The following is a 71,784-nucleotide window of genomic DNA, read 5'->3' as shown; positions in this document are numbered from 1 at the left end:
CTTCAGGTATCAATTAAAAAAAAATCTCCTGCCCATTCAATCTCATCCCACCCTCCATTACTCTTGATCTTAACTCTGTCTATTTTCTTCCCAGCAAATACCACAATCTGTACTTACTTCTTTATTTGTTTTCCTGTTATTTTATTTTATTTTGAGACAGGGTCTTGCTCTTTCACCCAGGCTGGAGTGCAATGGTGTGATCACAGCTAATGGCAGCCTCAACCTCCTGGGCTCAAGTGATCCTCCCACCTCAGCCTCCTGAGTAGCTGGGATGACAGGTGTGCACCACCACATGTGGCTAATTTTTGTATGTTTTTGTAGAGATGGGTTTTGCCATTTTGCCCAAGCCGATCTCAAACTCCTGGCTCAAGTCATCTATAGGCCTCAGCCTCCTGAGTAGCTGGGACTACAGGTGCGTACCACTGTGCCCAGCCTTAATTTTTTGTAGAGACAGGCTATCACTGTGTTGCCTAGGCTGGTCTCAAACTCCCAGCTTTAAACAATCCTTTTACTATGGACTCCCAAGGCACTGGCATTAGATGCATAAGCCACTGCACCCAGCTTCCTGTTTGTTATTTATATCCCCCACTAGACTGAACACTCTATGAACACAGAGACTGTGTCTCTGTAGATCACTGTATCTCCAGTGTGTGGCAGAATGTCTAGGCATGGTAGGCCTCTAATACATATTTAACAAATATTTATTTAAATATTTATTTAATATTTAACAGATATTAAATATAAATAATATGAAATTTGCAAGAGTCATAGATTGAATTATTATTGTTATAATTCTGTCCCTTTAAAGAACCCATATTCTCAGCCAGGTGCAGTGGCTCACACCTATAATCCCAGCACTTTGGAAGGCCAAGGCGGGAGGATTGCTTGGACCCAGGAGTTCGAGACCAGCCTGGCAACATAGACCTGGCAACATGGCAAGACTATTTCTAAAAAAAAAAAAAAAAAAAAAAAGAACCCATATTCCCAAAGTGCCACCCTCCACTTTGATGGGCTGTCCAGTTGGGAGGTGCCTCCATCACTTGGTTTCTCTCTCTCTCTTTTTTTTTTTTTTGAGATGGAGTCCTGCGCTGTTGCCCAGGCTGGAGTGCAGCGGCGCGATCTCAGCTCACCACAACTTCTGCCTCCCAGGTTCAAGCGATTTTCCTACCTCAGCCTCCCAGGTAGCTGGGATTACAGGCACCCGCCACCACGCCTGGCTAATTTTTTGTATTTTTAGTAGAGACAGAGTTTCATCATGTTAGCCAGGCTGGTCTCAATCTCCTGCCCTCAGGTGATCCACTTGCCTCGGCCTCCCAAAGTGCTGGTATTACAGGCATGAGCCACCGTGCCCGGCCTTATCATTCAGTTTCTGAATGCCTATATTTTGCCCCCAGTAGGTTCACAAGGCATCTTTCTGGACTCTGCTTCCCGCATCTTAACTTCTTAAGCAGCTGCCATTTACTAACTAGCTGTAAGATCCTAAGCAAATTATCACTCTACCTCAGTGTCCTCATCTGTAGGATGAGGACAATAGAAGTCCCTACCTCATACGGTTGTGAGGATTAAATTAAAATGTTTAGTGCATGGTAAGTATTAAACAGATGTTTGCTAAGTTGGTTCTTTCCTTCCCACCAGAGATCTTCCCAACAGTCTTTTACATAGTCTCTATAAGGGGCTGGATTTGTTAGCTATTGCTCTGTAATAAACTGCCCCCAAAACCCAGTGGCTTAAAACCATTGCTCAAGAGTCTGTGGGTCAGCTGGGCTGTTCTACTGATTTCAGCAGGCTTGGCCCACCTCCATGGGGCTCACACATGAATCAAGAGTCAGCTGCCAGGTCCCAGGTCAGTTGGTGGCTGGCAGGTCTGGGGTGGCCTCACTCATCTATCTGGCTGTTGGGTGCCTGTTACCTGGGCAACAGGGGTGACTGGGCCACGATGCTCCCGCCATCTAGCCTGGGCTTGTTTTCACAGCGGGGGCAGTCTCCCAAGAGAAGAGCAGACATGTGCAAAGCCCAAGTGTGGACACCATCATTTTTGCTGCATTATATTGGCCAAAGCAAGGCCAGCCCAGATTCTAGGGCTGGAGAAATAGATGCCACTATTTAGACAGGAGAGGCTGCAAAGTCTTATTATAAAGGATGAAGATACAGTGAGGGGTAAGGGTGGCCAGTTTTGATATCAAAATACTACCAGAGCATGGGTGCCTAGGCTTGGGGAGTTTAGAATAGACTTGTCAGTTGCAGAAGCAGGAGTATCAGCTCTTGAGGCCAGATCTAACTGGATTCAAATCCCAGCTCCACCAGCTACCTGTGAGGCCTGTGGGTGAGTTACTCCATCTCTCGAGCTTCAGTTTCCACCCAGGGTTGTGATCAGAGGAGGTAAAGTGTGGAAGGGGCTGAGCACACTGCCTGGCTCACACAGAGCGAATACACAGCAAATAGCGATCACAGCATTCTTACATACAAGGTGCATCCTGGGCTCTGCTGATTCCCGCCTCTGCTTCCCCAGGTGGAGAAGAAGGAAAACAGGCCAGGCAGGAGCATGATTTCAGATGGAGAACCATGAATTGGCAATTACAGAGTAAGAGCTTAATTACAGTTCTTTGGGAAAAGAAGTGAGGAATGCAATCTGGTGGGCAGAGGGGAGGGGTCTGGGGTGGAGGAGGAGAGGGGGAAGTAAGAGGTGGAGGAGGAAGGGGCGGAGAGAGGGAAGAGACTGGGAGGCCCAAGAGGGAAAAACTGAGCCACTGGAAAAGAGTCTTCCCTCCCCTAAAATAATGTCGATGACATTTTGTGGTTGCTCTGATTATAGAAGTACTGTGTGCTCACTCCATGGTGTTTGCAAAATGCATAGACTGTTTCTCCCATGATCCCACCAAGCAGATATTTACATGCCCCTAGGGGATGTCAACATCGTCACAAATCTTTTACACTTTAATGTCTCCTGTGAAGACCCCCACGAGTAGACACTGCTATCCCCATTGCACAGGGGACGTGAGGAAATGGGGAACAGAAGATGTAAGTAACTTGTCCAGTGTGACACATCTAGTAAATAGCATGTCCACATTCAAATCCAAGCTACCTAGTGCCAGGTCTCACATGTCAAGGGGTATATGTCCCTCCATACATTTTTCTCTTTCAGGAAAGGGTACCAGGCCGGGCGTGGTGGCTCACACCTGTAATCCCAGCACTTTGGGAGGCTGAGGCAGGTAGATCACCTGAGGAAAGGAGTTCAAGACCATCCTGGCCAACATGGTGAAACCCCGCCTCTACTAAAAATACAAAAATTAGCCAGGCATGGTGGCACGTGCCTATAATCCCAGCTACTCGGGAGGCTGAGGCAGGAGAATCACTTGAATCCAGGAGGGAGAGATTGCAGTGACCCAAAATCACTCCACTGCACTCCAGCCTGGGCGACAGAGCACGACTCCATCTCAAAAAAAAAAAAAAAAAAAAAAGGCCGGGCGCGGTGGCTCAAGCCTGTAATCCCAGCACTTTGGGAGGCCGAGACAGGTGGATCACGAGGTCAGGAGATCGAGACCATCCTGGTGAACATGGTGAAACCCCGTCTCTACTAAAAAATACAAAAAAAAAACTAGCCGGGCGAGGTGGCGGCGCCTGTAGTCCCAGCTACTCGGGAGGCTGAGGCAGGAGAATGGCGTGAACCCAGGAGGCGGAGCTTGCAGTGAGCTGAGATCCGGCCACTGCAACTCCAGCCCGGGAGACAGAGCGAGACTCCGTCTCAAAAAAAAAAAAAAAAAAAAAAAAAAGAAAGGAAAGGCTTACCAACCCCTGAACTATGTTTTGTTGTTGTCGGGTTTTGTTTGCCACTTGCTCGGGGCAGCTTGGGTATACACTGCCTCCAGTTGAGTAGTAACAGGACCCAGGTCACCAGCCCTGTTCTGCAGGTGCTGGTCTGATAGTATAAGGAAATGAGGCCAGGCGCGGTGGCTCATGCTTGTAATCCCAGCACTTTGGGAGGCCGAGGAGGGCGGATCACTTGAGGTCAGGAGTTCGAGACCAGCCTGGCCAATATGGTGAAACCCCATCTGTACTAAAAATACAAATTAGCCCTGCATGGTGGTGCGCGCCTGTAGTCCCAGCTACTCAGGAGGCTGAGAGAGGAGAATCACTTGAACCCGGGAGGTGGAGGTTGCAGTGAGCTGAGATTGTGCCACTGCACTCCAGCCTGGGTGACAGAGTGAGACTCCATCTCAAAAAAAAAGAATGATAGCTGGCCGGGCATGGTGACCATGCCTGTAATCCCAGCACTTTGGGAGGCCAAAGCGGGTGGATTACTTCAGCTCAGGAGTTCGAAACCAGCCTGGGTAACATAGCAAAACCCCATCTCTACAAAAATAAAAAAACAAAAAAATTAGCTGGGCATGGTAGTGTGCACCTGTAGTCCCAGCTCACACCTCACACTGGGGAGGCTGAGGCAGGAGGACAGATTGAGCCTGGGAGGCAGAGGTTGCAGTGAGCTAAGACTATGCCACTACACTCCAGCCTGGGCATTAGAGCAAGACCCTATCTCAAAAAAAATTCAAAAAACAAACCAAAAAAAAACGAAGAAATGAGAGCTCACATCTGGCCCCATTTTCTGAACCGAGAAACTGAGTCCTGTGGGGGCTGCTCAGGCTCATGCGAACTTGAGGGGAAGTGAGAGCTTAGCTTTCTTCTACTCCTAGGCAGTCTCCTCTCTCCCAGTTAAGAAAACCTGGCCATGAATAATTCACTCTCCTTCTTGTCAGAGCACTTTGATTATCATTAATTAGTCAGAACCTGGCTCCACTGTTGCCCAATAAAACAAAAACAGAAGTGGCTTTGATGCCCTGGGAGCTTCCATCTCCACACGAAGACTTTGACCTGCAGATTCCTCCTCTCTGCCCATTGTCCCATCACCTCTCAAAGCCTGAAAGCCTACTGTTTTGGCCCCAAAGTCAGGCCTCCCACCGGAAATGAGGCCGTCTCAGGCTTGAAGCCCCAACCCTTATAGCTGGTATCATCTCTCTGCTCTCATTGTCCTCGTCTGAAAGATTACAGCAGTGATGCCTATCTCTGGGGTTGTTAAGAAGATTATTGTTGTGAGTTTATGTTTATAAAAGTGTCCTAAGCTAAGTGTGGTGGCTCACACCTGTAATCCTAACACTTTGGGAGGCCAAGGTGGGAGTAGCCCTTGAGCCCAGGAGTTCAAGACCAGCCTGGGTTACACAGTAAGACCTCATCTTTACAAAAAAATCAAACAATTAGCTGGGTGTGGTGGCTCCTACCTGTGGTACCAGCTACTGGGGAGGCTGGGGTGGGAGGATCACTTGAGCCCAGGAGACTGAGGCTACAGTGAGCTATGATTGAGCCACTGCACACCAGCCTGGGTACACGGCGAGACTCTGTCTCAAAAAAAAAAAAAAAAAAAAAAAGGTGTTCTGAAGAGAACTGTCATACACTGCTTATGGGACTACAAAATGGTGTAGATGCTTTGGAAATCACTCTAGCAATTCTCCATACGGTTAAAGATACCGTACGACCCAGCAATTCCACACCTAGGTATCTACCCAAGAGAAATGAAACGTGTCCACACAGAAACTTGTACACAAGCGTTCACAGCAACATTATTCATAATAGCCAAAAAGTCGAAACAATCCATATGCCCCTCAACTAATGAATGGATAAATTTTTTTTTTTTTTTTTGAGACGGAGTCTTGCTTTGTCCCCTAGGCTGGAGTGCAACAGCGTGATCTCAGCTCACTGCAACCTCCGCCTCCTGGGTTCACGCCATTCTCCTGGTCAGCCTCCCGAGTAGCTGGGACTACAGGCACCCGCCACCACGCCTGACTAAGTTTTTGTATTTTTAGTAGAGACAGGGTTTCACTGTGTTAGCCAGGATGGTCTTGATCTCCTGACCTTGTGATCCGCCTGCCTCGGCCTCCCAAAGTGCTGGGATTACAGGCTTAAGCCATTGCGCCTGACTGAATGAACAAATATTAATAAAACATGTAGATCTATACAATGGAATATTATTTGGCCATAAAAAGTAATGAAGCACAGATCCATGCTACGACATGGATGAACCTGGGAAACATTAAGAAAAAGAAGCCGGTGTGTGGTGGGTCATGGCTGTAATCCCAGCACTTTAGGAGGCTGAGGTGGGAGGACTGCTTGAATCCAGGAGTTTGAGACCAACCTGGGTAACATAGCAAGACCTCATCTCAAAAAGAAAAAAAAAAAAGAAGAAAGGAAAAAAAAGAGAAGCCAAACACAAAAGGCCATATATTATATGATTCTTATTTATATGAAATGTCCAGAACAAGCAAATCCATAGAAACAGAATATAAATTAGTGGTTCCCTTGGGCTGAGGAGGCAATGGAAAGTGACTGTAAATGGACACAAAGCTATTTTGGGGGATAATGGAAATTTTTAAAAATTAGCTTTTACGTTTTAATTAAAAATGTAATTAATAGATGTGGGTCTGATGCAGGAATAAATACACAAATTACTGGGGAAAAATAGAAATACTTAAACATTCCCTATTACATATGACCTCAGTAGTGTATATGGGTAACATCACAAAGCAATGGAAAACATGGGCATTCGGTAAATTGACTGGAGAAAAAAAAAAAAAAATATATATATATATATATTTTTTCTCATTTCTTCCCTCAACAATAAAATAATATAAAAGTATTAAAGAGTAAAATGTACTTGGAAACAAAAGGGGAGGAATATGTGTAATATTTGCTAAATTGGTGGGTACCTTCTTCGCCCTTTATATATTTTTATGATCATAGCTTTTTATAATAAATGTGCTTTTTTACCTTATTTTGTTTTGTATTTGGTAGAGACAGGGTCTTGCTATGTTGTTCAGGCTGGTCTTTAACTCCTGGGCTCCTCCCACCTTGGCCTACCAAAGTGCTGGGATTACAGGCATGAGCCACCACACCTGGCCTGATCCTAATTTTAAAAAATATGTGTATATACATTTGCATAGGAAAAAAGAATGGAAGGAACCCCGCACTTTGGGAGGCCGAGGCGGGCGGATCACAAGGTTAGGAGATTCAGACCATCCTGGCTAACACCGCGAAACCCCGTCTCTACTAAAAATACAAAAAATATTAGCCGGGCGTGGTGGTGCACGCCTATAGTCTCAGCTACTTGGGAGGCTGAGGCAGGAAAATTGCTTAAATTCAAACAGCAGGGGTTGCAGCGAGCCAAGATTGCACCACTGCACTCCAGCCTGTGCGACAGAGTGAGACTGCCTCAAAAAAAAAAAAGAAAAAAAAAGAAAAGAAATGGCCAGGTGCATTGGCTCATGCCTGTAATCCCAGCACTTTGGGAGGCCAAGTAGGGCAGATTGCCTGAGGTCAGGAGTTTAAGACTAGATATAAAGATATTTTCTTTATCTGTATTTTTCTGGTTTTTCTGCACTTAATTTTAAGAGATCTGCCCCCGCCACCTTTGCAGTAGCGGCTTTGGATATATGAAAGTTGGGTGAAGCTGTGGAGGGGGACACTGTGAGAAAAGAATCAGGAATGGGATGGGGTTTTCCTCACCTCAAGCCCTCCTCCAGCCCCAAACCCCTCTCCTTTCATTCTCAAAGATATTAAGGAAATCAAGGTCAAATTGCCAGCTGTGTGGCCTTGGACTGATTCCTCACCCTGTCTGAGCCCTTTCCCATATATGTCATGTGGACTAAATTTCTGGAAAAGGCTCCCAGTCCTTTTCTTCCTTTCCTTCGTAGCACTGCTAAGCAAGACACAGGGAGTAACAGCTTTGCTTAGCAGTGCTGGGAAGGAAGGAAGGGAGAGAAAAGGAAGGTGGGGAACATGGGGTGAGGAGGAGAAAGCTGGCATTGGAATGGCTGGTGGGTGTGGCAGAGGCAGCAGGGTGGGACAGGTAGAGGGATTGGTCCCCTCCTGTCATCTTCTCTGCCCTGGAGCTTTGAGGGCATGATTACCCGATCTCTGGATGTAACTCTTAGAAAGTCTCTGCTGGGCTGGGCACCGGACATGGAGTCCAAAGACCTGCATTCTGCTCACACCTCACATTGGCCACCTGTGACCTTGGGCAAATTAGTTCCTCCTTTGAGCCTTGTCTTGCTCAGCTATGTAAGGAGTTAATGCTTGGCTGGTTGCAACAGCTCTAGGAAAGGTGCTTTATAAAAGGCTAAGCAACTACGGTGCTGTCAGTGATGAACAAACTGTGGCACACCTTCCCTTGTGTTTTCAAATGTCTTTATCAAGGTGTAATTCACACACCACAAGATTCGCCCACTTTAAATGTGTGCTTCAGCAGGTTTTAGTCTATTCACAGAGTTGCACAACCATGATCACAATCTATTTGAGAACATTTTCTTTTTTTTTTTTTTTTTTTTTTTTTTGAGACGGAGTCTCGCTCTGTCCCCCTGGCTGGAGTGCAGTGGCGCGATCTCGGCTCACTGCAAGCTCCGCCTCCCGGGTTCCTGCCATTCTCCTGCCTCAGCCTCCCAAGTAGCTGGGACTACAGGCACCTGCCACCGCGCCCGGCTAATTTTTTTGTATTTTTAGTAGAGACGGGGTTTCACCGTGGTCTCGATCCCCTGACCTTGTGATCCGCCCGCCTCGGCCTCCCAAAGTGCTGGGATTACAGGCGTGAGCCACCGCGCCCGGCTTGAGAACATTTTCATCATCCCAAGAAGAAATCTGTACTCTTGCCAGAAGCAATGGCTCCTGCCTGTAGTCTCAGCGATGAGGGAGGATTGCTTAAGTCAAGGAGTTCAAGACCAGTGTAGGCAACATTAAAAACAAGAAAACCCCCCAAAAAACCTTAGCTGGGTGTGGTGACACAAACCTGTAGTCCTAGCTATTCATGAGGCTGAGGCAGGAGGATCACTTGAATCCAGGAGTTTGAGGCTGCAGTGAGCCATGATCCTACCCCTGTACTCTAACTTGGGCGACAGAGCAAGATGACTCAAACAAATAAACAAACAAACTAAAACTAAAAACAAAACCATACTCTTATTTTTTAGAGATAGAGTCTAATTTTGTTGCCTAAATTGGTCTCGAACTCCTGAATTCAAGGGATCCTCCGCCTCAGCCTCCCAAAATGCTGTAATTTCAGGTGTGAGCTGCACCCGGCCAAAACCCTACTCAGGAGCTCTCACCCTCCAGTCTTCTCAGACCCCTGAGCCCCAGGCAAGTACTCATCTACTTTCTATCTCTATAGATGTCCTTATTCTGGACATTTCATAGAAATGAAATCATATAATGTGTTGTCTTTTGACTGACTTCTTTCATGTAGGATAATGCTTGCAAGTCTTGTTCATTTTGTAACATATATAAACATTTAATTCCTTTTTATAGTTGAATAATATTCCGTTGTATGGGTATGCCACATTTTAGGTATCCATTCATCAGTTGATAGACATTTGTGTTTTTTTCCCTATTTTGGGGCTATTACGAATAGTGCTGCTATGAAGTTTTTGTATAGACACATGTTTTCATTTCTTTCTTTTCTTTTTTTTGAGATAGAGTTTTGCTCTGTCGCTAGGCTGGAGTGCAATGGTACCATCTCAGCTCACTGCAACCTCCTCCTCCTGGGTTCAAGCGATTCTCCTGCCTCAGCCTCCCCAGTAGCTGGCACTACAGGCGTGCACCACCATGCCCGGCTAATTTTTTGTATTTTAGTGTAGATGGGGTTTCACCATGTTGGCCAAGATGGTCTCAATTTCCTGACCTCGTGATCCACCCGCCTCGGCCTCCCAAAGTGCTGGGATTACAGGCGTGAGCCATCGTGCCTGGCTTTTTTTTTTTTTTTTTTTTTGAGACAGAGTCTCACTCTGTCACCCAAACTGGAGTGCAGTGGTGCGATCTTGGCTCACTGCAACCTCCACCTCCCAGGTTCAAGTGATTATCCTGCTTCAGCCTCCCAAGTAGCTGGGATTACAGGTGCATGCCCCCACATCCAGCTAATTTTTATATTTTTAGTAGAGAACGGGGTTTCACCAAGTTGGCCTGGCTGGTCTTGAACTCAAGCGATTTGCCTGCCTCGGCCTCCCAAAGTGTTGGGATTACAGGTGTGAGCCACCACACCCGGTCTATTTTATTTATTTATTTTATTAGAGGCAGGCTTTTGTCATATTGCCCAGGCTGTTCTCAAACTCCTGGGCTCAAGTGATCTGCCTGCCTTGGCTTCCCAAAGTGTTGGAATTACAGGCATGAGCCACTGTGCGTAGCCATTGAGTTTTATTTTTAACTGGCAAATAATAATTGTTTATACCTATGGGGCAGGACATGATGTTTCAGTACATATATACATTATGGAATGATCAAATCAGGCTAATTCACTTACTTATCATTTCATATACTTACTGTTCCTTTGTGATGAGAACATTTAAGATCTGTTCTTTTAGCTTTTTTGAAATATATGTTATTAACTATCACCACGCTCTATACTAGATCACTAGAACCTGGTTGGAGAAAAATCAAAAGGATACCTTGTGACCATGAAAATTACATGAATTCAAATTTTAGCCTGAAATATCTACTATCTAGTGCTTTACAGTAAAACTTTGATGACTTTTGAACTAAACAAACACAGAGAAACTTGGATAGATCTATAGGCTGAATGAAAAAAGCAAATGTAACAGTGATCTGTTGCTGCATAACAAACGATCCCAAAAGGTAATGGCTTAAAAATAGACATTTAAGGCCAGGCGCGGTGGCTCAAGCCTGTAATCCCAGCACTTTGGGAGGCCGAGATGGGTGGATCACGAGGTCCGGAGATCGAGACCATCCTGGCTAACACGGTGAAACACCGTCTCTACTAAAAAAAAAATACAAAAAACCAGCCAGGCGACGTGGCGGGCGCCTGTAGTCCCAGCTACTCGGGAGGCTGAGGCAGGAGAATGGCATAAGCCCGGGAGGCGGAGCTTGCAGTGAGCTGAGATCCGGCTACTGCACTCCAGCCTGGGCGACAGAGCCAGACTCCGTTTCAAAAAAAAAAAAAAAAAGACATTTATTATCTCACATAGTTTCTATGGATCAAAAATTTGCAAGTGGCTTGGCTGAATGGTTTTGGCTTGGGGTCTCTGACAAGGTTGTGGTTAAGATGTTGGTGGGGCTGCAGTCATCTGAAGGCTTTCCTGGGGCTGGAGAATCACTTTCAAGATGGTTCACTTACGTGGCTGGCAAGTTGGTGCTAGCTGTTTGCAGAAGGCCTCGTTCCTCTTAGACCTCTTCATAGGGCTACTTGAGTGTCCTCATAACGTGACAGCTGAAGGCCGGGTGCCTCAACTCATTGTTGTTTTAATTTACAGCTCCCCCTGAGCATGGTGTCTCACGCCTGTAATCCCAGCACTTTGGCGGTCCAAAGCAGGCGGGTCACTTGAGGTCAGGAGTTCAAGACCAGCCTGGCCAACATGGCAAAACCCCGTCTCTATAAAAATACAAAAAAAAAATTAGCTGGGCATAGTGGCATACACCTGTAATCCCAGCTACTTGGATGGCTGAGGCAAGAGAATTTCTTGAACCCAGGAGGTGGAGGTTGCAGTGGGCCAAGATCATGCCACTGCACTCCAGCCTGGGTGACAAAGTGAGACCTCATCTCAAAAAAAAAAAAAAAAAAAAAGGGAAGAAAGAAAAAGAAAATGCTCAATTATTTTTCATTTATTTCTTTTTTGAGTCTTGCTCTTTTGCCCAGGTTGGAGTACAGTGGTGCGATCTCGGCTCACTGCAAGCTCCGCCTCCTGGGTTCATGCCATTCTCCTGCCTCAGCCTCCCAAGTAGCTGGGACTACAGGCGCCCGCCACCACACCCAGCTAATTTTTTGTGTTTTTAGTAGAGATAGAGTTTCACTGTGTTAGCCAGGATGGTCTCGATCTCCTGACCTCGTGATCCGCCCGTCTCGGCCTCCCAAAGTGTTGGGATTACAGGCGTGAGTCACTGCGCCCAGCAAAAAATGCTCAATTATTATTACCCAAATGGTGGTGCTGGTGGATTGCTCACTCCTCCTGCCAGCCTTCTGCCCTCTGTGGAGACAAGGGACTCTTATATACCAGAGCCCTGTGAATGCCCCCAGATCTAGCCTGTTGGTGGGAGAATCAAAACTCTCTTTAAAAATATTAATATATCCTATGACTCTAGGCCTTGTCATTTCTTTCACTTAGCTCTTTTAACCCTCATCAGCTCTGCCAGGTAGGAACTGAACTGTTACATCAAGATGCCCAGAGAAGTGAGTTGAATGGCATGTTTTTAACCGTTATACCTCCCTGTGAAGTCATTCATTCATTTGGCAAATACTTACTGAGGAAGTACTATGTGCCAGTATTGGGGATATAGCAGTGAACAAAGCAGGCAAAGCCCCTGTCTTCATGAGGGGTGGGAACAGTGAGATAAGACACTAGACAGCCCAGGCTTGGTGTGTCACGCCTGTAGACCCGGCTACTTGGGAGGCTGAGGTGGGAGGATAATTTGAGCCTGGGAAGTGGAGGCTGCACTTAGCCATGATTACATCACTGCACTCCAGCCTGGGTGACAGAGACCCTGTCTCAAAACAAACAAACAAACAAACAAACACATTAGACAGTAAACAAACAGTAAATAAGATAGATACACTAAAATGGGGTGAACAGATAGAAAGTTACTGTGTTATAAGGGGTATTCAGGGAAGACTTACATTTGAACTGACACTGGGAGCCAGCCCAGTGAAAAGCAATTCTGTAAGTGAATACAGCAGTGAATAGAACAGAGAAAAATCCCTATGCTGACAGAGTTTACACACCACCAGAGGGAGACAGACAGCAAATATAATAAGTCAATTATGTGACATGTCAGGAGGTGATAATTGCTGTGGGGAAAAAGTACAGCAGGGTAAGGGGGTATATTAGTTTGTTTTCATGCTGCTGATAAAGATATACCTGAGACTGGGTAATTTATAAAGAAAAAGAGGTTTAATGGACTCACAGTTCCATGTGGCTGGGGAGGCCTCACAATCATGGTGGAAGATGAAAGGCATGTCTTACATGGTGGCAGGCAAGAGAGACTGAGAATCAACAGAAAGGGAAACCCCTTATAAAACCACCAGATCTCGTGAGACTTACTGCCACAAGAACACTATGGGGGAAACTGCACCCATGATTCAATTATCTCCTACCGGGTCCCTTCCATAACACATGGAAATTATGGGAGCTACAATTCAAGATGAGATTTGGGTGGAGACACAGTCAAACCATATTGGGGGCTAGGCTAGTTAATGAAGGTCTTGCTAAAAAGCTGATATTTGAACAAAGACTTGAGGGTGAGGGAGGAAACCATGCTCTTCATGGGGAACATTACGTGTGTCAGGAACAGCAAGTGCAAAGTTCCTGTGGCAGGAACGTGCCCAGGTTTTTTGAAAGGCAGCAGGGAGGCCTGGGTGACCCTGGGTTTATTGGGCTATTTGTCCCACATCTTGGATGTGGCTGGTTGCTTCTTATGATGTCAGATTTAGTTATTTTTTTTGGGGGGGGGGTGTTGGAGAGAAGGAAGGACAGGAAACTGTTACAGATAGCCCAGTGATCAAACTTAGTGTCACAAAATAGCACAAACCTACACAATGGGCTTCCTGATATGATATAATGGCAAATAAATAACAAGACCTATGCAATAGTGTTACCAAAAGCGACTTGCCTGAATATAACCACGAAGAATAAACAGGACGAATTCCAATTGCGGAACCTTTTACAAGACAACTGCCTGGACTCTTTAAAAATGTCATGAGAGAAAAAATGATGTGAACATTGATTGGATCTTGGATCACAAATACAACCACAGCTACACAGGATATAAATGAGACCACGGGACATTTAAGTATGTATAGGTGAGATAATAGCATTATATCAAGGTTGAGCTTTTAAAGTGTGATAATGGCATTGTGGCTGCCTACGGAGATACAGGCTAAAGTATTCAGGGGTGAAGTGTCAGGATGTCTGCAAGTAACTCTCAAATGGTGCAGTCAAGAAAATAAAAATACAAATGAAATATGTGTGCAAAATATGTTGACAATTGATGAATCCAAATGGGAGAAATAAGGGTGTTTGTTGATTGTGCGATTTTAAAGCGTTTCTGTGGGTATGAAGTTTTTCAAAATAATTAGTTGCGAGGAAAAACTAACGCTTTGCTCATGGAGATGCTGGCTGCTCCTGCATCCCCACCACGGGCCCCTTGGATGTGGATTTGCGGGTCTCGTTGTTTTATTTATTTAATTAATTTATTTAGAGATGGAGTTTCACTCTTTCCGCCAGCCTGGAGTGAAGTGGCGATTCTCCTGCCTCAGCCTCCTAACTAGCTGGGATTATACCCGCCTGCCACCACGCCCAGCTAGTTTTTGTATTTTTGGTAAAGACAGGGTTTCGCCATGTTGGCCAGGCTGGTCTCGAACTCCAGACCTCAGGTGATCCACCCACCTTGGCCTCCCAAAGTATTAGGATTAAAGGCGTGAGCCAGCGCGCCCAGCCAGGTCTCATTATTTCTGACGCTCAACCTCATCCCTGCTGTCGCTGGGTGCCCCAAATCTTTTCCTCTCACGTACAGGACCTGTGACCTGTGGATGGACATCGCCGAGAGAGAGAAGGAGAAATTCCAGCATCGTTTAAAGGAGGGAAGGGAGAAAAGAAGGAAGAAAATGAGAGGAAGCCAGACAAGCTCGTCTCTTGCAGGATCCGTGCGGCGGGACGGCTCTGTGCGGCCGAGCTCTGCAGTCCTGGGAGCCCTTTGCGGTGCGTCACTGCCCCCCGGTGGCCACCAGGCAAGCACGCGGCGCCCGGCAGGAAGGTGAAAGGGGTCCTGCAACCCTCGCTCCTGGAGGCTCCGGGGAGAGCTCCTGGCAGGCCAGCGCCGCCACAATCCTAGCCTGTTCGCCTTGGGTTAGCACATCGTAAAAAGCAACTACTATGAGCTGAGCACGGTGCAGGTGCAGGTGCTCTGTAGCTATTAACTCACTTAATCCGCATATCAGCTTTAATAGGTGAGATTATGGTAGCCCCCATTTTACAGAAAAACTCAGGCTCAGAAAGGGAATGCAGATTGCCCAGGCTGGTCTTGAAATCCTGGCCTCAAGGGATCCTCCTGTCTTGGCCTCCCAAAGTCCTGGGATCCCAGGTGTGAGCCACCTCACCTGGCCTGGGGCCTGGGTTTTAACCAGCAAAGACTGCACAGCTAGAGTTGCACCTTCTAACTCCAGGTCCAATGCATGGCCCACCACAGTACACCTGTGTGTGTGTGTGTGTGTGTGTGTTTTTTAACTTTCCACATGTGATAACGATAACAAAATAATAGCAAGACACGTCTATAGTGCTGACCATGGGCTACACATAATGCAACATATTAACCCATTTAATCTGCAACAGCCCTACAGGGTAGGTTCTATTAATATGGCCATTTTACAGTTGAGGAAACTTAAGTACAGACAGCTTAAGAAATTTGGTGGACGTGGTGGCTCACATCTATAGTCCTAGCTACTCAGGGGCTGAGGCAGAAGGATGGCTTGAGCCCAGGGGTTCGAGACAAACCTGGGGCAATATAGTGAGACCCTCATCTCGATAAATTAGCTAGGAGTGGTGGCAATACCTGTAGTCCCAGCTACTTGGGAGGCTGAGCTAGGAGAATCACTTGAGCCTGGGGAGGTCGAGGCTGCAGTGAACCGTGATTCTGCCACTGCACCCCAGCCTGGGTGACAAGAGTGAGACCCTGTCTCTAAAAAAAGAAAGAAATTTATCCCAGATCACTCAGAGAGCAAGGGGTATTGACTGGAAAAGTATTGAGCAATGTTGGGATTGTCTGTTTATTTATTCCATTTATAAATGTTTATTGAACACCTACTAAGTGCAAGACCCTGAACTAAGACCTCAGTGTGCAGGGACAGAGAGAGACAACAAACAATGCTACTGAATTGAAAAATGAAAACTGCAACGAGCAAACCTAATGTAATTACAAAGGTGTTACTGGAAATAAGATTGTTAATGTGGAGAATGGAATGGTTTAAGATAATTTAGACATAAAAGTAAATGTGAACAGCTGACTACTTCTGGGGGAGTGGCTGAGTGATGGCTTAAGTGAATAAACACCCTTTCACTGCAATCCACCAGCAGAAGTAACACACTGGTAAGTCCTAATTTAAGGCTTGGCTGAATATTTGTTTTGACGACAAAAGAAGGAACTGCCATTTTCCTGAGAAATTAAGAAACGGGGTAGCTTTTAAAAATTGTATTGAAAGTCCTACTCTTAATAAACAGAATCTAGTGATTCAATCTGACTTTCAGAGAATGACAGTTAGCTATCACTTGCAATCACCTCCTCCCACTTCAAGCCTCTGGCCTCATGCAGAGCACCTTGCGGCAGTGCCAGGTACTCAGTCCCCTGCTGGGTCAGAGGAAGTCCATCTGCTTAGCTCTTGTCAGGCCACCCCATCTCTTCTGTACCTCTCAGGCCCACTGCTGCACCATGTTTCTTTGGAAGGCCCCAGACTTGGGCCTGCTAACCGTCATCAGAGACTCACTCCTTCCTTACCTGGGTGGGCGAAACCCCAGGGAGAAGCAACCTTCCCAGGGGGCTCTGTCTACAGCCTTACTGTGACTGCGCTCAGCACCAGCGGGGCACTGCCTCTGCCTCCCCGTGAACACACTTTTTTTTTTTTTAGCTTAATTACCTTATGTATTCACACAAGATGCATACAGAAAAATGTGTAGGAAAATGAAAAGCACAAGGTTTTATCATTTTCATCTTAATATCCTTGTTAATATTTTGATCTACATCCTTCATGAAATATTGCCTGGATATATTTGAGGAAAAGATATGGCTGGAGAAACTGGCTAAGAGTTTGAATAAACTGGAGGGCGTGTTAGATCCAAAACAACACAACAGCAAAACACAGCATCCCCCAAAAGTAGATGTATGTTTTGTTTTTATTGAGACAGAGTCTCACTCTGTTGCCCAGGCTGGAGTGCAGAGGTATGATCATGGTGCACTGCAGCCTCAACGTTTAGGGTGATCCTCCCATCTCAGCCTCCTGAGCAGCTGGGACTACAGGGAGGTGCCACCATGCCCAACTAATTTTTGTATTTTTTTGTAGAGACAGGGTTTCGCCATATTGCCCAGGCTGGTCTTGAACTCCTGGCCTCAGTCCCACCTCGGCCTCCCATAGTGCTGGGATTACAGGCGTGAGTCAGTGTGCCCAGCCAGTAGTTGCATTTTTTTTATTATCTATATCAGTGGTTCTCAAAATGTGGTTCCTAGGCCAGCAGTATCAACATCACATGGGAACTTTTCAGAACTGCATGCTCAGTAGCCAGCCCAGACATGCTGGATCAGAAAATAGGCTGGAGCCTGTATTTTTTATTGTACTTATTTATTTTTTCGTTGAGACCGGGGTTTGCTTTGTTGTTCAGGCTGGTCTCAAACTCTTGGCTTCAAGCGATTTTCACGCGTTGGGCTCCCAAAGTGCTGGGATCTCAGGCATGAGCCATCACACCCAGCCTGGTGTCTGTGCTTTAACCAGCTGTCCAACTGATTGTGATAAATGCTCAATTTCGAGAACCACTGTACTGCACAATGACCACACCTCTTAGGAATTCGGTGTTTAAAAAATGAATTTATACTTCTCTAACCATAACAACATCGACTTATAATTTCAGAAATAACAGCAAGAGGGCTTATGCCCTGAGGGGTACCAAGCAGGTGGCTGTGTGGGAGGAGGGATCAGATAAGAAAAAGGAGGTCAACTTTAACTGTAAATGAGTTTAAACATTCAGAGAGGCACACACAACAAATACCTATGCACCACTGTGGGGACAAGAGGTTTAAGTTTTATTATTTACTATTATTATTTTTTTGCCTTTCAAATGAGTTTAATAAAGACTAGTTTGGAAAAGAGTGATTTTAAATTCTAATCTACCACGTGACTTCTGACTAACCCTCAGTCTGGGAATGCCTCTAAAATGTCTAGTTGATGTATTACTCTTTATGTAGAAACACCTATTTCCTTTCCCTCAAACAACCCTTGATGCTGTTGCAGAAATCATAGGCTGATACCCAGAGCATTCCCTCAGCACATTCCTTCAACAGCATGTATACCTTCCCCCAAGATACAAGCCCTGGTCCTGATGGGGTGTGGTGTGAAGATCTACCTTCTGGCCACCCAAGACCACACTTCTGTCTCTAAGTTCCCCCTAAAAATCACCCAAACCGACAAACTGGATTTGTCTGCCTCATTCTTTGGTTTCCCAGCTCCTTCAGCATTTGAGGGTTGCTTTGTATAGACGGCCCTTTCACAGAACTGAGCCCTGGGGAAATTCCTGTGCCTAGATCAAGGAAAGATAACTCGGGAGAAGTAGCTGTCAATAAAGGATAAGAAAATCTAGTAAGTGTAACCTGGAAGCCAAGTGAAAAAAAATGGGTCACTGTGAGGAAGTGATCAACTAATGTATCAAATAATGTTGAAAAAACAAGTAAAAGTGAGGCAGGAGACCAGCAGGACTTCTTTTTCAGTTCCAACAGGATAAAGTGAAGAAATGGTGGGAACCAGCAGACAGTGCTGAAAGCAACCTCTAGCTTCCTTCATTGCTCATTAGTGTAAGACACTCCCACCAGCACCATGACATTTACAAATACCAAGGCAACGGCCAAGAAGTTACCACCTTTCTGTCACAATAATCCGAAAATTACCACCCCTTTCCAGAGATTTCTGCATAACCCTCCCCTTTATTTGCATGTAATTAAAAATGAGTATAAATACAGCTAGCCAACCGTCCACAAGTGCTCATTTGGAGTGCACTGCTTAGGAGCTGGATGTGCTTCACAGGAGCAATTCCAGTTCAGTAAAACTTGCTAACACCACTGGCTTGCCTTTTAATTCTTTCCTGGGAGAAGCCAAACACCTGTATGGGCTCATCTGCCCTGCCTCAATAGGACTGAAAAAGACCACTGGATTTAGCCACATGGAATCCCATCAGGGATCTCTGACAAGAGCAGACACAAAGACCTGATTGGAGTGGGTGCAAGAGTGAATGGAAGAAGAGGAATTAGAGACGAGTATTCCACACCTCTACTGAGGAATCTTGCTATTAAGTGATGCAAGAAATGGAGTGTTAGGTAGGTAGAGGGGGATACAGAACACACACACACACACACATATATAACATATAGTACACATACATAAATATATATATTTGAGATGAGAAATACATGTTATTATGCTAATGGGAAAGATCCAGCAGACCAAAAAAAAAAAAAAAATGCAGGAAAGAGAACAACTGTAGGAATTATGCCCTAGTTTAAGGATGGGATCTAATATACTAGAGGAGGGCTTGATCTTAGATAAGAGAACAAACTGTCAACCATAGCAACAGAAAGAATGCAAGAATAAGGTGCACAGAGAAGAGGAATTATCTTCTGATTCCTTTTTTTTTTTAATTTATTTTTTTGAGACCAGGTTATGAGACTGGCTAATTTTTTTTTTTGCATTTTTGATAGAAACAGAGTTTTGCCATGTTGCCCAGACTGGTCTCGAACTCCTGGACTCAAGCAATTTGCCCACCGTGACCTCCCAAAGTGTTGAGATTAAAGGTGTGAGCCTCTGTACCTGGCCTCTTCTGATTCCTTTTATTGTTCTCAGTTAACTAGGAAATAAGGTCACCAGCTGAGTGAGGAGTGGGTGAAGTGCTGCAGAGTTTAAAGAGAGAAGCCATAAAATAGCAACTTAAATGAGTGGGACAATGACTGGATAGGAAAACAAATGCTGGAGGTTAGTATACAAGAAATTAAAGTGGGACTAATAGGCTGAGCGCAGCAGTTCACACCTGTAATCCCAGCACTTTGGGAGGCTGACATGGGCAGATCATGAGGTCAGGAGTTTGAGACCAGCCTGATCAACATGGTGAAACCCCATCTCCACTAAAAATACAAAAAGTAGTTGGGCATGGTGGTGCATACATGTAGTCCCAGCTACTCAGGAGGCTGAGGCAGGAGAACTGCTTGAACTTGGCAGGTGGAGGTTTCAGTGAGTTGAGATCATGCCACTGCACTCCAGCCTGGGCAACACAGCGAGACCCCATCTCAAAAAAAAGGTGGGACTAATTGTCATAGTTCTGTTTTTCTTCAGCCACATTTAGCTGCATGGATATAGGAGTGGAACAGACAGCTCTAGGCTTTTCTTGTTTATTGTTTTGCCAGATGCTCTGGTTCCTTCATTTAAAAACTGTATGTTAAATTATAAGAATATGCCATGATTGACTGGGCATGGTGGCTCACACCTGTAACCCAGCACTTTGGGAGGCCAAGGCAGCGGATCACTTGAGGCCAGGAGTTTGAGACCAGCCTGGCCAACATGGTGAAAACTCATCTCAACTAAAAATGCAAAAATTAGTCAGGTTTGGTGGTGCACACCTGTGGTCCCAGCTACTCAGGAGGCTGAAACATGAGAATCACTTGAACCTGGGAGGTGGAGGCTGCAGTGAGCCGAGATCATACCATCGCACTCCAGCCTGGGTGACAAGGTGAGACCCTGTCTCAAAAAGAATATGTCGGCCAGGCGCGGTGGCTCAAGCCTGTAATCCCAGCACTTTGGGTGGCTGAGATGGGCGGATCACGAGGTCAGGAGATCGAGATCATCCTGGCTAACCCGGTGAAACCCCGTCTCTACTAAAAAATACAAAAAACTAGCCGGGCGAGGTGGCGGGCGCCTGTAGTCCCAGCTACTTGGGAGGCTGAGGTAGGAGAATGGCGTAAACCTGGGAGGCGGAGCTTGCAGCGAGCTGAGATCTGGCCACTGCACTCCAGCCTGGGCGACAGAGCGAGATTCTGTCTCAAAAAAAAAAAAAAAAAAAAAAAAAAAGAATATGCCATGACTTATTGTTAACCTATTCACTTCCCAATATTTCTGTTGTGTTCATATTTTTACTGTTTAAAACACTCCCTCAATAAACATCTTTGTGTGTGTCTCTTTTGCTCACATGCGAGAATTTCTAGTCTAGGGTATATACTTCCAAGTGGTATTGCCGAGACATAAGATATGCTTAGCTTTGATTTTACTTGATATTGCCAAATTACTCCCCAAAATAATTATACCAAGTTATCCTCTTGCCAGCAGTGTATAAAAGTTCTAATACCCCTCTGCCAGATTTCTCAATTTTTGCCAGCCTAATTGGTACGAAACAGTACTACATTGTTTTATTTTGTAATATTCTGACTTTGAGATTGAGCATCTTTTCATTTACCTGCCAGTCTTCTTTTGTCTAGCAATCAATCTCCACTCAATTGCTCACTTAAAACACTGTATTAAGTACCTACCATATGCCTGGCATCAATTAGCAGGGTAATAAAAAGAGCTACCGAAACAGACATGGACTCTTGCCTTCCTGGAACTCACCATCTAGTGTAGGAAAAAGAAAACCAAATAATCACAAATACAAACTGTGGTAACATGGAGGACATTGACAGTAATCTATGAAAATTTTTAAAAGGGAGACCAATGTAATTGAAATAGGAGAGTCAGAAAAACCTTTCCTGAAGCACCATTTGCATTTTTAACAGATGAGTAGGAACTAACCACCTTAGTATTTTTAAAAAGTGCTCAATCTTGAAGTCAGAATACTGCAAAATGAAAAGCCTATTGCAGCTATAGAAAAATCAAGCATCAATGTGGCTAAAAGTGCAGAAGTCTTTTCTCATCTTCCATGGAGGTATGCTAGATGCTCAGGCAGATACAAGTATATCATACATATTTCAGGTTTCTTTAATGCAAGCAACAGAAACATAAAAAATTAGCTTGAGCAAAAAGGAGAAATTGTTGGGACTGATGGGGAGATCCCTGAATCCCAAGACCTTCAGAAATTGAGCCAGGTCTAAGGACATCAGGAAATAGAAACAAGAACACCATCATGTCAACCTTGTCCTCTCCTACTTCCCATCTCCGGTAAGAAATCAGGTTCCAGGAAGCTCTAGGCCTTTATCTTTTGGCCTAGCAACACAAAAGACCAAAATAGAGCTCCTTCCAGCTCTATTTTGAAAAAATTCTGGCAAAGGACTCTGATTAGCTGAACTAGGTCTCATGTCTGCCCCTAGAACTATCAGTGAGCCCCAGGGACATCCTGACTTGGGTTCCTACAGTCAATACAATAGATTGTTACAAGAGGAAAAGGGGGAAAATGCTGGGCAAAGACAAGAGCTACCACCACACCACTAACCAGAAGTTATAAGGATTGAATGAAATGACAGATGTGAAACACTTAGCACAATGTCTTTAAAGTACTAAGCATTCAATAAATGGTAGCTATTATTAACTCACCTGGTTGTGATGACTTTAGCAGTTAGTTCCTCCTTCTTGGTGCACCAGTCTTTAATCTTAGCCAAGTTCTGCAAATTGAAAAAGACAAACTGACTCCCATTCAACTCAGAACGTTATTTATTGAAAGAATACAATGATGTTACAAAGATGCATTTCACATAGCCCTAAAAAGCTGGGTATCCATAAGTGCATGATGCATGGCTGCTGGGACTAAGAAAGTCTTCTGGTCAATGAGCCACACATATGTCCTGGGCTCCCTCCCTGTCAATGAAGATGTGCTGAGGTTCAGAGAGTGGTGGTTGGATCTAGGCCAAGCTGCAAACACAAACCAGTGGTCTCCTTTGGGTCTTCCGGAACTAAGTTTTTATAAACTTCCCTAACAGTGGGGGCAGCACTCAGTTTGTTACAATTCATGCCATTCCTGAAAGTAGTCCACTATGGGGATCCCCAAACAACTAGTAGCAAAATGAGTTCCTGACAGGCATCCTAGCCAATCAGTAGGGAGGGTCTGGGTAGAATTACCCATTGTCAAACTATGTATCAGACAATACAAGCATGGCCTTGGCATTGTGTGTGAGCTAATCATGGAGCACCATAAACAAGGTTTTTTGGATGGTCAACATCTCAGAAGGGCAGATCTGCCATGGAATATTCCATTTTGCATCACAGAGGATAGGCTAATTGAGCTACACATACCACATTTCAGCCCCCATGCACATTTTTTTTCCTGTAAAGAATGAAGAATACTTGGGTGCTGCCACATGCTGTCCATGATGAGAGAAAGGCAATGGATCCTGCTATCTGGCATGCAAAGAATCCAGTAGGAAAGGTTCACCATCAATACCACCAATATCATCCTGCCCCACAATTCATAATCAGGGTTGGGAAAATTTATCTATCTTTGGGAGGCAGCTCTTGTGTAAAAGGAATCAATGTCCAGTTGCACCCAAATTGGTCTGCATGGTCAATGTCAACACACCAACAAAGGTTCTGGAAATTCCTTTAGGATAGCCCATGGGAGTCATTAGGGGATGGGGCAGACCACTGAAGTTTAGCTGATGCTTTACTAATGGAAAAGCATTATAGAACTAAAATAAGTTGTGTGTGTGTGTGTGTCTTGCTCTGTTGCTCAGGCTGGAGTGTAGTAGTGTGATCTCATCTCACTGCAGTCTCCACTCCTGGGTTCCAGTGATCCTCCCACCTCAGCCTCCTGAGTAGCTGGGCCTACAGCTACATGCCACCAAGCCCAGTTAATTTTTGGATTTTTTTTTTTTTTTAAGAGATGGGGTTTCACCATGTTGTCCAGGCTGGTCTTGAACTCCTGGGCTCAAGCAGTCTATCTGCCTTAGCCACCCAAAGTGCTGGGATTACAGGTGTGAGCCACCATATCTAGCCAAGTTAATTTTTTTAATGGTGAAATATTTTCTTTGCACATAGAATGAGCCAGTGCATGTTGTTTCTCTAAACCGAGTAAAAGACAAAAATTATGGCAATGGGCAATTAGACTTATACTTTTCTGCAATAAAATTAACAGGAGAAAATTCTCCTCTTAGTTTTATGTTGTTTTCCCATTGATCTGATACTGTAGGCTTAAGGCAGTGCTTTTTCATGGGCATGCCATAAAAAGTACAATAAAAGGACTTAATAGTTCTGTAAAACTGGTATATGTTAGCTGAAAGTATAATTGTAACTGGGAAAAGGGAAAAAAGTCACTAGTAGTTCAACTCTCTACAGTTTCTGTTAAATTGTGGTTTATAAGCCTCCAAGAAGTTGCTTTAAATAGTTTGTGATAAATTTTCATACATTTTGCTGCCACTTATGCTTTCAAGAATTCCCAAAGTGTCCAACCCATAGGTGCTCATTAAATGTTTGTGTATCTGATGTATCTTAAAATTTATTTTAAAGCCCTGAGTCTGAAAATACCTTTTCACTGGCAAGGCCATGGGGCCCCAAATCCAGGAAACCTGCATTTTTAACCCAGCTTTACCTTTATGGGCTGTATCATACTGTGGAAACCACTTCACATCTTTGGCTTTCAGTCTCTTCATCTGTACAATGAAGTGGTTGGGCTAGTTGATCTAATTCTTTGAATGGTGCCTTCCTGGAGTTGGAACTGGTTTCCACGATGAAGTTAATGTAAGAGCTACAGCTGAGTGCAGTTGTCAAGCAATTTTTAAAATGAGTTTTTGTCATTACTGCAGGAATTTATTTTTTAAAAAAGCTGTTGACATTGGGGGTTATAAGCCAAGATGTTGAAACTTGACGATCTCCTGCATACATATATTCAAAAGCTTTATAAAGTCCAACATATGGGCATTTCGTCCCCAATCAGCTACATATGATATATGTAGTTGTTTTTACACTAGTCTGTAATCAGATCTGAAAATGTGTCTTTTATTTATATTAAAAAAAATCTGTTTACTGGCAGTTTTCTCCACACACATCATATAAACACACACATAATTCATTACATTCCCAAGCTCTCTCTCTAAGAATCCTCTGATCCTGAATCAGAACAACATTTTAGCTAAAGCATTCTGCAAATTCCTTAATTTCGCAGTTCCTAGAGTTTATTTCGAGTATGAATTCTCTGGTGTTTAGTAAGAGCTGAACTTCGGCTGAAGTTTTTCCCACATTCCTTACAAGAATAGGGTTTTTCTCCAGTATGAATTCTCTGATGATCATGCAGGTTGGTTTTCTTTCGAAAGGCTCTCCCACATTCATTACATTCATAGGGCTTCTCTCCAGTATGAGTTCTCTCATGCTGAATGAGGGATGAACTTTGACTAAAGGCTTTCCCACAGTCAATACATTCATAGGGTTTCTCTCCAGTGTGGGTTCTCTCATGTTGAGTAAGCGATGAGCGTCGACTAAAGGCTTCTCCACACTCATTACATTCATAAGGTTTTTCTCCAGTATGAATTCTGTGATGCTCTATGAAACTTGTACTTCTTTTGAAAGCTTTACCACATACATTACATTGATAGGGTTTCTCTCCAGGATGAGAAATAGCTTGCTGACTAAAAGCCTGCTCACAATCATAGGGGTTCTCTCCAGTATGGATCCTCTGATGGTCAGTAAAGTCTGTAATGTGACTAAAGTCTTCCCCACAGTCATTACAATGATAGGATTTCACTTCGGTAAGAGTGCTTTCATCTTGAGTGAGAGATGAACTGTGCTTGAAATCTATGCTGTAGTTATTGCTTTGGTAAGGTTTGCCTCTCTTATGAATTCTCATATGTTTATAAAGGGATGGGCTCTGACCAAAAGCCCTCCCACATATGCTACATTCAAAAGGTTTCTCTCCAGTATGTGTCCTCTCATGTTGGACAAGGGAAGAACATCGACTAAAGGCTTTCCCACATTCCTTACACTGGAAGGGCTTCTCTCCACTATGTGTGACCTCATGTTGAGTGAGGGATGTGCCATGCCTAAAGGACCTCCCACATAGATTACATCGATAGGGTTTCTCTCCAGTGTGAATTCGCTGGTGTTGAACAAGGGAGGAGCTGCGCTGGAAGGCTTTCCCACAGAGACTACACTGATAGGGTTTCTCTCCGGTATGAGCATTCTCATGCTGACCAAGAGATGAGCTATGCCTGAAGGCCTTTCCACACACATTGCATTCAAAGGGTTTCTCCCCAGTGTGAATTCTCTGATGCTCAGTAAGCTGTGTCTTCCAGAGAAAGGTTTTCCCACAGTCAGTACATTCATGGTGTTTCTTTCCGGGATAAATTCCCTGATCTGTTCCATTAGGGAAAGCTCCGTCTCCTTTATGAGTTTTCTCATGTTTAGTAAGTGATGATCTATGAATAAAGGCTTTTCTACATTTATCACACTTATAGGGTTTCTTTTTTGCAAGAATATTATTCTGATTAAGTAAATCTGCATTATGTTCCAAATTGCTTCCAGGGGTCTCACATTCACTAGGCCTTATTCTTGCAGGAACGTTCAGTTGTGTAACCAAATTGGTGTTCAATCTAGAGTTTTCACCAAATTTACTTTGCTCAAAACTTCCTTGTGGTGTAATTATTTTCTTCTGGGTGGATGCCTCTGATCCCAGATGTCTTTTCCAGTTTTCCTGTTGCCTGTTTAACTGGCTGCTAACATCCCAGGAGTCTTCTAATGTAGCATGTGAGAGATCATGTGTGCAGTGGGATACTTCTGATACATCCTGCTGCAGATGTGATGATTTAACCTCAGGCCTGGTCTTCCAGTCTGAAAGAAATCCAGAGTACAAAAGTCCCCTATTCCTTCCTGTTGAAACAAACTGCTAGAGTAGGAATGAAGAAAGAGACATAAGTTACACATGACTCTGTTTTGAAATTAGTCCTGTATCCTGGGAAGAAGACCCAAAATGGAGAAAAGGAAGAGTGAAGAAATGATAGTGAAGACTGAAGATCCAGAGTATGTGGTAAGTCCAGAGAATGAGGAAAGCCCATCTAGGAGGGCTGGTTAGAAAATAAGAAAATAGGCCGGACGCGTGGCTCAAGCCTGTAATCCCAGCACTTTGGGGGGCTGAGACAGGCGGATCACGAGGTCAGGAGATCGAGACCATCCTGGCTGACAGGGTGAAACCCCGTCTCTACTAAAAAATACAAAAAACTAGCCGGGCGAGGTGGCGGGCGCCTGTAGTCCCAGCTACTCGGGAGGCTGAGGCAGGAGAATGGCGTGAACCCGGGAGGTGGAGCTTGCAGTGAGCTGAGATCCGGCCATTGCACTCCAGCCTGGGCGACAGAGCGAGACTCTGTCTCAAAAAAAAAAAAAAAAGAAAAGAAGGAAATAAGTGAGCAGGACTGTGTTAGGCACAGATAACAAATGGAACAGGATCATAGTCCATCTTAGGATCCTATATGCTCTCCATGACTCCTATCCTTTTATAAACCACCACAAAATCTGTCTTTCTAATATATCCATTTCATAATTTCCTTACTGTCAACTCGAAGGTTCCAGGTCTCCAAATGCTGCAGAGAAAATCTGTACCCAGTGACATAACTGAAAAGATTATTTGAAATACTGTATTTTCTCAGTTTGTAAAGCATAACCCTTGGAGATCAAGGAGGTCCTTGATCAGGAGGCAAATCATCTTTGTCTTTACAACCAGTACTGTGGTTTTCATCTTTTTGAGCTCTGGTTCTACACTTATTTTTTTAATTTATTTATTTTTTTTGTTGAGACGGAGTCTCGCTCTGTCGCCCAGGCTGGAGTGCAGTGGCTGGATCTCAGCTCACTGCAAGCTCCGCCTCCTGGGTTTATGCCATTCTCCTGCCTCAGCCTCCCAAGTAGCTGGGACTACAGGCGCCCGCCACCTCGCCCGGCTAGTTTTTTGTATTTTTTTAGTACAGACGGAGTTTCACTGTGTTAGCCAGGATGGTCTCGATCATCTGACCTGGTGATCCGCCCGTCTCGGCCTCCCAGAGTGCTGGGATTACAGGCTTGAGCCACTGCACCCGGCCTGGTTCTACACTTATTATCTCCCTTGACCAAAAAGGATTTATTTCAATCTGCCTAATAAATTGATGTTTAAGTCCCTGTTTTTACTTCAGAACACTGATACGAGCAAACTGATTAATTTTTAGGGTTTAAGAATAAAAACCTTTAAAAACTAAGGGCAGAGAGCTTTTTGGAGTAATGGAAATGTTCCATATCAATAGGAATTTGGGTTAGGCAAGTGAATGCATTTGTCAAAATCAACCAGATGGTACATATAAGACTTGTACATTTCACTGTATATAAAATTTTCTTTTTTTTTTTTTTTTTTGAGATGGAGTCTCGCTCTGTCACCCAGGCTGGAGTGCAGTGGCCGGATCTCAGCTCATGCAAGCTGCGTCTCCCAGGTTTACGCCATTCTCCTGCCTCAGCCTCCCGAGTAGCTGGGACTACAGGCGCCCGCCACCTTGCCCGGCTAGTTTTTTTTGTATTTTTTAGTAGAGACGGGGTTTCACCGTGTTAGCCAGGATGGTCTCGATCTCCTGACCTCATGATCCACCCGTCTCGGCCTCCCAAAGTGCTGGGATTACAGGCTTGAGCCACCGCGCCCGGCCTAAAATTTTCTTTTAAAACTAAAAAAAATTGAATTCTAGTTAATGACATACATATTAAAAGTATAGGGGTAGGCTGGGCGCGGTGGCTCAAGCCTGTAATCCCAGCACTTTGGGAGGCCGAGACGGGCGGATCACGAGGTCAGGAGATCGAGACCATCCTGGCTAACACAGTGAAACCCCGTCTCTACTAAAAATACAAAAAAAAAACTTAGCCGGGCGAGGTGGCGGGCGCCTGTAGTCCCAGCTACTCGGGAGGCTGAGGCAGGAGAATGGCGTGAACCCGGGAGGCAGAGCTTGCAGTGAGCTGAGATCCGGCCACTGCACTCCAGCCTGGGTGACAGAGCGAGACTCCGTCTCAAAAAAAAAAAAAAACAAAAAACAAAAAAGTATAGGGGTGAAATGCAATTATGCCTGCAACTTACTTGGCAATGCATCAAAAAGTAAGATGGATTGATAGATGGCTAAAGAAATACATGATAAAGCAAATAAAACAACATGTTAACAAAGCAAATAATATAAATATAATATGTTAACAACAACAAATGTGATAATCTTGGTGGTAGGTATATGGTATTGACTGTAAAATTTTTTTCAACTTTCCTATTTGAAAATTTTCATAATAAAATGTTGAGAGAGGAAATCAGAATAAGGCCCTAAACCCCAAATTCCTTACCCTGCAATAAGAATCAACTCATAGCAACTAGCAAGATCATCTGAATAAATAGCTGGTTGATGGAAAAAAAAAAACCTACTTTAAATGTAGTTCTGAGCAAAAGCCTGAACAAGTGTTTAATTTTCTTTATAAGACACCATAAAACATTATCAATTTCATAATTAAGAGCATATTAAAAACAACCATTTTTCTTTGATATAATAGTAATAGTATTTCTCATGAAATAAGCTTATATTTAATAACATATATTTTATTTTCCTCATATTATTTCCCATGACCATTAAATTATCTATATTAAAAAAAAAAAGAATCAACTCAACTCCTGAGGGCAGAAAATGCCTTGTAATTTTTTTAAGAATCGTTCTCAGTGGGACAAACCAAAAATGTTTGTTGAAATGAATAAATGAGAAAAGTTCTCTTGCTAGCCAGATTTCTTACTGATCAATCAAGTATGTTCTGATTGCTTTCTATATGCTCTGCCACACAGATAAAATATATATAAAATACCATAATAAACAGAGCTTGAATAGAAACAAGACAATCTTTTGGCAACTAAGAAAGGGTAAAACCATCAGATGGCATATTATTAAATCTGAGTTTTTATAGTGTAGATGATATAAATGATATTTGCTGTCAGGAAAGGAATAAATAAATATAAATAAATAAATATATCTGGTCTCATGGATTAGATAGATCTTGAACTCAAAGAACAAATGGCTTTGGATAGGCAGAATATATTGCCTAACGAGGGAAAAGATATGCTACTTAAAGAGAATATTAAGAGAAGTTCAACCTAAGGGGATCTGTTTTAGCAGGATAGAAAGATAATACTGGAAGTATGAGAGGGAACTTCTGAATCAGGGAGTTTCTATTTCCTATGGTAAAGTACAGAGAGTAATAGCAAGGGTTTGTCAGAAGTTTTAAGAAGATAAAGCATTAGGCTGGGCATAGTGGCTCATGCCTGTAATCCCAGCACTTTGGGAGGCCTAGGAGGGCAGACTGCTTGAGCTCAGGAGTTTGCAACCAGCCTGGGCAACATAGTGAAACCCTGTCTCTATTAAAATACAAAAAATTAGCCGGGTGTGGTGGCATGCGCCTGTAGTGCCAACTACTCGGGAGGCTGCAGCAGAAGCACTGCTTGAACCCGGGAGGTGGAGGTTGCAGTGGGCCAAGATCATGCCACTGCATCATGCCACTGTACTCCAGCCTGGGTGACACAGTGAGACTCTGTCTCAAAAAAAAAAAAAGAAGATAAAGAATTAAAATCCAGTGGCTGGGCATGGTGGCTCAGGCCTATAATCCCAGCACTTTGGGAGGCTGAGGTGGGTGGATCATATTAGGCCAGGAGTTTGAGACCAGCCTGGCCAACAGGGGTTTTAGTAGAAACCCCATCTCTACTAAAAATACAAAAATTAGCCAGGCTTGTTGGTGTGTGCCTGTAGTCCCAGCTACTTGGGAGGCTGAGAATTGCTTGAGCCCAAGAGGTGGATGTTACATTGAGCTGAGATCACACCACTGCATTCCAACCTGGGCGACAGAGTGAGATTCTGTCTCTAAACAAATAAATAAATAAAATCCAGTGTAGTTCAGCAACTGACAGAGTGAGATTCTGTCTCCAATAAATAAACAAATAAATAAAGTCCAGTATGGTCCAGCAACTGATGAATAATTAAACAAAATGTGATATATCCATACAATGGAATATTACTCAATGGTAAAAAGAATGATGTACTGATACACGCTAGAGCATGATTGAACCTTGAAAACATGATGGTAAGTGAAAGAAGTCAGTGCCATATTATATGATTCCATTTACACAAACTATGCAGGATATACAAATCCACAGAAATAGAAATTAGATTAATGGTTACCACGTACTGAGAGGAGTGGGGAATGGGGAGTAACTGTTAATGGGTATGAGGTTGCTTGCTGGGTGAAGAAAATGTTCTGAAATTAGACAGTGTTGCTGTTTGTACAACTATCTGAATATGTGAAAAAACCACTGACCTCTACGCTTTAAAGGGGTGAATCTCATGATATGTAAATTATACCTCAATAAAGCTATAATTTTAAAAAGATTTATAAAAAGAAAAAACAGAGTGAGCTATTCCAACTGGGAATTACAGCAATCTAAATTTGGGACCTCAGCAGTGGCTCACACCTCTAATCCCAACACTTTGGGAAGCAAAGGGAGGAGGATCGCTTGAGCCTAGGAGGTCAGGGCTGCAGTGAGCTGTGATAGAGACATTGCACTCAACCCTGGGTGACAGAGCAAGATCCTGTCTCAAAATAAAAAATTAGGCTGGTGTGGTGGCTCACGCTTGTAATCCCAGAACTTTGGGAGCCAAGGTGGGTAGATCGCTTGAGCTCAGGAGTTTGAGACCTGCCTGGACAACACAGTGAAACCTCATCTCCACCAAAAATACAAAAAATTAGCTGGGTGTGGTAGTACATGCCTATAGTCCTAGCGACCTGGGAGGCTGAGGTGGGAGGATTGCTTGAGCTCGGGAGGCAGACTGCAATAAGCCGAGATCACACCACTGCACTCCAGCCTGCGTGACAGAGTGAGATCCTGTCTCAATAAAATAAATAAATAAATAAACAAACAAATAAATAAATAAATAATTTAAAGATTTGGGCCCTGGTTTACAGTGCCACCAGTAGAAGATAAAAGGCAAGAAAATCTAAGCTACTTCTCATAGGAAGAAAATAACCTGGGTTGGAATAAAAGACTAAACTAATTAGGGTGTCCAGCCTGAGCAATTAAAAATTCATTGGGTTCTAATAGGCAAGGGCAGAAATGGGAAATAGGCAAGGTAGCAAAATATACTGGCAGGGGATGAAAGGTGATGAATTTAGATTTTATGTATTTAATTTGAACTACGTGACTTCTGAGAAGGATAAAAGTAACTCAGGTACAAATAAGGAAGACTTCTGAGTCTACAGCATAGAATAAAGAGCTGCAGCTACCAGGAGGCAGGTACTCTGTTAAGGAGGTAATGAAGAAAGGGGGCTAGAAGGCAGGTTCCTTAAGGCAGAGTCACTTAGGGAGAAAAGCAAGAAAAGCTAAAGACCTAAAGCTAAGAAGCACTAACAAGCAAGGAACTGGGAGAGGAGGATACTACAGGAACTGTGGAGGGCGGTAATGAGTCAAATCAGCATGAACATGAGATGGAAGGAAGATGGTGGCAAGGCACGGAGTCTGAAGGCAGGTTATGAAGGGAGAGAGAATCAAGGAAGGCTGTGGGTGTTTCCTATAAGTCTGGGGCATCTGAGAGTGAAAGCAGCAAGACTAAACAAGGAAGACATGGGGGAGTGCAATACAAGAAAGAGATATGGGAGTTCAATGCAGGGAAGAAATACGGGAGTTCAATTCTGAATGAGTAAGAGAAGGGATCTCTAATGAAGGGAATCAGAGGCCACCAGAAGAAAAATAATCCAGCAAGAGCAGGGGCACCCTTTTGAAGAGGAGAGTCCTACAAGGTGTTGGCCAGGCGATGGCTTCGGCCTCCTCTGCAGATCTAGGAAATCCCAAGCCAGCTGCTGGAGGGTACCTTCCCCTCCCTAAGCTGTACCTCCCCCTCCCTAAGCTGTACCATTATCTGCATTCATTCCTAATGCCTGACTCTCACTCATTTACCTGGACAGAAAGGTCTTTGGATTTCTCCCTCTGATATCCATGGCTCTTCTCCTTGCTCCAATTTGAAGATCACCTCTGGCTTGGAAACTTGATATCCTGCTCATGGGTAAATACACAAGATTTGGTTGTTTGTGCAAGTGGACAAAGAACCCTCCTAAGGACAAGTCAGTACTAGTCCTTGATCCTCAGGAACTCTGAAGGAAAAAAAAGGTGCAGCTTAAGGAGTCATGCAATCAAATTGCCTATTTCCAGTTTTGCAAAATAAAGACCTTTTACCTAAAGAGCAGGCTCAAAACCCCATAAAGCTGGGTCCCAATGAGATGAACAAACTCTGACCCCTGAGCACCCTGGTCACAGTTACCTAAGCTCTGGGCACCACCACTATAGCAACCAAGGAAGGAAAGACCCATCAGCAGGAAAGACACTCAGAGAAGTGGTCCTTACCAAGAGAAACCAGGTGGCTATAGTTCTCCAGCATCACATCCCTGTATAAGCTCCTCTGAGCAGGGTCGACGTGGTACCATTCTTCCTGGGTGAAGTCCACAGACACATCTTTGAATGTCACTGATTCCTGTAAGATCACATTCCTGCTCAACTGGGGATCAACCCCACAAATGTTCTGTGGCAATGCTGGGAACATAACGTAGGATCTATCAGAAGTGGTGATCACACATTTGTTAGACTGAGGAGGCAATGTTGGGTTACATAAACTCGCTGTTTACATAATTTTGTAACGGATCTAGTATGGCAGGCAGGAAAGTTATGAGGGGCAATTTGTCCTGCAAACCTGTATCCCTACCTAGCTATCTTCTTGGTTTCCTTCAAAGCCAAGCCTTTTTATACAATCACCAATTCATTGCTGCCTATTCATTTTCTTTGTTACAAAATCCAAATACAGCGGGTAGTAAAAAGTGACGACTTTCCTTTACCCCCATAACCAATCCCACTTTACTTTCCAGAAATAACCACTCTTAATAGTTTGGTGTATACACAATGTCCCTTGTCCATGTTTTTCAACACCCCACCCACCCGCTCAACCACACTCACACCCCAACACAGAATCTTGTTTTATGAAATACCATACATATTGTTCTACAACTTGCTTTTTGCATTTAGCTGTGTATCCTGGAGATCTTTGCATAGTGCAATAATTGCACCTTATTGAACTGCTTCATAGTACTCCACAGTACAGCTGTACCACAGGTACCTACTGATTAAAACCAACACCACCTCTCTGTATTAAGAATAAAATGCGGCAGGGCACAGGTGGTTCACACCTGTAATCCCAACACTCTGAGATGTCAAGGCTGGCAGATCGCTTGAGCCCATTCACTTCCTTTGTTATAGGAGCCCAAGAGTTTGAGACCATCCTGGGCAACAGAGCAAAACTCCATCTCTATAAGAGATCAAAAAATTAGCCTGGCATGGTGGTGTGTGCCTACAGTCCCAGCTACTCAGGAGGCTGAGCTGGGAGGATCACTTGAGCCCAGGAGGCGGAGGTTGCAGTGAGCCATGATCATGCCATCGTACTCCAGCCTGGATGACGGAGTGAGACCCTGTCTCAAAAAAAGAGAATAAAATGCAATTCCCTCATGGCTCACCACGCTGTCGTATGCTGATCTTGATATTCCTTGACTACATCAAACTTGTTCCCACCCCCGTCCTCTTGTTTGTTATTCCCTAGCCTCCTGCATCTCCACAATAGTTAACCAGTTATTCAGGCATCATCTCAAGCATGGCATCCTCAGAAAGGCTGCCTTAGCACCTCCACTATCCATTGCATTACGTGTTTAATTTTCCTGCTAGTCCAGTTATCTCTCACTGCCCAATTCTTTCCACCTCTCAAGAACCTAACAGATTCCAACAGAAAGAACACTTGTGCTTCTAGCAATGATCAGAGACATTAGCTTGTTACCTTATTGTCTGTCTCTCCACTGTAAGCTCCATGGGAATAGGGACTTTATCTATCTTGATCACAGTTACATGCCTGGCACCGAGACCAATGCCTGGTACATAGTGGGTGCTTAAAAAAATACTTGCTGAATGAATCAATGAACTAGTCCCTGTCAGCAGGTACTGAGATTATTTCCAGTATTGTGCTATTATAAACATTACTGTAATAAATATTCTTTGTGCAAACATGCTACGATTTCTCCCAGCTCGCTAGCTAAAATTACAATGGCTAGGTCGAGTCTTTCACTGCTTCTTACCCTATTCCAATCACTTCTTCCTCCACCATCCCATGGACACATGGCTGGCTGAGGTGTCCCATGCCTCCCAATCGTCAGTTCTGACGCTTGTGGGCTGATTGTCTAGAATCACTTGGCCTTGTTAAACCATGAGTCACCTGTGACCATGGCCTCCTTGAGCTATGTCCCCCCCACCTTTTTTTTTTTTTTTTTGAGACAGGGTCTCACTCTCTCACCCAGTTTGGAGTCCAGTGGTTCAATCACAACTCACTACAGCCTCAACTGCCTGAGCTCAAGTAATCCTCCCACGTTAGCCTCCAGAGTAGCTGGGATTACAGGCAGGTGCCACCATATCTGGCTAATTCCTGGTTAGGCTTCTGTCTCAGAAAGCATATAATAAAGTATGGAACAGACAATGAGTGCAAAAAGACATTGAAAGCAGAACTGAGTTAGCTGGAGCAGTGAGAGAAGGCTTCAGAGGCTTCAGCTTTATTCTGTACCCTTCTCTTGTTTGCTTAGGTATAGCTGAACTGGATTCACTCAGATTCTTCAAGGGTATCATTCTCTCCTCCCATTTCCCTTAGCTAAATCCATTTCATATTTCAGGTGCTGGTTAGCACATCTCCAGTGAAGTCTCCTGATCCCCAGCTGGAGAGTCAACCTCCCTATCATGTGCTTTAAACCACTCTGCACACCTACCATTATTCAAACAAACCTCCTCATCTATTTAATGCTTGTTTTCCTAGTAAAACGGTACATATTATGAGGGCAGGGATAATACTTTTGGTTGTTTTTTAAATTCTACACACCATTGTCCAGCAAGTGCCTGACTCACACTATACCTCTGTTTCCTGAATGAGTTGAGCCTTAAGGAGATGGATGAGATTTGAATATTAAAGAAGGCAGGCATAGCCCCTTAGTTGTGTGAGGTGCATGACCACATCCACACACCATACTAACTCCTCTGCCCCATATTCCTGTTCAACACTTGGCTGTGTCCCTGCAGGAACAGGGGAGGGTTGAAACTGGGGCCATTTTTCTGACCGACTAGATACTCACAAGGTGCCTGGCTTTACTGTATACATTGTGGCAGACTAAAAATGCAAAAGAAAAACACTGCAGTCCTTGAATATGGTTCAGTTTATTTTAAAAGCGTTATTTATTAGAGCACAATATGAGATAATACACAGTAAGGTGAAGTGCTGCAGGCACTCAAAGCAGGAAAGACTGGGAGAGGGAGAGAACACTTCAAGGTAGGTTCTGTACCAGGTCCTAAGAGGTAAGTGCCATCTGCATGGAAGAAGAAAATGTGGGAATCCAATCCAGGGACTGGGAAGCTTGAGAAGGGAGGCTGGTCTTGGGAGAGGCATGGCCAGCAAGGATAAAGGCGTTGGACCAGCCATTTTGAGATAAGTGGTGAGAAGTAAAACCTTCTCCCCATTGCCTACTCTACCCTCTAGACATATTGTCTCTTTGGTTTAGTAATAGTCATTGCCCAACCAGGACTCCTTTGCTTAACTGGTTCCTCATATTTAACATATGGCCTCATGGTTTCTTTTGTTTTATTTTGTTTAATAGAGATGGGGTCTCACTATGTTGCCCAGGCTGGTCTGAAACTCCTGGACTCAAGTGATTCTGCCACCTCGGCCTCCTAAAGCGCTGAGATTACAAGTGTGAGCCTCTGAGCCTGGCTGGCCTCCTGGTTTCATTCTGCTTTCCCAAAGATTCTGTACTCAAGGTGAAGAATGTGCTAACCAGCAAGCAAATATCTGCTCCAAGCCGCTCATCATTTCTTGCCTTGACAGGGCAACCACTGGCCTCTGTTCTTTAATTATTAATCCCACTCCCCCTTTTTTTCCCCTGGGCACCATCAGAGTTACATCAAAACACAAATTTGATCATGTTCACAAACCCTTCACTGCAGCCGGGCCGAGTGGCTCACATCTGTAATCCCAGCACTTTGGGAGGCTGAGGCGGGCGGATCACCTGAGGTCAGGAGTTCAAGATCAGCGTGGCCAACATGGCAAAATCCCGTCTCTACTAAAAATACAAAAATTAGCCAGAAGTGGTGACGGGTGCCTGTAATCCCAGCTATTCGGGAGGATAAGGCAGGAGAATCACTGGAACCTGGGAGATGGAGGCTGCAATGAGCCGAGACCATGCCATTGCACTCCAGCCTTGGTGACAGAGCAAGACTCCATTTCAAAAAAACAAAAACCAAAAACCAAAAACCACAAACCCTTCACTGCCTCCCACTTTTCCCTATTCCTGTCACCCTCACCCTAGTTCAAGTCACCATTTCTTACCTGGACTACTGATTGCTACAACCTCCTAGTTCATCTCTCCTCTCACTCTTGCCCCACTACCCAAGTCCATTTTCCACATGACAACCAGAAAGATCTTGTTAAAACCTGCCAGACTGCTGGGCATGGTGGCTCACACCTGTGATCCTAGCACCTTGGGAGGCTGAGGTGGGAGGATCACTAGAGGCCAGGAGTTCCAGACCAGCCTGGACAACATAGTGAGACCCCATCTCTAAAACAAACAAATTATTTTTTTAATTAGCTGGGCATAGTGGTTTACATCTATGGTCCCAGCTACTTGGAGGACTGAGGCAGGAGGATTGCTTGAGCCCGGGAGTTCAAGGCTACAGTGAGCCACAATGATACCACTTCATTCTAGCCTGGGTGACAGTGCAAGACCCTGTCTGAAAGAAAAACAAAACGAAAAAAGAATCTGCCACATCAAGTCACCTCTGTTTCAAGGCCTCCAAAGGCACCCTGATTCATTCCAAGTAAAGTCAAAGTCTTTACGGCCGCCTATAGGCCCTTCACCATTTGGGTGCCAACTAGCTCCCTGACTTCACCTCAAGCTTCCTCCCCAACGTGCAGCTCTCCCCTGCACCCGACCCATCCTCCTTCTGATTCCTGGAAGACACTAAATCTACCTCCTCCCTGGTGCCTGTGTTCTGCCTGTTCCCTTGACTTGAGCCTCTTCCCGCATGTACGCCCATGGCTCCCTACTCACTGGCTCCAGCTTTGTTCAAATGTCACTTTATCAGAGCAACCTTCCCTCACCATCCTCCATAAAATAGCTCCCCACTCTATTCTCACCGTCTTTTTTCACAGCCTTTGCCACCTGACATGTCATGTTTGTTGACAGTCTATATCCCACAGCAGAATGTAAACCCCAAGAGAGTAGGAATACTATTTATTTTCTTTACTGTTGAATCTCCATTGCCTAGAATAGACCTGACATGTAGTAGGTGCTCCACAAATATTTAATACATTTTTCTTTTGAGACAAGGTCTTGCTCTGTTCCCAGGCTGGAGTGCAGTGGTGCAATCATAGCTCACTGCAGCCTTGACCTGCTGGGCCCAGGCAATCTTATCACTTCAACCTGCTAAGCAGCTGGGACCACAGGTGTGTGCCACCATACCTGGCTATTTTTTATTTTTATTTTTGTAGAGATAGGGTTTCTCTATGTTGTCCAGGCTGGTCTTGGACTTATGGGCTCAAGCAATTCTCCTGCATCGGCCTCTCAAAGTGCTGGGATGACAGGTGTTAGCCACTGTGCCTCATCCACAAATATTTAATAAGTATTTGTCTTGAGATGAAAACTTAGATTCCTCAGTGTGAGCTTCAGAGCCCTTCATGGCCTAGTCCCCTGGGAAGCTCCACAGCCCCTACTCTGGCTTCTCCTCCCCTCAGACACTAACATTTGGCCGTGCAGAAGAGTTACAGCTCCTTGTAACCAGAACGCTCTTTCACCTCGGCAAGCATTGCTTCAAGCACTCAGGCTTTTTCCTTGGCCTGGCTAAGGCTTACTCTTCACTCTTCACCAAGACTTGGTCAAGTTCTCTCCTCTGCGGCTCCATACATACCCTAGGTCTGGGCTGTGTCCCCCTCCCATCCCAGCAGCTCTCCTCCTTGGGCCTCCATCTAGCACAGCTCATAAGACAATACTACATTCAGGCGTTTTGTTACCCAGTGGTCACTTCCACCAAACTGTGCTTCTAGAGGGTCAAAGACCTTGGCTCAGGCACCTTCAAATTTCCAGAGGCCAGAACCAGTTTGGTACATAATGGACAATCAAAAGTTTGCCAGAGTAAATAGGTAAAATGCACTCTGAGATCCTCGGTGGAAGTCAGTCACTCTGAGTCAGATCGACTTCAGGGCATTCTCATGCTGCAGGTCACACCTTGAACCCTAATAAATGATCCAGTAACACCATGCAGACAGCTGCTCATCCTTCTTCCAGATACAACAGGACCTCATCATCAACCCCTTTTAAAAATTAACAAAGTGGCTGTAATCCCAACACGTTGGGAGGCTGAGGTAGGTGGATCACGAGGTCAGAAGATTGAGACCATCCTGGCTAACACGGTGAAACTCCGTCTCTAATAAAAATACAATAAAATTAGCTGTGTGTGGTGGCAGGCACCTGTAGTCCCAGATACTCAGGCGGCTGAGGCAGGAGAATGGTGTGAACCCAGGAGGCAGAGCTTGCAGTGAGCGGAGATCACGCCACTGCACTCCAGCCTGGGTGACAGCACGAGACTCTATCTCAAAAAAAAAAAAACCAACAAAAAAAAAACAAAAAAAACAAAAAACTAACAAAGTTATTAGAAGTATCACATATTACAGCCAGGCGCAGTGGCTCACACCTGTAATCCTAGCACTTTGGAAGGCCGAGGCAGGCGGATCACCTGAGGTCAGGAATTCGAGACCAGCCAGGCCAACATGGCAAAACCCTGTCTCTAGTAAAAATACAATTAGCTGGGCATGGTGGCAGGCACCTATAATCCCAGCTACTTGGGAGGCTGAGGCAGGGAGAATTGCTTGAACCCAGGAGGCGAAGGTTGAAGTGAGCCGAGACTGTGCCACTGCACCTCAGCCTGGGCAACAGAGTGAGACTCTGTCTCAAAAAAAAAAAAAAAAGAAGTATCACATATTCCCTTTCCTTATGCTGACATACAAGGATCTTGGCCAACTAGTGGAGCCCAAAGCAAGGAACTAGGAACAGAACGTACTAAGTTGAGAAGACTCAATTTCATGGGCTTCTAAAAAGCTCCATAAAGCTCCTAAAAAGCTCCATAATGAATAAATGCATAATATCCTTGAGTAGATCTCACACCTCCTGGAGATCCAATTACCTCATCAATAACACGAGTTCCCTGAACTACAGAAATAGAGTTTTATGAGCAGATGGGGTGAAAGGGCACTTCCAGAAAGGACATGTGCAAATACAGAGTTTGCCCAATTAGAAAACATCACATTTATGGCAATACAGTGTGGTGTCTCCACTTAAGTACTTAGTGGCCTCTGATGCCAGACCGATCATAGTTTAATAAGCTGATAGCTGACAATGTAACTAACAATGGTGTACAGACAGAAGAAACATCACTATCAACCTTTGCACACACACAGATTCCTACTGCATCACCATCTGCAGTACTGAAGACTGGAAACCTGGACCTCACCCTTGACTCTTCATTTTTCCTTTATGCCTTGCAGTCACCAAAAGCCTCAGAAATGTCTCCTGAATTCAGTCCCTTGCCTTCATCCTTCAAATCCAGCTGAAATTCTCCCTTGCCAATGACGCATTAATCCAGGGAAAGGCAATCTAGAGCTACACAGTCTAATATGGCAGCCACTGGCCACATGGAGCTATTCATTGTGTTTTTAAATTAAGGATTTAGATGTTCACCCAATTACAAACCGGTTTTAAATACTGGGAGGAAAAGAAAAAGAGCAAACAAACTTACAAGCCACACTTGCAATGTAGCTAGTCCAAAGGGGCATGTGTGATTAAGTAAAATACACACGAGGCCAGGTACAGTGTCTCACACCTATAATCCCAGCACTTTGGGATGCTGAGGTGGGTGGATCACCTGAGGTCAGGAGTTTGAGACCAGCCTGGCCAACATGGAGAAACCAAGTCTCTACAAAAATACAAAAATTAGCTAGGTGTGGTGGAGCACACCTGTAATCCCAAATACTCAGGAGGCTGAGGCAGGAGAATGGCTTGAACCCGTAAGGCAGAGGTTACAGTGAGCCAAGATCGTGCCACTGCACTCCAGCCTGGGTGACAGAGTGAGACTCTGTCTCAAATAAATAAATTAAATTAAATACACACTGGATTTCAAAGACTTAGTACCAAGGAAAGAATGTAAAATACCTCATAGTAATTTTAAAATATTTATTACATATAGAGATGATAATATTCTGGATATATTGTTTTAAATAATATATATTACTAAAATTAATTTCACCTGTTTCTTTTTACATTGTAGCCACTAGAAAACTTAAAATTATACATGGAATCTATATTTCTTTGGGACACCACTGTTCTACATTGTTATACATCTCCACCTCAGGGCATCTTCTTTCTCTCAAATGCTGCCTCCAGTCACACACCCAAGCTTCTGCCACATGGACTCTTTGTCCCAGTAACAACATTCTCTTTTGCGTCTCTTTGCCTTTATACATCCTATTCTGACCATAATGTACTTTCTTCCCTCAGTTCCACAGGGAAAAATTCCTAGTCATCCTTGTAGAACCAGTTCACTGTTCCGTTCCCTCCTGAAGCTTCCCCACATCCTCCGTGCTCCCCATCCCCCTTAAGCATTTGGTCCCCATCTCCATTTCAGAACTGTAGCCATCTAGCTACATTTTTCTCCCTCAAGAATTTCTTAAACTCCTTTTTATTTCAGTATCTCCGACACTGCAAGCAGAGAGTGTCCAGAATCACCTGGGCAGCTTTTCTAAATTGCCCATGCATGGAGGGTCCTGCCCAGCATCTTTTAAAAGCTCTTCAGGTGGTTCATTATCAAAGAGCAACAGTTCAGATTTCTTGAACACTTGCTGCTAGGCAAGCACTGAGCTCAGTCATTTACGTGCACTCTCATCACATTTCCTCACTGAAATGGAGAACCCCAGAGGAAGCAGGCACCACTTCCTGACTGGTTCTGAAGCATGACCCTGGTTAAGAACCATTGCCTGGTACAGGGCAAGCATTCCAAACACGTCTGCTGAGTGAATGGATACAGAATTTGGGTAATTCTCACTGAAAGAAAATGAGGAGTTGTTTCAAGGATTAAAAAAAAAAATGTGGGTTAGTGAATTAAATTCTTAGATTATAAAAAGTAGAGGCAAAAAGAAAATGATGGCATTAACAGCCAAATCTAAGGCTGGTTCCTCTCAAGCACCAGCCAAACAGAAAAACCTCTGATAAATCGAGTAAGAAGAAATTTTTAAAAGATGAACTTGAAGATAGGAGGATAAGGCCAGGCGCGGTGGCTCCTGCCTGTAATCCCAGCACTTTGGGAGGCCGAGGCGGGTGAATCACCTGAGGTTGGGAGTTTGAGACCAGTCTGACTAACATGGAGAAACCCCATCTCTACTAAAAATACAAAATTAGCCGGGTGTGGAGGTGCATGCCTGTAATCCCAGCTACTCGGGAGACTGAGGCAGGAGCATTGTTTGAACCCAGAAGGCGGAGGTTGCAGTGAGTTGAGATTGTGCCATTGCACTCCAGCCTAGGCAATAAGAGCAAAACTCCGTCTCAAAAAATAAAATAAAATAAAATAAAAAAGGATAAACAAAACAGTGAAATACACAAATAGTGTGTTAAGAAATGCAAAATATCTTAACAAAGTGGAAAACTTTTAAATTCCAAACTACCAATGTTGACACAAAAAAGCAGAAACCTTCATAATTGAGGAGGAAATAGAGAAAATTGTTGCCAAACCATCCTATGTATAAAAATTCTGGGTCTAAATGTTTTACAGGTAAATTCTTTCAAAAGACAGAAAAAGGTGAAAAGCAATCTGAATGTTTCTATAAATTAAGGATAAGTATGACACCAAAACCTGTCCAAGAGAGTGCTTTCTCTCTAATGGCTATTTCCCTTAGTAATACAGACATAAAAAAGTGATCAATTGGGCTAGACGCGGTGGCTCACACCTGTAATCCCAGCACTTTGGGAGGCCGAGGCAGGTGGATCACTTGAGGTCAAGAGTTTGAGACCAGCCTGCCCAACATGGTGAAACCCCATCTCTACTAAAAATCAAAACTAGCCGGACGAGGTGGACATGCCTGTAATCCCAGCTACTTGGGAGGCTGAGGCAGGAGCATCGTTTCAACTTAGGAGGTGGAGGTTGCAGTGAGCTGAGATTGCACTCCAGCCTGGGCAACAAGAGCAAAACTGTCTCCAAAAAAAAAAAAAAAAAAGAGAGATCAACTGTATTTTGAAAAACTTATGTATTGTATCCAAGTGAAATTTTTTCCCAGCATTATGTATAAGAGTAAAAATTTCAGAAACAACCTAAATGTTCTGTGAGAAAAGGCTAAATAAATTTTGGTACATTCATACAAAGCAATATAATACAGTCATTAAAACTGATTTGATTTTAAACAACAAAAAAAGAATCCTCATAAAACTTAAATGAAATTTAAAATATGCTAAAAATGTTTAAAGGGAAAAACATGCATAACGAGAAAAAGAAATTCATCAGAACAAATACAGAGGTCCTAGGGAAGAGGGATCATAAATGACTTTTTTCTATTAAAAAGTCTAGATTATTAAGCAATTAATACCCAGAATATATACAGAACTCCTAAAAATCCAACAAAAAACAATTCAAAAATGGGCCAGGAACTTGCATAAACATTTCTCCAAAGAAGATATACAAAGATGTTCAAAATCACTAATTATTAGAGAATGCAAATCAAAACTACAATGAGATATCACCTCACACAAGCTAGGATGGCTACTATCAAGACAAAACAGAAAATAACAAGTGTTGGCGGGATGTGGAGAAATTGGAACCCTTTGTGCACTGTCGTTACGAATGTAAAAAGGTACAGCTGCTATGGAAACAGTATGGTGGTTCCAGGAAAAAATTACCATATGACCCCGCAATTTCTCTCTGGGCATATAACCAAAAGAATTGAAAGTAGGGACTCAAAGAGATATTTGTACCCCCACATTCAATAGTTCAATGCCTCATGTTCATGTTCAGTGCTATAGCAGCATTATTCACAACAGTTAAACATGGAAACAATCCAAGTGTCCATCAACAGATGAATGGATAAGCAAAATGGAATTGTATTTAGCCTTAGAAAGGCTTTTATGTTAAAGCATTGTATTCAGCCTTTAAAAGAAAGAAAATTCTGATATATGCTATGACTTAGATGAATCTTGAAGACATTATAATAAATAAAATAAGCCAGCCACAAAAAGATACTTACTGTATGATTCTGGCCAGATGTGGTGGCTCACGCCTGTAATCCCAGCATTTTGGGAGGCTGAGGCGGGCAGATCACTTGAGGTCAGGAGTTCAAGACCAGCCTGGCCAACATGATGAATCCCCGGCTCTACTAAAAACACAAAAATTAGCTGGGCGTGGGGGCGCATGACTGTAGTCCCAGCTGTCAGGAGGCTGAGACAGAACTGCTAGAACCTAGGAGGCTGAGGTTGCAGTGAGCCGAGATTGCGCCACCACACTCCAGCCTGAGTGACAGAGCAAGACTCTGTCTTAATAAAAAACAAAACAAAACAAAACAAAACATACTGTTTGATTCCACTTATATGAGATAGAGTGGTCAAAATCATAGAGATAGGAAGCAAAATGGCAGTTGCAGGGACTGGAAGAAAGAATGAAGGGTTATTGTTTAATGGATTATAGAGTTTTCAGTTTTACAAGATGAAGAGTTCTGAAGATGGATAGTGGTGATGACTGCACTACATATGAATGTATTTAACACCACTGAACTGTACACTTAAAATTAGTTAAGATTGTCTTATGTGTATTTTATCAAAATTTTTAAAAATTGAAAAAGATTATATCAAAGCTAAAAAGTCTCTAATATATATGCTCACATATATACTTTATTTATATACTTTATTTATTTATACAGTAAGATATACTTTATTTGTTTTGAGACAGAGTCTTGCTGCGTCTCCCAGGCTGGAGTGCAGTGGCGCAATCTCGGCTCACTGCAACCTCCACCTCCTGGGCTCAAGCAATTCTCATGTCTCAGCCTCCCAAGTAGCTGGGATTACAGGCGTGTGCCGCCCCACCCAGCTAATTTTTGTATTTTTAGTAGAGGTGGGGTTTCACTATGTGGCCCAGGCTGGTTTTGAACTCCTGGGCTCATGCAATTTGCCCGCCTTAGCATCCTAAAGTGCTGGGATTATAGGTGTGAGCCACTGTACCCGGCCACAAGATATACTTTAATAAAAGTAATACAACACGGAAAAGTAAGGAAAATAATCTTATTTTTGAAACAGGTTTTTTTTTTTTTTGAGACAGAGTCTTGCTCTGTCGCCCAGGCTGGAGTGCGGTGGCACGATCTTGGCTCACTGAAAGCTCCGACTCCCGGGTTCACGCCATTCTCCTGCCTCAGCCTCCCGAGTAGCTGGGACTACAGGCGCCTGCCACCACGCCCGGCTAATTTTTTTGTATTTTTAGTAGAGACGGAGTTTCACCATCTTGGCCAGGATGGTCTCAATCTCCGGACCTCGTTATCTGCCCGCCTCGGCCTCCCAAAGTGCTGGGATTACAGACGTGAGCCACCACGCCTGGCCTGAAACAGTTCTAAGAGGAACAGGTTTTGACATCCTAACATCCAAAAGACAAATTTTTAAAAACTGTTCAGTGCAAATCATATTATTTCATGTAATCATTTTATCAGAAAATAAAATGGGGTCATTGTGACTGAGAAATATAATTTGTGCTATATTAGGAGCAGAAAGTATAAAATTGCTGCTTCGACTTAAGTGGTTATGAATGATCATGTTACCTCGTGTTTAGTCTGGGCAAGCGGTTGAAGGGAGGAGTCAAATGGCCTTACTCGAAAGGAGCACAAAGCCTGGTACAGAGAAGGCTGGGTAAATGCACCACTCCATTCCATGTAAGAACAGTATTATAATAGGTGTGCATGGGCCGGGCGCGGTGGCTCACACCTGTAATCCCAGCACTTTGGGAGGCCAAGGCGGACAGATCAAGAGGTCAGGAGATTGAGACCATCCTGGCTAACACAGTGAAACCCCTTCTCTACTAAAAATACAAAAAATTAACTGGCCGTGGTGGCACGTGCCTGTAGTTCCAGCTACTCGGGAGGCTGAGGCAGGAGAATCGCTTGAACCCGGAAGGCAGAGATTGCAGTGAGCTGAAATCACACCACTGCACTCCAGCCGGTGTGAGAGAGTGAGGCTCCGTCTCAAAAAAAAAAAAAAAGGTGGTCACAGGTGTTATGGGCACACATAGGAGCAGTACCTAACCTTACACAGGGGAAGGTGCAATCTGTGCTAAGGCTTAGAGACCACCTCCTGCTAGCTCAGGTCGAAGCTGAGAAGGGGAACCTCTGGACAGGTGGAGCTCAGACATCCTTAACCACAAACATGCTGACCTGATTCAGCAAGTGGTCTGATTTCCCCTGGTGGCCTCAGGAGCATCTTATCTGAGTTTGGGTGACCTAAGCCAGGTTTTGCTGGGTCTGTTCACCCTGATGATCTAACCAGAGCTTTTGGGATCCAGAGTCAACAGAGACCAGGCTATGACCCCTCCTCCCCATTTCCTCTCTATCAAGGAAATCTCTTCTCTAACATGAAGAGATCTGGTCTCCATATGTAGCATTTTTCTTATAAAACTTCCCTCATTTTTCTGTGTGTGTGTGTGTGTTTTTTTTTTTTTTTTTTTTTTTTTTTTAGAGATGGGCTCTCTCTCTGCTGCCCAGGCTGGAGTGCGGTAGTGCAATCATAGGTCACTGTAGCCTCAAACTCCTGAGCTTAAGTGATCCTCCCACCTCAGCCTCCCAAGTGGCTGGCACTATAGGTGTGTGTGCCACTACACCTAGCTTAAAACTTCTCTCATTTCTTATTGTTCTGGTGGCTTCAAATTTAAGAATGGCAAATGCCTTTTTTGTTTCCTAACTAAAAATGTAGAACACGTGTGATGAAAAAAAGGCAAGCCAATGCGGTGGCTCACACCTGTGATGCCAGCATTTTGGGAGGCTGAGGCGGGTGGATCACTTGAGGTCAGGAGTTTGAGACCAGTCTGGCCAACATAGTGAAACCCCATCTCTAGTAAAAATACAAAAAATGAGTTGGGTGTGGTGGCGCACACCTGTAATCCCAGCTACTTGGGAGGTTGAGACAGGAGAATTGCTTGAACCCGGAAGGCAGAGGTTGCAGTGAGACGAGACTGCACTACTGTACTCCAGCCCAGGTGACAGAGCGAGACTCCATCACCCCCTAAAAAAAGGGGCAGGCCAGACGCAGTGGCGCATGCCTAAAATCTCAGCACTTTGGGAGGCTGAGGCGGGCAGACCACGAGGTCAGGAGATCGAGACCATCCTGGTCAACATGGTGAAACCCCATCTCTACTAAAAACACAAAAATTAGCTGGGCATGGTGGCACATGCCTGTAATCCCAGTTACTCGGGAGGCGGAGACAGGAAAATCGCTTGAACTAGGGAGTTGGAGGTTGTGGTGAGTCAAGACCACGCCACTGCACTCCAGCCTGGCGATGGAGCAAGACTCCATCTCAAAAAAAAAAAAAAAAAAAAGCAAATGAGGATGCGTAATGTTTACATAGACATTGCTACTAATGATCCTATAGATACATAGCTATATCTATGTAAACATTCTAAATGGGTATCCCGGCTCCTCCATCTCTGCTCCCAGTCCCACCCTGCTTCAGATGGAGCCAGTTCAGGAATTTGCTAACTATGCTCAGGGGAAAGGTCCCACTCATCAAAACACCTCTCCAAAGGAACTATTATCAAATATAATATCAAACTTTTTCTCCTAGGATTCATCATTCATGGCAATCTTTAAAAAAATCTAAGAAGTCATATTAGTTCCCTGCCCCAAATCATCAGCTCAAGCTACACTGGCCTCTTTGCTACTCCTTGAATACACCAGACACACATCCTGCTGCTAGGCTGTTCCCTCTGCCCAGAGCATTCTTCCTCTAGACATTAACTCCCTCATCTCCTTCAAGTCTGCTCAGATGTCACCATCTCAATAAGGATAAGGCTTACCCTGACCACATCATTTTAAATTGCACCCCTACTACAAAACCCCCACCTCCCCACTCAATCGCCCTTACCTTTCTCTACCTTTTTTCCCTTTTGAGATACTACTGCCTTCTAGGATACCATACAAATTACTTATTTACTGAATTCTTGTCTGCCCTCTTTAGAATGTAAGCTCCTTGAGAGCAGAGTCCTTTCTAATTTTGTTCACTGAAGTATCCCAACTGCCTAGAAAAGTGCCTGACACATCACAGGGCTCAATGACTATCTGGTGAATGAGCAGATGAATGAATGATGAATGAACGAATGAGTTACAAGGCCAAAAAGAACAAGTCCAAACTCCTTCCATTCTCCTCTACCCACTGCCAGCAGCCCATAGCTGATGTTACACAGAACAATGCTTTAATGAACATGCACCCCCCCATTTTCTTGCCTCCCAACTTGCCTGATTCACCAAGTCAATCAACTCTACCCTCTCCCTTTTGTTTTTTAGGTTTTGTTTTGTTTTGTTTTTTGAGATGGAGTCTCACTGTCACCCAGGCTGGAAGGCAGTGGCGGGATCTCAGTTCATCGCAAACTCTTACCTCCCAGGTTCAAGTGATTCTCCTGCCTCAGCCTCCCTAGTAGCTGGGACTACAAGTGCCCATCATCATGCCTGGGTAATTTTTGTATTTTTAGTGAAGACAGAGTTTCACCATGTTGGCCAGGCTGGTCTTGAACTCCTGACCTCAAGTGATCCGCCTGCCTCGGCCTCCCAAAGTACTGGCATTACAGACCCCTTTTGTTTTCACCTGCTTAGACTCTGCTCCTATTCAAAGGTGAAAACTGCACTGACTTCTTCCCACTGGCAGAACGTCCTGGCTCCTCTCTTAACTCCAAGCAGCCTCTGGACCTCTGTAACAACATGTGACACCAGCTCTCTTGTGCTCTACTTCTGCAGGAGACTGTCTGCTCCCACTAAATCAACTTCACAGTTAAGCAGTCACAGGACTCATTACTCATCTTTGCATTCCCCTGAGGGCCATGCTCAGAAAAGGGGAACCACTGCTAAAGGGAAATTTCTGCCTGAAAAGTCCCATTTAGGACCAGTATTCTGTCTGTCCTTCATCCCTGGTTATCATCTGCAGCCTGAGTTAGATAACCCACGAGGACATCATCAGGCCATTCAATGAGAATGCAACTGAGCCAGGGTGTTCGGGAAACATAGCTTTAAAAGTAAAGTTTACAATGGTCCTTAAAATTCACTGCTCAGAACATGAATCCACTTTCACCACTAAAAAGTTATCCTCCTACTATAGAAAAGACCGGAGTCCCTGATGAGGTGTTAAGTCATCTAATTCTCACAATCCTATGGAGGACACTTTGCATGTAAAAGGGATAATGATCATGATGTGCTCTGGCTCTCCTCAAACCAAGTAACTGTCTTGTTTTAGTATTGTCAGGTGTCTTACTCCTTAAGGCTCATCCCTGTAAAACAGAAACATATAATAAGAAGTAAATATAAATATATTTATTCGAAAAGGCAGGCCGGGCCTGGTGGCTCAAGCCTGTAATCCCAGAACTTTAGGTCAGGAGATCAAGACCATCCGGGCCAACATGGTGAAACACCATCTCTACTAAAAATACAAAAATTAGCTGGGTATGGTGGCATGTGCCCAGCTGTGGTGGCTCACACCTGTGATCCCAACACTTTGAGAGGCTGAAGTGAGCAGATCACTTGAGCTTAGGAGTTCAAGACCAGCCTGGCAAAACCCCATATTTACAAAAAATACAAAAATTAGGCCAGGTGTGGTGGTTCACACCTGTAATCCCAGCACCTTGGGAGGCTGATGTGGGCAGATCAATTGAGGTCAGGAGTTTGAGACCAGCCTGGCCAACACGGTAAAACCAACTCTACTAAAATACAAGAAAGTTAGCTGGGAGTGGTGGTGCACACCTATAATCCCAGCTACTAGGGAGGCTGAGGCAGCAGAATCACTTGAACCCAGGAGGTGGAGTTTGCAGTGAGCCGAGATCAAGCCACTGCACTTCAGCCTGGGCAACAGAATGAGACTCTGTCTCAAAAAATAAAATAAAATAAACAAAAAATACAAAAATTAGCCAGGCATGGTGATGTGCACCATGGCAGAGGTTGCAGTGAGCCAAGATCATGCCACTGTAATCCACACTGGGTGACAGAGACCCTGCCTGTCTCACCAAAAAAAAAAAAAAAAAAAAAAAAAAAAAGCATGATGTATTGTATGCTTAATTTACTATAAACTGCTTTTAAAGGACATTACTAAGTTGCTATTTTTCTCTTTTTACTTTTCAATTTTTTGTTTTTTTGCAGAGAAAGAGTCTACGTTGCCCAGGCTGGTCTCAAACTCCTGGGCTTAAACTAAGATCCTACTGCCTCAGCTTCCCAAAGTGCTGGAATTACAGGTGTGAGCCACTGTACCTGGCAACTTGGTATTTTTATTTGGATTGATCTTGATGTCTCACACACCTAACAACTACAGTCTATCATTGTTCCTTAATTCTAAAGAGAGTGTAGATTCAAATATACAGATATTATCTGGATCTTGGTGTATTTTCACCAATATGTAAATCAATGGATAACCTTAGAGTTGTGATGCTTCTAGAAAATGTCCCCTCTGCCACAAGAATAAATGGGTTCACGAATCAGCCTCGCACTAATTAAGGTGAAGGATGGACTTCTGCGGGGGGAGGGGGGAGTGGTATGCTCTATGACATTTTTGTTAAAGCAGAAAAGGACACAAAAAGCTCTGGGAGAATCAGCCCTGGTTTTGTTTTTGGTTGTTTTTTTATTTTGTTTTTGCTTCCTTGCCCAAGAAAGCCCATCTCCAGCCTCATCCTAGACATGTTCTAACCAGGCTTCTACGGCCCCTTACGGACACTCTATGGGCCCTGGGTCAGAAGCTGGGGCTCCTCTCTCCTCACTTGCCGACAGTCACTTCCTCCTCTACAGTGTTCCATCCTGTCACCTCACTCTCTCCATTCCTTATTGACAAGAGTTCAAAAAATTGGCGTGGCATTCAGGACTCTCAAAACTGACACTTCCCAACGCATCCAATTTCAACTCCTCCCATAAGATCACACCACACTGGCCCCCTCTACCCCACAGAGCAGCCTCCCCTTTGGGAATCTCGCTCCCCAAAGCCTGGGGAGCAAGGCTAGGAGGCTCCGATCGAGCCAAGCAAGCAAGGGAGTCGCCAGGAGAACAATGACTGCTCCAAACACCCCCGGGAGATGTGATGGATGGATGGGATGCCCAGGAGGTTAGGAAAGCGTTGCTCACCTGGGGCGTGGCCGTCGGAGGCCTCGGGGCCATTCCTGCCTCGCCAGGGCCCGGCTCCGGGGCAGGAGCTGGGGAGAGAGGACAGGGCCCACTCACCCCGCCGCAACACCAACCCCACCCCACTCCGCCCCGCCTCCGCCCCTAAACCACATCTCCAGCGGAGACGGTGGCGAGGACCGCGGAACCAGCCCGGGCCTGCCGCTCCCCATCCCCGAAATGAAAGGCTCGGCGGCCTCCCGGACACCCCCCTCCGGCCACGCCCAGTCCCCTTCGCAGGGTGGTGGGCAAGGCCGGCTGACACCCGCCAAACCCAGGAGGGGTGCCGCCCAGACCCGCGCACTCGGAATCACCGCCTCTGGGGGGCTCCGGATTTCGCGACCTCCGGCCCACCCAGAGCCTCGGGCAGCTCCTCCCGCCCCCGCCGCAGGCTCGGTTATCTCCAATTCCGATCTGCTCAAGGGCTGCCTAAAGGGGCCTCAGCCGCACAGGGGTCGGACAATGGCCGCAGCGGCAGGGCAGAGCCGGAAGTGCGCCTGCGCACGCGGAGCCTCGCTCCCGCAACCCCGGGCCCTCGCCGGGCGCGCGAACTACGCTTCCCAGAGGCCCGCGCGCGCGCGGGCCCCGCCTAGGCGGCCTCAGAAGACGCGTTAGGGACCCCTGCGAGGGCCAAGGGAGGCGGCCGGAGTGGCTCGAGTGTGCATGTGTCCGTGTATTCCACAGTCACTGTGCGCCTCCTCTGTGCAAGGGGCTTGTTACTAGCCGGGGGATCGGCCGGGAAAGACCCTGGTTTCGGGGAGCAAGCGTACGCCCCGTGGGGCGAGGCTGACAATAAAAACGCAAACATAATGTCAGGTCTTGACTTCAGCTGTAAGAGTGACACACGAAGGGCGTGAGACAGCGTCAGAGGGTGGGGCATTTGCATCTTCATCAAAAGGCAATTTTCCATTTCTCATTTCAGAGAAAAGAGAAACTTCGGACTTCGGATAAATCCGTGGCCTCCTGAACAGTGTGCCAACGCAGACCGACTGCCGTGTTATTTCATTACTCAGTAGTCCCTTGCACAGGATTTTGTGTTTGGGACAGGCCAATAGTGATGGAAATTTTCTTTTCTCTTCCTTCCTTTCCTTTCTCTCTCTTTTTTTTTTTTTCCTCTCTCTCTCTTTCTTTTCAGATGGAGTTTCGCTCTTGTTGCCCAGGCTGGAGTGTAACAGCGCGTTTTGGCTCACCGCAACCTCCGCCTCCCGGGTTCAAGCGATTCTCCCACCTCAGCCTCCCGAGTAGTTGGGATTACAGGCATGCGATGCGCCACCACGCCCGTTTAATTTTGTATTTTTTAGAGACGGGGTTTCTCCATGTTGGTCATGCTGGTCTCAAACTCCTAACCTAAGGTGATCTGCCTGCCTCGGCCTCCCAAAGTGCTGGGATTACAGGCGTGGGCAACCGCGCCCGGCCGGATGGAAATTTTCAGCACAAAGATAGGTCAACTTTTAGATACAGCCATTAGGTTTATGTAATTATGTGTTATATATCACAGACATTCAGTCTACATTTCCTAGATTTCAGCTTGATTTCTTAACATTAGAGCATCGCATACCAACATGGTAGAAAATGACTGAAACAAAATGTTCCTGATGTCACACTGCTTTATCAAAAATATGAACATTCAAAAATAAATGCTTTATGCCAGGTGTGGTGGCTCAAGCCTGTAATCCCAGCACTTTGGGAGGCTGAGGCAGGTGGATCACCTGAGGTCAGGAGTTTGAGACCAGCCTGACCAACATGGAGATACCTTGTCTCTACTAAAAATACAAAAGTAGCCGGGCATCGTGGCGTATGCCTGTAATCCCAGCTACTCAGGAGGCTGAGGCAGGAGAATCGCTTGAATCCGGGAGGCAGAGGTAGTGGTAAGTCGAGACTGCACCATTGGACTCTAGCCTGGGCAACAAGAGCAAAACTTCATCTCAAAAAAACAAAACAAAACAAAACAAAAGGAAGAAAATTTCCATTACTGTTGGCTTGTCCCAAACACAAAATCCTGCGCAAGGGGCTACCAAGTAATGAAATAACATGTCAATTGCACAGGGAGGCTGAGGAGGGAGGAGTCCAGGAATTAAAAGACCAGCTTCGGCAACATGGCAAAACCCGTCTCTATAGAAAATACAAACATTAACTGGTTGCAATAGTGTGCGCTTGTCAAGTCCCAGCTACTTGGGAGGTTGAGGTGGGAAGATCGTTTGAACCTGGGAAGCAGAGGTTGTGGTGGGTTGTGATTTCACCACAGCACTCTGGCCTGGGTGACAAAGCGAGGCTTTGTCTCAAAAAATATATATATATATAAATTAATGAGTGCTTTCTATCACTGCTTTGTGAATATAGTGCTCTGGAATTAGCAGAACGCATAATTCAAAAGTATGAATTAGAGTGGACCGGGAGGCCTGAGGCAAGTGACTTAGTAGCTGCAACTAAGGCAACTGCAGGCTGGGCACGGTGGCTCACGCCTGTAATCCTAGCACTTTGGGAGGCTGAGGGGGGCGGATCACCTGAGGTCAGAGTTTGAGACCAGCCTGGCCAACATGGTGAAACCCCATCTCTACTAAAAATACAAAAATTAGCAGGGTGTGGTGGCATGCACCTGTAGTCCCAGCTACTTGGGAGGCTGTAGCAGGAGAATCACTTGAACCCGAGGTGTAGGTTGCAGTGAGCCAAGACTGCACCACTATACTCCAACCTGGGTAAGAGATGGAGACTGTCTCAAAAACAAACAAACAAAAAACCCACCACCACCACCAACAACAAAAAAACCAACTGCAGGTGCACAAGGGGAGAAGAATTCCAAGCTGAAGAAACTGAAGGTGCAAAAGCTCTCAGATGGGAACAAGCTTGGTGTGCTTAGGAACAGATAGATGCCTAATGTAGCTTAGCAGAGTGAGGGATAAGAGAGTGAGCAGAGCAGAGGTAGGGCAGGTAGACTGGGGCTTGATGGAGCAAGGCTTTGGAGGTTGTGATGAGGGGTGTGGATTTTACTTTGTGTGATGAGAGTCACTGGCTTAGTAACAGCAGTGGAATCACTATGAGAGAATAAGAGGAATTTTTCCTATTGTCCCAGAATCGGTAACCAGGACTCAGAATTGAGGATTAAGTTCATATTCTAAGGAAAGATGAAAACATTTCAGGTGAGAACCTCTCAGGTCTTATCAAAGGAAGCTGGGTGCTGAATTCTGAATTTGCTCTGTTACTATTAACCATTGACTCAATGCCACCCTTCTTTCCCAGGCTATATAAGAGTATGATGGGAAAGAAAAGAAAAAGTCCCTACCCAGGCACGGTGGCCTGTAATTCCCACACTTTGGGAGGCTGAGGAGGGAGGATCGCTTGAGCCTAGGAGTTCCCGACCATCCTGGGCAACATAGTGAGACCTTGTTTCTATAATGGTAATAATAATAATAATAGGCCGGGCGCGGTGGCTCAAGCCTGTAATCCCAGCACTTTGGGAGGCCGAGACGGGCGGATCACGAGGTCAGGAGATCGAGACCATCCTGGCTAACACGGTGAAACCCTGTCTCTACTAAACACATACAAAAAACTAGCCGGGCGAGGTGGCGGGCGCCTGTAGTCCCAGCTACTCGGGAGGCTGAGGCAGGAGAATGGCGGGAACCCGGGAGGCGGAGCTTGCAGTGAGCTGAGACCCGGCCACAGCACTCCAGCCTGGGTGACAGAGCAAGACTCCGTCTCAAAAAAAAAAAAAAATAATAATAATAATAATAATGCCAGGTGTGGTGGCACACCAGTAGTCCCCGGCTACTGGGGAGCCTGAGGTGGGAGGATCACCTTGAGCTAGAGGAGGGTGAGGATGCAGTGAGCTGAGATCGTGCCACTGTACTCCAGCTTGGGTGACAGAGCAAGACCCTCTCTCAAAAGAAAGAAAAAGAATTCCTCAGATGAGCAAGCCTTCTACCTAGTGTGGAAGGCAGTGTTCATCCCCACTCCCACCTGCAAGATGAATGTGAGAAAGAGCACTCAAACACTGAGCCTACCCAGGAGAGGGGGAGGTTTTAAAAACTGCCCCGCTACCTCCCAGAGAAAAGGGAAAGAGAACAACGCTGTTTGTAAGGAGAGCAACCTAAATTTCTACTGTTTGTGTAGAAAGTACATGTACTGGAAAATAATTGGGCTTTAGCCCCCAGGGGAGAGGTGTGCAGTTCACAATGGTAAGAGGCTGTGGAATTAACTGGGTGTGAGAAGAAGCTCACACCCAGCTGGAGAATGAAGGAAGCTGAAGCAGAGCTGGGTGTTCCAAGTCAGGTATCTACTGGTTTCCTCTAAGGAACTCACAGATGCACTTCTGCTTCTAAGAGTGTGGCTCAACAACCTTAATGCTGGATAAAACATTTAAAAAATCTTTTAAAATGTATTGATAAGCTAGAAAATTGGTAAGGAATACAGAGAAGCCCAAACCCAAACAAAATGAGTAACTTAGAGTAGTAGGCAGAACATAGAATGCTAGCTTTCACCTGGGAATCATTTGCCAAATGAGGCAAACTTGAGCTTTGTTTTTCTTTTTTTCTCCTTCAGTCTCCATAGAGACTGTCAAAAATTAAATTGCCAATGTCTAGTATAGTTCACGTCATTATGGCAGTGTGTTGGGAAAAGTTTTCAATTAGCAGTAATTGTGCCTCGGATAAACCCCATTTTTACGATACTGCCATTGCACAAAGCTAAGAGCTTTGTTTTTCATAGTCCTGTAGGCACAAGAGCCAAGTGACAAAACCCAGACCCCATCCAAAGTAGGATACCTAATAGAAGACACTCCCCACCACCCAATGAAAATTAGGACTCCATAGATGAATACTCCCATGGTAGAGACTGCAAGGTAAATTACCTGTTTCAAACTTTCACAATGAGTAGGGGGATTGGTGGAGGTGGTTGGTGGATATCTTTCCTGAGAATTTGTAACCAAAGCTGGTTCCTATGTGGAATTACAACCTGTATTCACAGTCCCTGGGTGGTTCAAAAAACTGCAAGCTGAGAATGTAGTTTAAATTGGTTCTCGGCTAACAGTGCTTCCAGGCATCTGGCAGAATCAAACATAAATCCAGTCTGGGAGAACTTACCTCCAGTCCAGGCTTCAAAGGACTTCCCCAAATGTAATCCCAAGAAATATGAGCTCACAGTCATGAATCACAGACACAAAGCACATGCAGAAAACATGGAACCATGAATGACAGTAGAAAAAATAGTATAATATTCATAACAACCTCAAATATAGGGAGTTGTCAGTGTCAGACACAAAATTTATAATACTATGTCTAATATGTTTCAAAAATTAATTTTATTTCATTTTTATTTGTTTATTTTTTGAGACAGAGTCTCCCTCTGTCACCCAGGCTGGAGTGCAGTGGCATGATCTAGGCTCACTGCAAGCTCCGCTTCCCAATGGGTTCACACCATTCTCCTGACTCAGCCTCCCGAGTAGCTGGGACTACAGGCACCTGCCACCAAGCCAGGCTAATTTTTTGTATATTTAGTAGAGACGGAGTTTCACTGTGTTAGCCAGGATGGTCTCAATCTCCTGACCTCGTGATCTGCCTGCCTCGGCCTCCCAAAGTGCTGGGATTACAGGCATGAGCCACCGTGCCCAGTCGTCAAAAATTTATTTTAATAAAGTAGGGGTTGGACATATGAATAAAGAACAAGAATCCAAAATCTTAAGAACCAAATAGAATTTTAAAAATGACCAGGTATGGTGGCTCACACCTGTAATCTTAGCACTTCAAGAGGCCGAGGCGGGTGGATCATGAGGTCAGGAGCTCGAGACCATCCTGGCGAATACAGTGAAACCCTGTCTCTACTAAAAATACAAAACACTGGCTGGGCGTGGTGGCATGTGCCTGTAGTCCCAGTTACTCGGGAGGCTGAGGCGAGAGAATCACTTGAACCCGGGAGGCAGAGGTTGCAGTGAGCCTAGATCACGCCATTGCACTCCAGCCTGGGCTACACAGCAAGACACTGTCTCAAAAAGAAAAAAAGAAAGAAAATCTTTAAGTTAAAAATGTAATGCACAGGGTTAACCATAGATTAGACATAGCCAAAGAGAAAATTAGTGAACAGAAGGTCGATCTGAGGAAATTATCCACAAATGGACAAGGAGATAAAAAAAAGTTTTAAAAAGGCAGAGAGCTATAACACATCTAATCTGGGTTCCAGAAGAAGAAAAGAAGAGAATCGAGGCAATATTTGAAAAAGATAAAGGGTGAAAATTTCCAGAACTGATGAAAGATATAAATTTAAAGATTCTGGAATCCTGACACTCCAAGCCAGATAAACAAAAATAAATTTACACTGAGACACATCATAGTGAAACTGTAGAACATCAAAGAAGATCTTTAAAATGCAAGAGAGAAAAAACATATTACCTTGGAAGGAATGAAAATTAGAAGATGGCTAGCTGGGTGTGATGGCTCCCAGCTACTTGGGAGGCTGAGGCAGGAGGATGGCTTGAACCTGGGAGGTGGAGGTTGCAGTAAGCTGAGATTGCACCATTGCACTCCAGCCTGGGCAACAGAGCAAGACTCTGTCTCAAAACAACAACAAAAAAGGAGAATTAGAAGATGGTAACAATGGAAGACAGCTGGAATTATATCTTCATGAATGAGGATTAAATAGAGGGATTTTTTGAAAAACAAAAAACAGAATGTCATCAACAGAGACTTATTAAAGTTGGGTGTCTTTCAAATGGAAGGAAAATGATTCCACATGAAAAGTCATATATAGACAATGAAACAGCGAACAAATGGTAAATCTATGTGCAAATCTAAATTAAAATTGACTATATAAAACTATTATGTCTTGTGGGTTTCAAAAAAGATGAAACTAAAATCCAGGTCAACAGAAGAAAATCAAGGTGCTCCTGACGAGAGATTAAAGGTTCTAAGGTTATTATATTGTTTTGGAGGATAAAGAGGGACTTCAGTGGGTTGACTATATGTCACAAAAGTCCCTATGGCCTCTTGGTCTCTCATTTTCTCTTAATGTCAGCATTTGTTTCTCTTCCTCCTTTATGAAGACCTCACAGCCAGTCAACTGAACTTTTTTCCTACCAGGGCTCTTGATTCTTTTATCCCCACCTTGTGCTGAAACTGACCTACAAAATCCAGTATCATGCCAGTTGAAAACTGCTGGGAAAATGAGCCTGTTGACAATTCTTTTACCCATTTTCAAGCCCACTTCTCCACTTCACCTCCAGTCTTAGAGACAGACGTTCCTTTACTGATTTGGAGAACAGTGCTCTCTCTCGGTCCCCAATCCCTTCTAATCTATCATCCATATTTCTTCTACATCTCACATTTTGTTTTTTCTTTGGTCTTTTTCCATCAGACTTATAACCATGCTTAAATCTCTCCCTTCTGAGAGTCAGATACACACACACACACACACACAGATTTCTTGTCCCCAGATGTCTCTCAGCTGCCATTCTTCTTTACCCCTACCCATTTCATCTGAACTTCTAGAAAAAGTATACCATCTTGTGAAGACCAAGTCCTCATTTCCCATTCATGCCTTGTTTGACTGTTGTTTGGCTTCTACCTTCACCTTACTCTGATACTGATTTTGACCAGTGATTAGCTAGTTGATGACCTGAATAGACATCACGCAGATTTTATCTTATGCTATCTGGCACTTATCTCCCTGAAACTCTTTCCTCCACTGGCTGCTAATACTGCCTTTTTCTGGAGCTCCTAGAATTTCTCTACATCCCACCTTTGTCCCCACTCCACCCATTTTTTTTTTTTTTTTTTTTTTGAGACGGAGTTTCATTCTTGTTGCCCAGTCTGGAGTGCAATGTTGCAATCTCAGCTCAATGCAACCTCCACCTCCTGGGTTCCAGCGATTCTCCTGCCTCAGCCTCCTGAGTAGCTGGGATTACAGGCACCAACCACCACGCCCAGCTAATTTTTGTATTTTTAGTAGAGACGGGGTTTCACCATGTTAGCCAGGCTGGTCTTGAACTCCTAGACTCAGGCAATCCACCCATCTTGGCCTCCCAAAGTGCTGGGATTACAGGCGTGAGCCACCACGCCAGGCCCTTTCTTTTTCTAACAGCTTTATTGAGATATAAATCATGTATTATAGAGCTCACAGTTTAAAGTGTACAATTCAGTAGTTTTTATACAACCATCACTACAATCTAATTCTAGAACATTTTCATCATCCCCAAAAGAAAACTTATGCCCATTAGTAGCCATTCCATAATCCTACCCTGCCACCTTGCAGTCCTAGGCAACCACTGTTCTACTTTTTCTCTATATAGTTTGCCTATTCTGGACATTTCACATTGCAGGCATGCAGTATGTATTTGTTTGTATGTGTATGATTGGCTTCTTTCACTTATCGTGTCAGAGGCATGTGACCCAGAGCAACTCCATTTTAAATAAGAGCTGGGTAAAATGAGGCTGAGACCTACTGGGCTACATTCCCAGAGGGTTAAGCCATTCTAAGTCACAGAATGACATAGGAGGTTGGCACAAGATACAGGTCATAAAGACCTTGCTGATAAAACAAGTTGCAGTAAAGAAGCCGGCTAAAACCCACCAAAACCAAGATGGCGACAAGAGTGACCTCTGGTCATCCTCACTGCTATACTCCTAAAAGCGCCATGACAGTTTACAAATGCTATGACAACATCAGGAAGTTACCCTAAATGGTCTAAAAAGGGGAGGCATAAATAATCCACCCCTTGTTTAGTAGATCATCAATAAATAATCATTAACATGGGCAACCAGCAGCCCTCTGTCTATGGAGTAGCTATTCTTTTATTTCTTTACTTTCTTAATAAACTTGCTTTTGCTTTGCACTATGGACCTCGCCCTAAATTCTTTCTTGCGAGAGAGCCAAGAGCCCTCTCTTGGGGTCTGGATAGTGACCGCTTTCCTTTAACAGTAGTGCTTCTGAGGTTCACCCATGTTGTAGCCCATATCAGCAACGCAATCCTTTGTATTGCTGAATAATATATGATTATATGGATATATCACATTCTGTCTAGTCATTCATCAGTTGGTGGGCATTTGGGTTGTTTACACTTTTGGCCTTATTGAACTCCAACTCGGGCTCAAGTGACCCGCCCGCCTCTCCTCCCAGGTGCTAGGATTACAGGCGTGAGCCATCGCACCGGGTCTCAAAGATTATTATTTATAAAACCTGGAGTTGCTATGGGAGAGGGGACCAACTGGATATTTTGGAGGGTGAAGCTCTCCCCATTCACAGAGCTCTAGTGGTTGGCTCGGATTTCTGCACAGACGGAGACACATACAGAAAACAAACACTCGGGGGAATTCATCGGCTCCTGCGCACAGTTCCAAAACGCCACCCCAACCAGAACCACCCCTAAGCCCTCAACCCAGCGCACCAAGGTCCCAGGTGCACCAGAAGTGTAGTCTGACTCGTGCAGGTCCGCTGACTGCTGCTGGGGAGGGGGCCCCGCCCAGGCTCTACGTCCTGCGCCTTGGGGAAGGGGCTGAGCACCTGAGGAATGGGGGTTGGTCGGCAGTGAGTCCCAGAGCAACGACGCGCGCCCCTCGACTGCGGCCCCGGGTTCGAGGCACTGCCCCCTCCTCTCCGCTCCAGGTCCGCGCTCGGGGCTGGGGGAGGGGGCGCAGGGAGGGAAGCGGCAGGCTAGTTGCAGAGGAAGCGCAGCTTTGCCTCGCCCAGCACCTGCCGCAGGGGGTCTGGAAGCCAGACTCCGTCCCAGCCGTTGTCGTCGGGTTGCGAGGCGCAGAAGTCCCCAGGTGCTAAGAGCCCGCAGCCATTTTCTCCCGCGGGTCCTCATCTGCATGTACGCCGCCCAGCCACCAGCGGGAAGGGGAGGGCGGGGACGTGCCTCCTAGCCAATCAGGAACCACATAGTTCGGCGCGCTGTCTCCATGACAACGGCCTGGGGTTCCGCTAGCTCCTCTGGGTTCTGCTAGCTACTCAAGAGTTCGAAGGCAGAAAAGACCTACTCGCACGTTCACCGGAAACCGGGAACGCAGGGGCGGGACCAGAGAGACTGGCAGAGGTCTCCAGGTGCTCCAGTGGTGCCCCCAAACCTCTTCAAACCCCGCGTCCGGTGGGCAAGAGGGCGCTCCTGGGCTTGGAGGGCGAAGGATGAGGCATTCAGCGGGACCTAGTCCCATCCCAGCCTGGGAGAGCATCAGGGACCCGTCGTTAACATCAAATGCCTTCCTTGTTGCCTGTTCTATCTTTCATATCCACGAGGACCCCATTCTCCATGATGTGCTTATTTCACGTTGCATGTTTCTATCAAAACCTCTCATAGACCCCATAAATATATACACCTGCTGTGTACCTACAAAAAACAAAAAACAAAAACATCCACGAGGGACCGGGCTTGCTGGCTCACACCTGTAATCCCAACACTTTGAGAGGCCGAGGCGGGGGGATCGCTTGAGCCCAGGAGTTTGAGACCAGTCTGGGGAACATAGTGAGACTCCCCCGCCCCACCCCTGTCTCTACAACAACAACAACAAAACAAAAACAGAAGCAAACAAAAATTAGCCAGGTGTGGTGGCCCAGCTACTTGTGAGGCTGGGGCAGGAGTATCGCTTGAGTCCAGGAGATCGAGGGTGCAGTGAGCTATGGTCAGAGCGAGACCCTGTCTCTAAAAAAAACAACAACAACAACAAAAAAAAAACCCCAAAAAACAAAAAACAAAAGAAAACAAAACATTAACATTCACGTGGATTGGACCTCCAGTTCCTCCCTCGGCCCGGAGTGGGTCTCCCCCATAACACAAGAATATCCAACTTTCGGTAACTTAAAACGTTCATTAAAGTGCCCCACCCTCTGGTTTCCATGAAAACCATGAGAAGAGATGGGACCCGGCGAACGTAGCCAGATCTGCTTCTGTTAAGCCAGAGAACCTGCGATTCCCAGAGCAACAGGGAACCCGGGTGCCCTGACGGGAAAACAGGGCTGAACCGCTAAGTGGGGCCTGGGTAGCTTCTGACCTCCTCTGCGCGGTCTGAGGACGAGATGCGCGCCCACCCACTTTCGACCTCGAGAAAGCGTGTCCCAGCACCCCGGCTACCTTTCCTCTACAGACACCAGGCGCCTGCTTTGCCTCGACTTTCTCGGGCGTGCATCTCAAAACTGCTGGGCTCGAGCGCCACCTGCCGTCCTCTGCGACGCAATACTGCTGTAAAGCCAACCGCATAGCAGCAATACCGGCAGGGGACCGGGCGAGGCACTTCACCTGCGTTATCTCAACTGAATTTAACAACCTGTGAGGTAGATATTCTCATCCCCGTTTGACACCTGGGGTAACAGGTTCAGAGAATTTAAGAAACTTGCCAAGCCCACTCTGACACCAAGTGTCACCCAGGATCCAAGAAGCCGCTGTCCTCGGAGCTGTATACCTTCCCATGTCACAGTTGAGCCTCTGTCTTCAAGGGCCCTCCAGGGTCCCTTCTGGCCTGCCTCTGACTCTGTAGGCTCAGCATCGTTCTTCTCCAGGGCTTTCTGCCCCTCTGTGGTTGAGAGACTGGATGGCGCTGGTCTGATGACCAACACCGTGTGTGCAAGCCACCACACCGGAACCTGAACTGCATTAGAAAATTGTTTTTTTGGTTTTTTTTTTTGAGACGGAGTCTTGCTCTGTCGCCCAGGCTGGAGTGCAGTGGCGCAATCTCGACTCACTGCAACCTCCGCCTCCTGGGTTCACGCAATTCTCCTGCCTCAGCCTCCCAAGTAGCTGGGACTATAGGCGCTCGCCGCTATGCCCGGCTAATTTTTTGTATTCTTTAGTAGAGACGGGGTTTTACCGTGTTAGCCAGGATGGTCTTGATCTCCTGACCTCGTAATCCGCCCGCCTCGGCCTCCTAAAGTGCTGGGATTACAGGCGTGAGCCACCGCACCCGGCCTGAAAATTGTTTTCTTATAACCAATAGATTTAGGAACTAATTTTCTATTAATCAATATGTACGTTTACCTATTTTATATGTTGTAATGGGATCTCTCCCCTACCCCACCCAGCATCCCTTCCCTCATCTCTCAGTAAGAGCACCCTCTTCCTTTAGGGGCAGTTCTTCCTCCTCCTCTATGAAGTTCTGGTGATGGGGGCAATCACAGACTACATGTGACCCAAAGCAGGCCAATCAGATGCTTCCCTCTGGATGTTTTATGTAGATGCTCTGTAGAAGGAAGCCTTTCCCCCTAGATTGTAGCAGAGCTGTGAGGACTGGAAGCCATTACACAGACAGGAGTCCAGAGTGCAGGCTGAGAGAGACAGAGGGGAGGAAGAGATGAGGGATGGGAGAGGAGATGGGAGAGGGAGATGGGAGGAGGGAAGGGAGAGGAGGCGGCAGAGAGAGAGAGAGGAGTTCTTTTTGTGCCAGTCCCAAGTTAGCTGGCCCTGCGTGCAGCTCTAGCCCTGCTAGTTTGACAGTTTAATTATATGCACCAATAATTTCTTCCTGTTTTGTTTTGTCCTATGCCAGTTTAAAATGGGTTCTCTGGCCGGGCGTGGTGGCTCACATCTGTAATCCCAGCACTTTGGGAGGCCGAGGCGGGTGGATCACCTGAGGTCAGGAGTTAAGAGACCAGCCTGGCCAACATGGTGAAACCCCATCTCTACTAAAAATACAAAAAAATTAGCCGGACATGGTGGTGTACCCCTGTAATCCCAACTACTCAGGAGGCTGAGGCAGGGGAATCGCTTTGAGAGTCAGAGGCTGCAGTGAGCCAAGATCATGCCACTGTACTCCAGCCTGGGTGACGGAGGGAGACTCTGTCTTAAATAAATAAATAAATAAATAAATAAATAAATAAAGTCAATAAATAAATCAAGTGGGTTCTTTGCTGCAACCAGAGTCCTAGATAATATTCCATGACACTAGCCACCCCCAAACTCAAAATATTCAAAACAGAATAAAGCTAGTACAGATTTTGTTACGCTTTTGATTTTGAGTTAATGATAGACTCACAAGAAGTGCAAAAGTAGAACGAAGAGGTCCCGTGTACCCATCACCCAGTTTCCCTCCATGGTGGCACCTTACATAGTACATTCTCAAAATCAAGAAATTTATATTGGCACAACATACTTATCTAAAGACCTTACTTGGATTTTTACCTGCTTTGCATAAATTTTTTATGTCTTTGTTTATAATTCTATGGCACCTTATCATATGTATATATTAATAGAACCATTGTAAATTTAAGATACAAAACTCCTATTACCACAGAGAGACTCCTTTTGGTCTACTCTCTCCTTTTTTTTTTTTTTTTGAGATGGAGTCTTGCCCTGTCGCCCAGGCTGGAGTGCAATGGTGCAATCTTGGCTCACAGCAACCTCTGCCTCCCAGGTTCAAGTGATTCCCCTGCCTCAGCCTCCCGAATAGGTTGGACTACAGGTGCATGCCACCACGCCTGGCTAATTTTTTGTATTTTAGTAGAGATGGGTTTTCACCATGTTGGCCAAGATAGTCTCGATCTCCTGACCTCGTGATTTGCCCACCTCGGCCTCCCAAAGTGCTGGGATTACAGGCGTGAGCCACCGTGTCCAGCCTGGGCTACTCTCTTATGGTGATACCCTTTCTAGCTCCTTCGCTAATCCATGACAACCACTGATCTATTCTCCATCTCTATACTTTAAAAATCTCTATTACTTTTAAATGTTATACAAAGGAAATCATGCAGTATATGAGCATTTGAGATTATATTTACTTTTTACTCAGAATAACGCTCTTGAAATCCATCCAAGTCATCATGCGTATTAATAATTGATTCCCTTTTATTGCTGAAGACTATGCTATTGTATGGAATACAATTGCATTGTATGGAAAACTGTACCACAGTTTGTCATTCGTTCAATCTAATTAAAGTTTCTTATTCAGATATATGTTGCGGAGGGCAGATAACAAAAAAAAACCCGGGCACTCAGTCCCCCAGACCCACACAGTGAGCTGTGAGCATCTGGGGCCTTGTCACAGACACCCTGTGGTGACATCTGATAGGTCTGATCTTAGTCAGGTTACTGACACCTCCACAAGCCCCAGAAAATGACTTTCAGTTCAACAAAAGTTCACCGAGCACCTAGTAGCCCCAGTTGTCTGAGTTCCTCTGGTGTTCTACCACCCTGGACCAATCTGAAGGGCTCTACAAACTCTTTATTTTTTTATATATTTTCATTTATATAGAAATGGGGTCTCGTTATGTTGCCCAGGCTGGTCTTGAACTCCTGGGCTCAAGTGATCCTCCGGCCTCTGCCTCCCAAAGTGCTGGGATTACAGGCATGAGCCACTGTGCCCAACCTTCCACACACTCTTGATTCATCTCAACCAGGGTGACTCAGGCCAGAACCAAGTGGTGTCACCTCAAGGCGATGTAGTCCCTCCAGGTAACAAGGGTCAGCAGTCAGGAGATCTGACACTGGGCTCCAGTTCAGCCACCTGGCTCTCCCAGAGAGGCCCTGCTCAGGCCAGTCACTTGTCCTTTTGTCAGTTGATGGATGGGCCCCGGGAGTACCCTAGTGAGCAGTGAAGCCATCTGGACTTCCTGGGTCCAGTGGGGACTTGGAGAACTTTTCTATCTTTTTTTTTTTTTTTTTTTTTTTGTGAGACGGAGTCTAGCTCTGTCGCCCGGGCTGGAGTGCAGTGGCCGGATCTCAGCTCACTGCAAGCTCCGCCTCCCGGGTTTACGCCATTCTCCTGCCTCAGCCTCCCAAGTAACTGGGACTACAGGCGCCCGCCATCTCGCCCGGCTAGTTTTTTTGTATTTTTTAGTAGAGACGGGGTTTCACCGTGTTCGCCAGGATGGTCTCGATCTTCTGACCTCGTGATCCGCCCGTCTCGGCCTCCCAAAGTGCTGGGATTACAGGCTTGAGCCACCGCGCCCGGCCGAACTTTTCTATCTTACAAGAGGATTGTAAAACACACCAATCAGCACTCTGTAGCTGGCAAGGGGATTGGAAAATGCACCAATCAGTGCTCTGTAGCTAGCAAGAGGATTGTAAAATGCACCAATCAGCGTTCTGTAAAATGCACCAATCAGCAGAGTCCTAAAAGTAGCCAATCACAAGGAGGATTGAGAAAAGAGCACTCTGATAGGACAAAAACAGAACATGGGAGAAGACAAATAAGGGACTAAAAGCTGGCCACCCCCTTCAGCCAGCAGCAGTGGTCCCCTTCAACACCATGGAAACTTTGTCCTTTTGCTCTTAACAATAAACCTTGCTACTGCTCACTCTTTGGGTCCATGCCATCCTTAAGAGCTGTAACACTCACTGTGAAGGTCCGCGGCTCCGTTCTTGAAGTCAGCCAGACCATAAACCCATCAGCAGGAACCAACTCCGGACACCCTAGCATCCCTCACCCTGTGGCCTGGTCTCTTTTACCCCAGGCTTTCCTCATGGACTTGAAGTCATGAATGTCCACCCAGGCAAGGCTTTCCCCAGATACCTCTGCATCCCCAGGACAAGGATATTCAATGACCCTGGGATGTGGCTGGTTGTGGGAAGGGGACTGATCCCACATAGCCATTCAAGATGCAGATGGCATCTGAGGGTTTTTGCAGCCAAGCAGAGGACTGTGCTTAGAGACAAGAAAGTGGACAAGGCCGGGCATGGTGGCTTATGTCTGTAATCCCAGCACTTTGAGAAGCCAAGGCGTGCAGATCGCTGAGGCCAGGAGTTCGAGACAAGCCTGGCCAACATGGCGAAAACCCGTCTCTACTAAAAATACAAAAAAATAGCCTGCGCCTGTAATCCCAGCACTTTGGGAGCCTGAGGCGGGTGGATCACGAGGTCAGGAGATTGAGACCATCCTGGCTAACATGGTGAAACCCCATCTCTACTAAAAATACAAAAAAATTAGCTGGGCGTGGTGGCGGGCGCCTGTAGCCCCATCTACTCTGGAGGCTGAGGCAGGAGAATGGCGTGAACCTGGGAGGCGGAGCTTGCAGTGAGCCAGGATAGCGCCACTGCACTCCAGCCTGGGTGACAGAGCGAGACTCCGTCTCAAAAAAAAAAAAAAAATAGCCTGGTCCAGTGGCTGTTCGAAATCATGCCACTGCACTCCAGCCTGGGCAACAGAGCAAGACTCCATCACAAAATAGAAAGAAAGAAAGTGGACAAAATGAGCCAAGGACAGGATAGAGAAGGAGGGCAGAGAAAGAGTGAGGGACTAGAAATTAAACAAAATTGGGCCAGGTGCAATGGCTCATGCCTGTAATCCCAGCACTTTGGGAGGCGGAGGCGGGCAGATTGCTTGAGCCCAGGAGTTTGAGATAAACCTGGCCAATATGGTGAAACCCTATCTCTACTAAAACTACAAAAATTAGCCAGGCCTCATGGTATGCACCCCTAGTCCCAGTTACTTGGGAGGCTGAGGCACAAGAATCACTTGAACCTGGGAGGCAGAGGTTGCAGTGAGCTGAGATTGCACCAGTGCACTCCAGCCTGGGCCACACAGTGAGACCTTGTCTCCAAAAAATAAAAATAAATAAAAAATTAAACAAGATTATTCTCATGCTATATTTATTGAATTATGTTTGTACCTGAATTTATTTATTTATTTCAGGTGGAGTCTTGCTCTGTCGCCAGGCTGGAGTGCAGAGGTGTGATCTGAGCTCACTGCAACTTCCGCCTCCCGGGTTTAATCGATTCCTCTGTCTCAGCCTCCCGAGTAGCTGGGGTTACAGGTGCCCACCACCACACCTGGCTAATTTTTGTATTTTTAGTAAAAGTGGGGTTTCATCATGTCGGCCAGGTTGGTCTCGAACTCCTGACTTCAAGTAATCCGCCCACCTTGACCTCCCAAAGTGCTGGGATTACAGGCATGAGCCACTGCACCTGTCCTTGTATCTGAATTTTTAAATAAACTTGCAAATTAATTAACTTGCAAATATTATAGCTGAGGTAATTTTTGTTCATGGCTAATGTCCTCCAACATTACAATCAGATACATAAATCCAAGAACCTGGGTTAGATTGTCCTGAGGCTGGGCCTGCCAGGGGCCCAGTTACAGGGACATTTGACAGTCAAGCAGGTTCTGCCCGTAAGAGGAGCTTACTCACTCGTGTGCCCAGGGAATGTGCTGAATTAACTGAGCTAAGCTTATGACATAAAAGCTTTACTTTATTTATTTATTTATTTATTTATTTATTTATTTATTTATTTAGAGACGCTCTTTCACCCAGGTTGGAGTGAAGTGATTCAATCTCAGCTCACTGCAGCCTCTGCCTTCTGCTTGCTAGCGATTTTCCTGCCTCAGCCTCCCGAGTAGCTGGAATTACAGGTGCCCACCACCACGCCCAGCTAATTTTTGTATTTTTTGTAGAGATGGGGTTTCACCATGTTGGCCAGGCTGATCTCAAACTCCTGACCTCATGATCCACCCACCTCGGCCTCCCAAAGTGTAGGACCACAGAAGGCTTTGCTTTATTATAGAGAGTAATGGGTTTTGAGAAGAACTAAGATATCTCCTTCATTGTGTAGATGAAACTAAAGCCCAGAGAGAGAGAGAGACACTAGTTGGAGGAGGAAGAATGTGGTGTAGGAAGGAAAAGATGCCTGTCATCTGCTGGAGGGATCTTAAGTTACACTGTAGCATTGTCTTTTTAAATTCACCAGGTAAAAACTTATGCTTAAAACTATTTAAATTCAAAAGTGGTAATTTAAAAAATAGAATGTCAGTGAAGTGGGTTGAACCTTTAATCCCAGCACTTTGGGAAGCTGAGTCCAGAGGATCACATGAAGTCAGGAGTTCAAGACCAGCCTGGGCAACAAAGCGAGATCCTGTCTCTACAAAAATACAAAAATTAGCTGGGCATGGTAGCATGAGCCTGTGGTCTCAGCTACAAGAGGAAGGCTAAGGTGAAAGGACGGCTGGAGCCCAGGAGTTCGAGGTTTGAGGCTGCAGTGAGCTGATTGCACCACAGCACTCTAGCCTGGGCGACAGAGTGAGACCCCGTCTCAAAATACTACTACTACTACTAATAAAGTGAACACATTGCTTGACTGGGCTTTGCTCATTTGCTTTGCTTTCTTCCATTTTGTTCCACTTTCTCTTCGCTGTTTCCAGGTCTGCTGTTGTGTGATCTCCAAGTGCCTTTCCCTCTCTGGGTTGCCTTTTTTTTTTTTTTTTTGAGACTGTCGCCCAGGCTGCAGTGCAGTGGTGGGATCTCAGTTCACTGCAAGCTCCTCCTCCCGGGTTTACGCCATTCTCCTGCCTCAGTCTCCTGAGTAGCTGGGACTACAGGCGCCCGCCACCTCGCCCGGCTAGTTTTTTGTATTTTTTAGTAGAGACGGGCTTTCACCGTGTTAGCCAGGATGGTCTCGATCTCCTGACCTCGCCTGTCTCAGCCTCCCAAAGTGCTGGGATTACAGGCTTGAGCCACCGCGCCCGGCCTTGGGTTGCTACTTCATCTGTACAATGCAGGAGCTGCTTTGGCTGATCCCAAACACCATTTTAATTTTTTCTCCCACAACTGCTGAGTCCGGTGTGTGAAGGTGTGACCTGAGCAGAGGTGAGATAATGCGAAGGTGAAAGTCAGCTGGGTCCTTCATCTCTGCCTGGACCTGGGTCTGGGCTCACGGCCTGCCTGGGGCTGATGGCCACAGGACCCTGCCCCCCACTGCCCCAGCGTCTGATACGCTGCGCCTGGGGCGTTCTCGGTACCTCCCCGCCACCGCCTGCGGACAACACAGCCGCAGCTCCGCGGTTACCATGGCGACCCAGCTGATGTAGTCTCGGTAGCCCCCTAGCGGACACTTATGGAACCTGAAGTTCTTTCCTTTCCCTCGGACGGCGTATTTCACCTGCAGCACTGTCCAGAGAGGGGGCGGTTCTCTTACCCGGCCTCTGTATTGCTTCTCACTATCCTGAGCCTGGCCATCGGCCCATCTCCATACATTTCGGTTGCTCTGCCAGGGACCAGGTTTCTCTGGCTTTGTCACCCAGGCACAACAGCTCTAATTACCCATCCCTTCCAGCTAGGGTCCTGGGGACTTCAGAAGGGCTGTCACCTACGGCACTTCCAAAGTCCCTCTCGAGAGTGTAAAAGTCTGGCTGGGCGCGGTGGCTCACGCCTGTAATCCCAGCACTTTGGGAGGCCGAGGTGGGTGGATCATCTAGCCTGGCCAACATGGTGAAAACCCGTCTCTACTAAAAATACAAAAATTAACCGGGCGTAGTGGCGGATGCTGTAATACCAGTTACTTGGGAGGCTGAGGCAGGAGAATTGCTTGAACCTGGAAGGCAGAGGCCGCAGTGAGCCGAGACCATGCCACTGCACTCCAGCCTGGGCGACAGAGAGACTCTGTCTCAAAACAAAAACAAAACAAAACGAAAAAAGAAGACAGAGCGGAATTTATTATAATTTTTTTCTGAGACAGAGTCTCGCTCTGTCGCCCAGACTGGAGTGCAGTGGCACTATCTTGGCTCACTGCAACCTCCGCCTCCCGGATTCAAGCGATTCTCCTGCCTCGGCCTCCACAGTAGCTGGGCTACAGGGGTGCACCACCAGATCTGGCCAATTTTTGTATTTTCAGTAGAGATGGAGTTTCACCATATTGACCAGGCTGATCTCGAACTCCTGACCTCAAGTGATCCACCCGCCTCGGCCTCCCAAACTGCTGGGATTACAGGCGTGAGCCACTGTGCCTGGCAATGAGTGTAAAAATCTTATGTGATGTGGAATAAAATACACTTGCCTCGGCCAACTCCCCCTGCCCACTCCACCCCCAGCGACCCTCGACTCAGACTCTAGCTTTGGGATCCACTTTTCTTTATAGGCTTCATGCATCTGCATGATGGAATCTCATAGGCAGCACAGACCGGCCAGAATCCAGGGAGCCATTAGTGCATGGGGTGGGGCAGCATCACCAGAACTGTGCATACAGCCTCAGATGGGAGACTGGCAAGCATACAGACAAGCCAACCCAATACAGGACTGGAGGTGGGCAGTCACAAGGTTGGTGGCACAGTGTGCTGGGAGCACCACATGGAAGGAGGAGGACCACAGCCTGAGCTGGGCAGAAAGGCTTCCCGGAGGAAGTGATGCATGAGCCTTGAAGGATGAGTAGGCGCTGGGCTGGGGTAGAGATCTCAGTGATGGCTTGAGGGGTAGGGGTGGACTTCTCTTCAGAGTCTGCCTTCCTGAATGTCACTCCTCATCAGGGCCCCTCCTTGCCCTTTTCCTCTTCTTACCCTGGCCCCATTCCCTGGGCAACCTTCCCCAGCTCAACAAATGTAACCAGCATCCCCTTGTTACATGTGATCCTTTTCCCCTTGTTACAGGCAGTCCCTGGATGTACCTCGGACTTACTTGCCTTCCTGGTGAGTTTATTCATCCTTCAAGACCCAGCTAGAAGGCTGGGCACAGTGGCTTATGTCTATAATCCCAGCAATTTGGGAGGCTGAGGAGGGCAGATCACTTGAGGTCAGGAGTTTTAGACCAGCCTGGCCAACATGGTAAAACCCTGTCTCTACCAAAAATACAAAAATTAGCCAGGTGTGGTGGCGGGTGCTGTAATCCCAGCTACTTGGGAGGCAGAGGCAGGAGAATCACTTGAACCCAGGAGCTGAGGTTGCAGTGAGCAAGATTGTGCCATA

The 71,784-nt window shown here is 45.5% G+C and overlaps 1 protein-coding gene and 1 non-coding gene across 9 annotated transcripts; both read right to left on the bottom strand.

The window, feature by feature from the left end:
• Positions 1 to 22,385: 22,385 nt before the first annotated feature.
• On the bottom strand, positions 22,386 to 51,788 carry ZFP90 (ZFP90 zinc finger protein). Of its 8 annotated transcripts, none has more exons than XR_003117022.1 (5): positions 51,522 to 51,788; positions 51,182 to 51,249; positions 33,093 to 33,219; positions 32,649 to 32,842; positions 22,386 to 26,509 (listed from the first exon to the last, which is right to left on the bottom strand). XR_003117022.1 is itself a non-coding variant. In XM_025369952.1 (5 exons), the coding sequence occupies exons 2-5, from the start codon at positions 51,212 to 51,214 to the stop codon at positions 26,539 to 26,541; spliced, it is 282 nt and encodes a 93-aa protein (XP_025225737.1). In that variant the 5' UTR covers positions 51,215 to 51,249; positions 51,522 to 51,788; the 3' UTR covers positions 22,386 to 26,538. The 8 variants fall into 8 exon arrangements, 7 of the variants coding, with proteins under 7 accessions (XP_025225737.1, XP_025225738.1, XP_025225733.1 ...); XM_025369952.1 differs by having other exon boundaries at positions 22,386 to 26,564; positions 32,649 to 32,744; XM_025369953.1 differs by having other exon boundaries at positions 22,386 to 26,561; positions 32,649 to 32,744.
• Positions 51,789 to 55,753: 3,965 nt separating this feature from the next.
• On the bottom strand, positions 55,754 to 55,898 carry LOC112614914. The gene has a single exon (XR_003117211.1). It is a non-coding gene; the product is annotated as a U4 spliceosomal RNA (small nuclear RNA).
• Positions 55,899 to 71,784: the final 15,886 nt, after the last annotated feature.

This window comes from Theropithecus gelada, chromosome 20 (genome assembly GCF_003255815.1).
Source record: "Theropithecus gelada isolate Dixy chromosome 20, Tgel_1.0, whole genome shotgun sequence".
Taxonomy (NCBI): Eukaryota; Metazoa; Chordata; class Mammalia; order Primates; family Cercopithecidae; genus Theropithecus; species Theropithecus gelada.
Note: the sequence above shows the minus strand (reverse complement) of the source record. Positions and strands in the feature narration are given on the sequence as shown.

Coding starts and splice junctions, on each gene's coding strand:
- ZFP90 (XM_025369948.1), bottom strand. CDS start 51,214: ATGGCCCCGAGGCCTCCGACGGCCACGCCCCAG. Junction 33,220..51,181: donor CTCCGACGGCCACGCCCCAG/GTGAGCAACGCT, acceptor GTGATCTTACAG/GAATCAGTGACATTCAAAGA. Junction 26,510..32,648: donor CCAAAGACCTTTCTGTCCAG/GTAAATGAGTGA, acceptor GATTTCTTTCAG/ACTGGAAGACCAGGCCTGAG.